General features: G+C 42.7%; 1 protein-coding gene across 12 annotated transcripts; it reads left to right on the top strand.

Moving 5' to 3' along the window:
- The first annotated feature begins 21,780 nt into the window (after positions 1–21,780).
- On the top strand, positions 21,781–51,120 carry Cd55 (CD55 molecule (Cromer blood group)). Of its 12 annotated transcripts, none has more exons than XM_017598924.3 (12): positions 21,781–22,751; positions 23,347–23,532; positions 25,598–25,789; positions 27,139–27,238; positions 28,537–28,622; positions 34,074–34,262; positions 36,934–36,968; positions 37,205–37,214; positions 37,885–37,978; positions 38,231–38,322; positions 39,429–39,449; positions 50,828–51,030. In XM_017598924.3, the coding sequence occupies exons 1-12, from the start codon at positions 22,652–22,654 to the stop codon at positions 50,953–50,955; spliced, it is 1,233 nt and encodes a 410-aa protein (XP_017454413.1). In that variant the 5' UTR covers positions 21,781–22,651; the 3' UTR covers positions 50,956–51,030. The 12 variants fall into 12 exon arrangements, with proteins under 12 accessions (XP_017454413.1, XP_006249785.1, XP_063128647.1 ...); XM_008769498.4 differs by lacking the exon at positions 50,828–51,030 and adding an exon at positions 48,201–49,501 and having other exon boundaries at positions 22,520–22,751; XM_006249723.5 differs by lacking the exons at positions 37,205–37,214; positions 37,885–37,978 and adding an exon at positions 37,426–37,544 and having other exon boundaries at positions 36,934–36,981; positions 38,268–38,322.
- Positions 51,121–72,089: the final 20,969 nt, after the last annotated feature.

The following is a 72,089-nucleotide window of genomic DNA, read 5'->3' as shown; positions in this document are numbered from 1 at the left end:
CATAGGATAGCAAAAACTATCCTCAACAATAAAAGAACTTCTGGGGAATCACCATCCTGACTTTAAGCTGTATTACAGAGTAATAGTGATTAAAAACTGTATGGTATTGGTACAGAGAGAGGCAGGTAAATCAATAGAATTGATTTGGAATAGAATTGAAGACCCAGAAATGAACCCACACACCTATGGTCACTTGATCTTTGACAAGGCAGCTAAAACCATCCAGTGGAAAAAAGATAGCATTTTCAACAAATAGTGCTGGTCAACTGGAGGTCAGCATGTAGAAAAATGCAAATCGATCCATTCGTATTGTCTTGTACAAAGCTCAAGTCCAAGTGGATCCAGGACCTCCAAATAAAACCAGATATACTGAAACTAATAGAAAAGAAAGTGGGGAAGAGCCTCAAACACATGGGAACAGGGGAAAATTTCCTGAACAGAAGACCAATGGCTTATGCTCTAAGAGCAAGAATCAATGATCGGGATCTCATAAAATTGCAAAGCTTCTGTAAGGCACTGTCAATTGGACAACATGGCAACCAACAGATTGGAAAAAGATCTTTACCAATCCTACATCAGATAGAGGGCTAATATCCAATATATACAAAGAACTCAAGAAGTAAGACTCCAGAGAATTGAATAACCATATCAAAAAATGGGGTACAGAGCTAAACAAAGAATTCTCAACTGAGGAATATCAAATGGCTGAGAAGTACCTAAAGAAATGTTCAACATCCTTAGTCATCAGGAAAATGCAAATCAAAACAATCCTGAGATTCCACCTCACACCAGTCAGAATGGCTAAGATCAAAAATTCAGGTGACAGCAGATGCTGGCAAGGTTGTGGAGAAAGAGGAACAGTTTTCCATTGTGGGTGGGATTGTAAACTGGTACAACTACTCTGGAAATCAGTCTGGAAGTTCCTTAGAAAATTTCACATAATACTAACTGAGGACCTAGCTATACCACTCCTGGGCATATGCCCAAAAGATGCTCCAACATACAACAAAGACACATGCTCTACTATGTTCATAGCAGCCTTATTTATAATAGCCAGAAGCTGGAAAGAACCCAGATGTCCTTCAACAGAGGAATAGATACAGAAAATGTGGTGCATTTACACTATGGAATACTACTCAGCTATTAAAAACAAATTCATCAAATTTTTAGGCAAATAGATGGAACTAGGAAATATCATCTTGAGTGAGGTAACCCAGTCACAAAAGAATACACATAGTATGCAGTCATTAATAAGTGGATATTAGCCCAAAAGCTCAGAATACGCAAGACACAATTTACAAATCATATAAAACTCCAGAAGGAAGACAAAAGTGTGGATGCTGTAGTCTTTTGTAGAAGGGGGAACAAAAATACTCACAGGAGGAAATATGGAGATAAAATGTGGAACAGAGACTGAAGGAAAGTCCATCCAGAGACTGCCCCACCTAAGGGATCCATCCCCCATACAGATTAAACCCAGACAATATTGTGGAAGCCAAGAAGTGTATGCTGACAGGAGCCTGATATAGCTGTCTCCAGAGAGGCTTTTCCAGAGCCTGACAAATACAGAGGTGGATGCTCACAGCTAACCATTGAACTGAGAACGGGGTCCCCAGTGGTAGAGTTTGAGAAAGGACTGAAGGAGGTGAAGGGGTTTGCAATCCCATAAGAAGCAGAACAATATCAGCCAACCAGATCCCCCGAGCTCCCAGGGACTAAACCACCGTCCCAAGAAAACACAGGGATGAACCTATGGCTCCATCCGCATATGTAGCAGAGGATGGCCTTGTAGGACATCAATGGGAGGAGAGGCCCTTGGTGCTGTCAAGGCTTGATGCTCCAGTGTAGGGAAATGTCATGGCCAGGAGGTGTGAGGGAGTGGGTGGGTGGGTGAAGGAGCACCCTCATAGAAGCAGAGAGAGGAGGGATGGGATAGTGGGGTTTCTGGAGGGGAAACTGGGAAAGGGGATAACATTTAAAATGTAAATAAAAAGATATCCAATAAAAGGAAAAAAAAAAGAGTTGCCATCACAATGGTGTCTCTTCACATATACAACTACATATAGACACATATGAAGAAATCACCTACCATGATCAAATTGGTTTTAGACATTGATTTAGGCATAGTCCCTCATAAGCTAGTCAATAAAAATAATATATTCTATTATAAAGACAAAAATTATTATTCATTAAAGACAAAAATCCCATGGTCATTTCAATAGATCTGGAGAAGATCTTTGACAAAATCCAATATGCCTCCATCACAAAAGTCCTAGAGAGAGTAGGACTCGGGAAAATGACTCAGTATAGATAAGCATATATATGCCAAAGCTACAGCCAACATCATCCTCAGTGGAGAAAAACCTCAAGGCAACCTATTGCAATCAAGACCCATACAGAGCTCTTCAGTATCCCCACACCTTTTCAACATAGTACTTGACACTCAAGATAGAGCAACAGGGCAAGAGAAGGAAATGAAAGGAATGTATATATGAAAAAAAAAGTCCAGAGCAACAATGGCAACCGACCAGAGCTTCCAGGGACTAAGCCACTACCCAAAGACTACACACGGACCTACCCAGGGCTCCAACTGCATATGCAGCAGAGAATAGCCTTGCTGGGGCACCAGTGGAAGGGGAAGTCCTTGGTCCTGCCAAGGTTGGACCCCTAGTGCAGGGGAATATGGGGGGGCAGGCAGAAAGGAGGATGTATAGGGGAATACCCATATGGGGGAGGGGGAGAGGAGGGGATGGGTACTTATGGACAGGAAACCGGGAAGGGGAATAACATTTGAAATGTAAGTAAAGAAATATATCTAATTAAAAAAAAAAAAAGAATGGCAAGAGAAAGCACGCATGCCTGCTTGGGAACTAGATGGGTAGAGAGATTGCTGTCAGGCTCAGAGAGTAGCCATCGGCAGTGTGATATGGGATGGAGCTAAGCAGATGAGAGGCTTTGCTGACTGAGATGAAGATATCTACCAGATATCTTGGGGCACTGCGGTACCAGACCTAGTGCAAGGTAAAAGACAGCCTTTTTTGTAATTTTCCAGTAACAAAGAGGGTCTATGAGACTCCCAAAACAATATACGATATTGCCATCATAGTCTTTGGTTGCGTCCCAGAACTTGAACGTAAGATCCTATTGCTGAAGACACCACATAGTTTGGATCCTGGGCTTGGAGGAATTGAGCTGGAACTGACCTGAAGCTTCCTCTCAGATACTAGCTCTCATAGTATCAGTAGGTGCTATGCAAGTTACCAAAGGAGGAAAGCAATCAGTAGTCACACCTGGATATAAGGGCTAAGAACCACAACAGTGACCAGCTTGGGCTCAGGTGGACCAGTCGTAGCACTTTAATCTTGGAATTAACCAACGTTATTGGACTTAAGGCCTACTCAATAGGAGGGAATTCAATGCTTGCTACTGTAAATCTGACCAATTACCTACCGGTGGCTGAAGCAGTCATAGACTCTAGAAGAAAACACCAACTGCTGGTGTTTTTCTAAAGCAACATGATTTCTAACTGTATTCTAGATATCCTTATACTCACAGATAAATTTAGGTCTCACCCCTCACATTAAAGGAGCTTCTGTTTACAGTAGACAGAGGGTGCTATAGAAATCCACATTGGTATGTAATACACGCTTACACTTAAAGCTCGGGAAACATTATGGAAGACCGTTAGAACTAGGGGACTGGGACTTCTGCTGCTAAATAGTGTCATTCATCTATGGTTATAGGATAAGTAGAATATACTTAGAAATTATAATGGTTTAGGAGAATAGCCATCGTAGGCTTTCCATTAGAGTCAATAACTTGTCTGGTCACGAAATCTCAAAGTATCTTTAGCTAAACAAGACTTCCATAATGACAACACTAGTTGACATACCAATAAGGATGGGAACATTTTCAGAAGGCCCCATCTTAGAGTTATAAGCAATTAATTGCTACAGAGAAGGAGAGCCAGTTTCCTTCAGGGACAAGCTCCACGATAGGTTATCCAATCTCAAGTGGTCAGCCCTAAACACATGAGCATATAAGCAGTACTAATTTGACTCAGTACTAATTTGCACATGTACATGTGCATAACAATAATAAAGAAAAGGGAGTCAGGCATTTTAGAGAGGTTGGGGATACAGGAAGATGGAAAGAGTCAGGGATAAAAAGGATTGTAATTATAGTACCCAATAATGAAATAATAAATAAATGGGGGAAAAGTGTGTTGGAGATGAGGAGAAAGGGGATCAATTCCAAGATCCTGAAGTCCACCTGAAATTTACATGATGTCTTGTGATATTACTAAATAAAAGCACAGTAGAGATAACAGCAGGTTAGAGGTCAGAAGAAAATGCCTCCTTTGTAGGATGGACTTGAGGGACCTCTGAGAATGCTCACTCATGGTCTTTAGCAAACAGTTGGCCTTTGAGTCTGAAAATCAACAGAGTTCAATTGAAGTACAATGTGTATCAGTGTCTAGATGTCTACCAAGGCCACAGGAGTAGATTACCTGGAGGGAAACCAAGTGGAGAACATATGCTCAGTCAAGAAGGACCAAAAAAGATGAACTTCTGAGCATGCACAATGCACACACAGAAAGGAGTTTTGTTCTTCAAAGACTTAAAGGCAGAAACACCACATGACCCAGCTATCCACTGTTGAGCATATACACAGAGAGCTACCACAGGGATACTGTACATACTGCACATCCATGGTTACTGCTTCTCTGCTTACACTAGCAAGGAAACAGACCAAATGTCCATTAAATGGATAACGGAAATGCAGTATATACACTAAACAGATTACTGAACTGTAAGGAGTGGGGAATAGTTACAGAAAAATGGATGGACTTAGGATAATATTAAGCAAGTTCACCTGAACTCAGGAGAAAAAAAAAACAGGAACAAACATATAATGTACACATTTAAATGTATAAACATCTGTGTGTGTGTGTGTGTGTGTGTGTGTGTGTGTGTGTGTGTGTGTGTGTGTGTGTGTGGTATAACACTTAGGAAGGAGAATAAGAAAAGGTGGCATTAGGCTAAAAGATGGGGCAGAACGCAGGCAAAGACCCATGAGTTAGAAAAGCATATGAAGTCATTGTCTTTCTGGTTCCATACTGTGTCTTAGTATTTGTCTTTTTTCTTTTTTAAATTCTTTTTTTCCTTCTCTGCATGGGCAAGTGCATTAAAATGTAATAGTCAAAGCTTCAGAATGGCAATGCTGACTGTAGAGAAGTTCCAGGAGATGAAAGGGGTTTGCGACTGGGCAAGTGTTTGCTTCAGTGGCTTCCTTAATTTAGGTGTGTTGATTGATGTCTATTTTTAGTTCATTATAGTGAAGTGATTTTTATAAAGTAAAACAATTCCTGTGGAAACTACCTTGGTGGAATGGAGTTAAGTGTTGTTTTCTTTTTTGGTACAAACAGATCCAGACTGAGTGTACCGGAGAGTCTGGTTATGCTCAATCACCATGGGTGAGAACAACAGGAAGTGATGGTGAGCATTAGGAGGAAATGGCCTCTAAGCACCTCTAGATGCCTGTGAGCTGGGGAAGATAGGAAGATACACCCCAGTGTTGCTAAGTCTTCCAATATTTTAAGAGGAATCACAGCATGTTGTTTGATAGGGAATTTTATGGTTATAAAAAATCCCTGGGCATGAATTCAGTCAGCAACATTTATTGAGCATATTGTATATACTGATCTAGGAGTCTGGGATTTTGCATTTAATACAAGAGACAAAAACACCTTTCTGTGTGTGAAGTTCACAATTGTGGGGATATGCACAATTAACAAATTATTAAAAGCTATAGGTTGTGGCAAGCATTGACAAAATACAAAGGGATACCTATAATTTGGGGGTATATTTCTATGTCAAACACAATAGCATGAAAGGGCCTTACTTAAGTATTTAAGTAAAAGGCCTTCAGGAATGTAAAGAAAGCATGCTGACATCTGTTTTAAACAGTAGTCAGGGACTCAGTGGGACTTTAGTCTGTTTGGGATTTTGTTCTGTGAGCTCAGAGGCCAGGATAGGGAAACCTGTTAATACTAGGGGCCTGGGGCAGGGGAACCTGGGGAGATGAGGGCAGAGAAGAAAGGGAAAAAGAGACTGTGGGGCACGGTTAGTGACTGTGTGTGAATTTGTGTCCTGAAAAGCAATAAAGCCAGGACACATTTGGAGCTGCCAAATAACCTTTCCTCAGGAATGTGAAAGGGGAGTGGCAGACACTCCTCTGTAAGTTCTCCTCAGTGGCAAGAGAGGACCGAAGGCTGCTTGCATAAGATTGTGAAAGGGGTCACTTTGATTTGCATTTCCCTGATGACTACGGATGCTTCTCAGCCATTCCATATACCTCAGTTGAGAATTCTTTGTTTAGCTCTGTACCCCATTTTTTGATATGGTTATTCAATTCTCTGGAGTCTAACTTTTTGAGTTCTTTGTATATATTGGATATTAGCCCTCTATCTGATGTAGGATTGGTAAAGATCTTTTTCCAATCTGTTGGTTGCCATATTGTCCAATTGACAGTGCCTTACAGAAGCTTTGCAATTTTATGAGATCCCGATCATTGATTCTTGATCTTAGAGCATAAGCCATTGGTCTTCTGTTTAGGAAATTTTCTCCTCTTCCCATGTGTTTGAGGCTCTTCCCCACTTTCTTTTCTATTAATTTCAGTATATTTGGTTTTATGTGGAGGTCCTGGATCCACTTGGACTTGAGCTTTGTACAAGACAATACGAATGGACCAATTTGCATTCTTCTACATGCTGACCTCCAGTTGACCAGCACCATTTGTTGAAAATGCTATCTTTTTTCCACTGGATGGTTTTAGCTCCTTTGTCAAAGATCAATTGACCATAGGTGTGTGAGTTCATTTCTGGGTCTTTAATTCTATTCCATTGATCTACCTGCCTCTCTCTATACCAATGCTGTACAGTTTTTATCACTATTGCTCTATAATACAGCTTAAAGTCAGGACGGTGATTCCTCAGAAGTTCTTTTATTGTTGAGGATAGTTTTTGCTATCCTGGGCTTTTTGTTATTCCAAGTGAATTTTCAAATTGCTCTTTCTACCTCTAAGAAGAATTGAGTTGGAATTTTCATGGGGATTGCATTGAATCTGTACATTGCTTTGGCAAGATGACCATCTTTACTATATTAATCCTGCCAATCCATGAGCATGGGAGATCTTTCTATCTTCTGAGGTCTTTCTCAATTTCTTTCTTCAGAGGCTTGAAGTTCTTGTCATACAGAACTTTCACTTGCTTGGTTAGAGTTACAACGAGGTATTTTATATTATTTGTGGCTATTGTGAAGGGGGTCATTGCCCTAATTTCTTTTTCAGCCTATTTATCTTTTGAGTAAAGGAAGGTTACTGATTTGTTTGAGTTAATTTTATATCCAGCCATTTTGCTGAAGGTGTTTTTCAGGCTTAGTATTTCTCTGGTGGAATTTTTGGGGTCACTTAAGTATACTATCATATCTTACTTTCCAATTTGTATCCCTTTGATCTCCTTTTGTTGTCTGATTGCTCTGGCTAGAACTTCAAGAACTATATTGAATAGGTAGGGAGAGAGTGAGCAGCCTTGTCTAGTCCCTGATTTTAGTGGGATTGCTTCAAGTTTCTCTCTATTTAGTTGATGTTGGCTACTGGTTTGCTGGACTTTCCTTTTACAATGTTTAGATATGGGCCTTGAATTTCGGATCTTTCCAAGCCTTTTATCATGAAGGAGTGTTGAATTTTGTCAATTGCTTTCTCAGCATCTACTGAGATGATCAAATTTTTTTTCTTTCAGTTTGTTATGGATTATGTTGATGGATTTCCATATATCAAACCATTCCAACAACCCTGAGATTCCACCTCACACCAGTCAGAACGGTTAAGATAATGAACTCAGGTGACAGCAGATGCTGGTGAGGATGTGGAGAAAGAGGAATATTCCTCCATTGTTGGTGAGATTGCGAGTTTGTAAAAGTTTTTACAAGTTTACCACTATGTAAATCAGTCTGGAGGGTCTTCAGCAAATTGCACATAGGACTACCTGAGGACACAGCTATACCACTCCTGGGCATATACTCAAAAGATATATACCCAATATATAAAAAGGACACATGCTCTACTATGTTCATAGCAGCCTTATTCATAATAGCTAGAAGCTGGAAAGAACCCAGATGTCCCTCAATAGAGGAATGGATACAGAAAATGTGTCACATTTACACAATGGGATACTACTCAGGTATTAAAAACAATGACTTCATGAAAATCATAGGCAATGGATGGAACTAGAAAATATCCTGAGTGAGGTAACCCAGTCACAAAGCACACATGGTATGCATAAGTGGATAAGTGGATATTAGTCCAAAAGCTTGAATTACTCAAGATATAATCCATAGACCACATGAAGCTCAAGAAGAAGGACAATCAAAGTGTGGAATCTTCAGTCCTTCTTAGAAGGGGGAATAAAAATATTCATAGCAGGAATATGGAGACAATGTTTGGAGCAGAGACTGAAGGAAATGTCAACCAGAGGCTGTCCCATCTGGGGATCTAGCTCATATTCATATAGCCACCAAACCCAGAAAATATTCCTGATGCCCAGAAGTGCATGCTAACACGAACCTGATACAGCCGTCTCCTGAGAGGCTCTGCTAGAGCCTGACAAATACAGATGTGGATGCTCACAGACAACCATTGAGCTGAGAACGGGGTCCCATTGGAGGAGTTAGAGAAAGAACTGAAGGAGCTGAAGGAGTTTGCAACCCCATAAGAGCAACAATACCAACCAACCAAAGCTCCCAGGGACTAAACCACCATCCAAAGAGTACACATGGACAGACTCATGGCTCCAGCAGCATATGTAGCAGAGGATGACCTTGTTGGGCACCAATGAGAGAAGCCTTTGGTTCTGCCAAGGCTGGGCCCCTCAGTGTAGGGAAATGTCAGGGTGGGGAGGTGGGAAGGGATAGGTGGGGGAACACCCTCATAGAAGAAGGGGGAGAGGGGATGGGATAGGGAGTTTATGGTCAGGAAACTGGGAAAGGGGATAACATTTGAAATGTAAATATATAAAAAATATACAAATAAAAAAAAAGATTGTGAAAGGGGAATCCTGTCAAATTGGAGCTGTCATTTGAAGGTAGAGGAGAGTATAATATTTATTAAATTTCTAGGTGGAGTATGAGTCAAAATGAGGCAAAAATGATGTCCTCTGGAAGCTTGACCTAAACTGAATGGAGAATGGAATGCCATTCGCTAAAATGGGGAAACTGATGTGAAGAAAAGGTGATAAAATTGGACCTCTGTTCTTTCTGCCTCTCTTTCCAGCATTAAAACATCCTCTAGCTCTTCAATTCGAGTTATCAATTAAGTAACCAGGCCTTATATAATCAGGAAAGTGATATGGACTAAATACACAATTTGATACCATAGGAATGTTCAAGACTGGACATCATCAGAGTAACAGGTGTCGAGAAAAGGGGACAGATTGAGGAATAGAGAACTCAAGCATTTCATTTGGAAATAATGGAGACAAACAGGAGGTAGTAAAATAGGCTAGGGAGGCGCAGACATGAGCTAGTAGTAGACTGAGCCAGAAACACACGGTGCTGACGAGAAGGGGGTACATGAAGGTAAAGGGAATTGGTGGGACGCTATCTGCTGCCAGACCCCAGAAATGAGGTCATTCTTAATGCAAGCATCATTCGGGCTTCCATCAGAATAGCTGTAGTGGATAAGGGTCCAGCCTGGACTAACTTCAAGACGCAGAGGAAAGCAGAGCATGGTGACAATTGTCTGTAATCTTAGCCTTTGAGAAGGTGGGGCGGGAAGATTATGAGTCAAGTAATCACCCTCACCCCCCACCCCCTTTTAAATTTTTAAAGCAGAAAAACTAGACCTAGAAATCTAACCAAAAAGAGGGTCTTTGCATTTTTTTTTAAGGATTGGAGAATTATAAGCTTATATTCACCTGAAAGAGACATTGGAATAAACCACACAACCTGGGGGTGTAGGTGAGAGAGGAGATAATCACTTCAGAAATGTCCTGGCGTAGGAGAGGTGGGATGATGATGATGATGATGATGATGATGATGATGATGATGATGATGTGTGTGTGTGTGTGTGTGTGTGTGTGTATGTTGGAGTTCAGACAATTACTCCACACTATTAGAACATAACCCTATTACATATATGTCTTATCTTATAGCCTAAATCAGGCTGTACCTCCTTTCAACTCTCTCTGGGACAGAGAATTAAGACATGATCTGTCCTGTGGCTTGACAGCTCTTCTCTGTGCTGCCTGTCACGTATGTGATGTGAAAACCTGATCACCCCTAAAAGGTTATAGAACTTCAAACCTTTCATTTGCTCTCTTGGCAGCTTAGCCCTCTAACTCCCACTCTTGATGACGCTCCTCTCCGAGCTTTGAAGAGAAGCTTGTCTTTCTCTTTAAAGCTCCATCAGCTATCAAGACCCGTATACTGTCGCTCTCTAATGCTCTTTCTCCCACTTTGAGCCAAATCATGATCTCGAGGCCCTTTCACTGCAATAAACCTTGCACAAGGGAATTGCCAGCTTCCTTTTGCGGACCAGCAGCTGAGGAAATCTTGTTATTGTCTCAATTCATATTCACAGCACCACGTGAACCCCCACATACAGCCTGTGTGGAATCTTCACAGCAGAAAAGTCTTCCTTTCGCAACACTAAAACACCACTAAAGTTCAGGTTTTCTTCATAGTAAATGTTACCACACTATAAGATGTCACTCCTCACTGATGGTCAGGGGCTTTCAGTTGACCACGTGTCTTGGAAATGGGCAATAGAATTTAGGTTGGGGATGAAAAAAGAAAAAGAAAAAGATAAAGGTGAATTGGCTGCAAATGTATCATGCACATAAGAAAGAACTCTTTACATCTCATTTTCACTTTGTGGTGTGAGTCTGTGTGGAACAGGTAGTTATATCATTTCTGCTTCAACAATAATACAATTGCCATCTTTCAAAGACCCTGATTATGGGCTGGAGAGATGGCTCAGCGGCTAAGAGCACTGGCTGCTCTTCCAGAGGTCCTGAGTTCAATTCCCAGCCACCACAAGGTGGTTCCCAACCATCTTAATGGGATCTGATGTCCTCTTCTGGTGTGTCTGGAGACAGCTACAGTGTACTTACATACATAAAATAAATAAGGAAAAAGAGGAATCTGATTAACCTGTTAAGTTATAGATTGATATCATCTCAAAATAATTCTGACTTGGGGCCTCTTTGGAAAGCGAGACTTTCATCATATTTTAAATGCTGAAAACTTTTTTCTCATCTAGGACTTCAACCAGAAGCCTGTAAACTGGACCTCGGTCCTCTGTGCACAGATTGAGCTCACAGCGGTGGCTCCTGTTGGCCCCTCTGAGCTGCTTTAGTGAGGCATTAGGAACTTAATGTGAGTAAAGAAATGCTTGTTGGACACAGGGCAGCTTGAATAGGAACCAAGCCCAACATGGTCTTTGATATGCTAATGGACCAACCCCAGTGTGGCCAGGAGATGTTACTGAGCCAGCAGAAAGCTGTGAATGAAGGCAGATGGCACAAAACTTACAGGTCTGCTAGTATAAAAACAAAAATTGGAAATGTGTAGGGGACCCTAGAACAGCAAGGCCACACTTCCCAGAATGGGGTATCTCAAGCCTCTGCGGTGATCCTCATCCACAAGGGGACTTTGAGACTGGCCACCTTGTGGCTCTGGCTTCAGCGACCCTGAGTTTCTGGAGCCATTGTTTCATCCACAGATGCTTACCATCAACAGCACTCATTTCTGGTTGATGCTCTCTAGGACCTTCTAGGACCTCCAACAGAGCCATCCTCCCAGCCTGCCACCGCTGAAGAACCTTGAGGGAGATGTACATTGAACCTGCAAGCTTTTGAATCCATCTTACCAGAGAGGATTCCCCAGTGGATCCCTGTAGCATTATCTGCCTGAAACCATTCCCGGCTTCCTGAGATTACTGTAGCTTTTATAAGAATGTGACAGTAAAAGGAATTTTGGGAAACCAAAGCAAGCCTTTTCGGAAGGCAATTCTCATGGGGACATCCTATTTGTTCAGCCCTCATGGACCATTTCCTGCCCTTACTGCAGGACAAAACAAAGATTCCTCGATTCAACATATCTGGCTACTTTCCCTTTGAGGAGAGCTAGTCATACTGCCTGAGGACCTTCTTCTTGTACAAAGTAGAGGGATGACTAAATTAACAAATACAATTAATTATGTTATCAGGACCATTACCATCCCCTTCAGGACCCAGACCTTTAGTCAGCATTTTCCAAGTCATTAAGAAACATCAGTAGTATCTGTGTATTTTCCTTTATAATTCTCAAGTTAATTGGCTCTCAGAAGACAGTTGTCTCACTGACAACTTTTAAGGTGGCATTTTGGGTAAGAGGGACCATCTCTCCAGCCATATAGAATGGAAGGACTGAGTCACTCTTTGGTTTGCATTCTGTACACTTTCATCGTAAGGACAAGAGAATTTTTCTTTTCAGGCTATGACTTCATTTTTGAGCTTTCATTGACATAGCCAGTTTTGTTGAGGCTCCCAGCCAGATGCTAAATAAATACTGGCTTATAAAGGAATCTGTACTCAAGGTGACAAGCCAGAGTCTCCAGGGGGATGGTTAAGCAATAAACACATCCATGCCTAGTTTAAAATGATGAAATGAGTATTTGTGTTTATTTGTGCTCTTCAAAACATGCCTCTTGCTAAAAGGACAGAGCAGGGATGTTTTAAGAACATGGAAACAGAGGAGAGTAAGCTCAGCAGAGATGAGTAGTTGGATGGGGGACTGAATTGGGGCGGAATGGAAAGCTAAAATGTTACGGTCTGCAGCCAACCCTTTAAGAGCAGGATTTAAGGACCTCTGCAAAGAAGATGATGGATTGAACTGAAATGAAGATCAACTGAAAGTCTATACAGAGTGCATAAATCCAGAGGACTTTCTTGAGATGTAGTGTGTGGATGACTTTCCTCTTTGTCTTAGTTAGGGGTTTACTGCTGTGAACAGACACCGTGACCCAGGCAACTCTTATTAGGACAACATTTGATTGGGGCTGGCTTACAAGTTCAGAGGTTCAGTCCATTACCATCAAAGCATGGCAGCATCCAGGCAGGCATGGTGAAGGAGGAGCTGAGAGTTCTACATCTTCATCTGAAGGCTGCTAGCAGAAGACTGGATTCCTGGCAGCTATGAGGGGTGTCTTAAAGTCCACCTCCACACTTCCTGCAATAAGACCCCACCTCCTAATAGTGGCACTTCCTGGGCCAAGCATATTCAAACCACCACACTTTCCTAGCTTAAAGGGTGTGGGGAGCATTAAGAGGGGAGGAAGAATCCTGACACTGGATAGAGGAGTGGCAGATGTTGAAAGCTTAGGTCTCCATCCTCTCTGCCATCCAGGATGGTTGGTATATACTTATTCTCTGTTCACTTAGACACATCTTTTTTTGTTTGTTTCTAGAGAAGTACCTCTAAGTTAAAAGGCTTTTAGTGATCATATACACACTTGAGTTCAGACCCTAATAGGCCTGCACTCAGACTTCGTTTGGAAGAGCTAACACTTTCCATCGGCTTTCTGGATAGTCCTTTCTTAATAGAAGGCCAAGTCATGGAGCCTAAGACACCTGGGGAAGGTTCCAACTTGAAAAACAAAGGCCCAGGTTAAAATGCAGACAAAAAGGGACTCAGAAAACAGAGGATACAAAAAGAAAAAGGAAAAACAAAACCCACTACTAAAACAAACGTTGATATACTTAATCAGATGTAAAACAAGTCATTTCTAAGGATCAATGCAAATGGTTACATCTCCAGGCAGGAGCTGGGCAGGGTCACATATGTTCCTTTTGTAACAATTGTGCATAGGAAGGATAGGGCTTGGGAGACGAGAGTACCAGTTACAGAAGAACTTCGGTTCCTGCCCTAAGCCCTTCAAGGTTCCATAGCATCCTCCAATACTATCTTCCTGGGAACCAAGCCTAACAAACGACACTTGGGTCTAGGAGTGGCTTGTAAACTACATCCAAACCACAATAGGGCCTTAACATTACCAGAGCAGATGTGCTAAATTAGGAAGGGGAGAAAGTGGTTTCAGCTGTGCTATTCTTGACAGAATGACACAGTACATATAACAACCGTTTATGAAGATAGCAGGGTTATGATGGCTAAGCGAGGCAATGTCTCAAACAAGAAGGGCACATAGTAAGTTCCCTTAACGGTGTTTCTTTCTTCTCTTTTCACCTTGTATAAGACTATTTGACACAGAATGTAGATCTGCTTCTGCAGTCGCAAGACTGTAAATTAAGGCGAATACATTACAGATGGGATGCAGGAACCTCGGGTAAGAGCTCAACAATTCAACAATTTGGAATATTTGGTCCAAATAATAATCTTCGCCAGAGAGTGAATTCTACTGGGATGGAGACAGAATGAGCACAACTGCATTAGCTCAGCACCACTCACATCCCTTTCGAAAAGCTGAACGTTTTAATAGGTTTATTTAGTCTATGTCTTGACAGATCACGTGACCATAGGCAGGCCCCACTTGATATCTGCAATGTTTGGTCATGTCAGACACTGCCATTAAAGCCAAGCACTCACTCTCTCTCTCTCTCTCTCTCTCTTTCTCTCTCTCTCTCTTTCTCTCTCTCTCTCTCTCAGATAGATAGATAGATAGATAGATAGATAGATAGATAGATAGATAGATCCATTGTGTAGATGAACCACATTTTCTGTATCCATCCCTCTGTTGAAGGGCATCTGGGTTCTTTCCAGCTTCTGGCTATTATAAATAAGGCTGCTATGAACATAGTAGAGAAACTGTAAGTTAAGCAAAGAACCAAATGCTTGATGTGTCTTATTTCTTTTATTCTTCACAACACTGATCAGTAATATGATCATGCCTATTTTTACCTTAGAGTTTGTTTTACAGAGTGGCTGACAGTGGACCATATAGAAGGCCAAGGAGCAATGGTGTTAGTGTTTGAGCCTGTGTACATCTGAATCTCAGACTTGTCCCGTCTGCCCTTGTACTGTGTTATTGTTCTTTCTCTTTCTGTACTTTGGCAGCAACAATTCACTGGAGTCTCATAAACCCAGGTCCTGTTGAAGAAACATTTGCTCATGTGAGGCTAACACTACACTTGCATTTGGCTGAAGAATCTTCCCTCACACACACCAGAAGCAGGCTGAGGTCATTCTGCCAGGTGGACATGTTACATATGATTGGCCACTCTATGCATACCGAACCTGAGCCCAGTGAGAATTAAACAAACCATAGACAAATCAACCCCAACTATTGTAACACACTGCATCCTCAATTACTGAATTCTTGTTAAATAAAAATCCTAATTGAAAGCAGCCTAGATGTTCATCCAATGAAGAGCGGTTAATGGGATGGCATTTTATTTACCTGATGGCATAGTATTCATCTGTTAAGTAAAATAAAATTATGAAATTTGCAGGAAAATGGTTGGAGCTAGAAACAATCGCAGAGAGAGAGAGAGAGAGAGAGAGAGAGAGAGAGAGAGAGAGAGAGGAATGTAAACCAAGAAAGACAAACATTGCATTTCTCCTAAATACCAGTGATAGTTTTAGTAATGTGTGCCTCATTCAGAATACCCACAGGGGTTAGGTGGTTAATAAGGAACCTGGAAGGAAGAAGGGGCTTTCCAAAGAAAGGAAAACAGAGTGTTATAAAGGGATAAATAGGAAATTGTAATAGGAGGATTAAATGGTTGTGTGTGTGTCTGTGTCTGTGTGTGTATTTAAGATCAAGGAGGGACTATGAGGAGGAACAACTTTTGAAAACCTATATAAAAACCTAGTCCTGTAGAAGTTTCCTAAAATATATTCATATATAAATGGAACTTATTTGGAGTTATCATATAATAAGGGAACCCCCCGGATATCATATGCTACCAAGTAAAAACCCCATTACCAGGCATTGGTTACATCTTTTGAATTGTTGGACAAAGGATTCTATAGAGGCCCTCAAATACTACAGGCCATGACTGATGCTTTTGGGTTGTAAGACTATTCCTGACACCACATTCATGGAGACATTGAGCTGGTGGTCAACCAGAAGCCTCAACTCTACTGACTAGCATTCATAGTGTTGCAAGCTACTGTAAACACTACTGCAGAAGGAAAGCAGTCATCGATCTTATCTAACTATGAACCCCCTTTGACTTATGATAGCAACCTGCCTACAAGATAGACCCTGGGCAAAAGTGCCCCAATGTTATGGGAGTATGAGGTTAAGAACCAGAGACTACACAGGTCATGAACCATAGGGGGAAAGTCCACCCTAAGTATTTGCTAAATCAGTGGTTCTCAACCATCCTAACTCTACAACCCTTTAAATACAGTTCTTCATGTTGCGGTGACCCCCCCCCCCCAGCCCTAAAACTAATTTCGTTGCTACTTTGTAACTGCAACTCTGCTCCTATTATGAATTGCAATGTAAACATAAGGTAAGAAGGACAGCTGATAGCCAACCGGCTGTGAAATGCTCATTTGACACCCAAAAGGGTGGGACCCACAGATTGAGAAGCTCTGCACTCAATTAACATAGCAATAAAATGACTCCTAACAACACACTGCTATATTCACAGATCTGTAAATTGCTGTATCCTCCATCAGATAAGCTTCTTGACAGTGATTTATACAGAGACCCACAACTGGACCACACGCATATGGTGAGAGGCTTTGGAGTGCTTAGTCTTAAACCGGTTGTCTGTACCACACCCTCAAGGCTCAGGCACCTGTGTGAAAGAGGAGGCAGTAAGACTGTAAGAGCAAGAGGTGGGTAACTCCAAGGAAATAACATTTTCTAGATACAATGGGGCCGATGCACACACGAGTTCACTTAGACTGTGATATCTCACACAAGACCTGAACAAGTTCAAGGTGGACAAAATCCCAGCAGGAAGGAGGCGGAGTGGGCACAAAGGTCCACCATCAATCTGGAAGTTATTTGCTATTGGTTGTGTTGGAGGGAAAGGGAAAATCAGTTTTCTTGGATGCTCAGGAATAACTGGGCAACACAATGGACTCTGCGTGAGTGTGTTTGTGTGTGCGCATGTGCACACAGGTGCACAAGTACAAATGTGCACACATGGTTTTTTGTCTTGATTTCATTCATTCTGGGGGGGGGGGTCTGAGAGGAGCTGGGGGAAAGGAGATGACCAAAATATACTGTATGGAATTTTAAAAAGTAATTAAAAACTCTTTTATAAGAAATAGGGTGAGCTGTGTGCTAGAGGCTACCTGCACTTGGCATCCACTGGCAAAGGAAAAATTAACTTTCACCACAGGAACCTCATTGGGTATATTAACCACACGTAAGACTCTATACCCAGCAGTAGATTTCCAACATAAAATGGTATTTTTGAGGATTCTTTTTTGTCTCATATTGCTTTTCTTTGGGCTTTACGTTTCCAACTTTGTGAGTTTTTTTGGGGAGGGGCTGTGTGTGTTTCTTGTGCTTTTTCACTTTTTTTAAAAAAATTCTGTTTTGTTTGTTTTTGTTCGCTTGTTTGTTTTCTGAGAGAGAAAGGGTATGGAGTTGGGTGGGTGGGGAGGATTTGGGAGGAGTTGTAGAAGGGGAAAACAGGATCAGAATATGTATGAGACATTTTTTCCCCCAATAAACAAGGCGCTCATCTGTTTTCATTAGCTTTTAGAAAACATGTCTCATTTACTCAGCAGTGCAGAACCGCCTAGATTTGCAGCTGTGGGACAAACAAAACCAACCTCCTCAGCCCAAAGGTTTTGTTTGGTTTTTTGTTGGCCATTTCAAGATACAGGAGGGACTGTTGTAGGCTGCTAGGAATGCATATAGACTGCTCCTTGGAGGGGGACACTGACAGACCTTATAGAGCTTAAAAAACAAAACAAAACAAAACAAAACAAAAAAAAAACCAAACCAAAACAAAAAAAAACCCCTTCTCCTGTCTTGACCTCGTCAGCTGAGAGACTTCCTAGAACAGAGAGGAGAGGTGAAACAGCCTGAGACCTTCAGACTCTAAGCTGGTCATATGATTTAAATTCCTTAACGTCCCTGAATCCCCGCGGCCTCTCCTACAAGAATGACAACCTGTGGCTGTCCTTGGGAGCCTGTGCCCTTCGGAAACTGTAATATCCTCTTTCATTTTTACACCTTCTCACCTGTACAGTTGATTCTAAGGCGTGGCTTCAAGACTTCTGTTTGCTCTCCCCTCGTTTCCGGCCACGCCCTCCCCAGCTCCCTCTTAAGTGGTAGTCTCCAGCCTCCAGCACCACCTCCTTCATTTCAATCACAATGCTGTGTATCTTCACTTAGACCTGCTGCTACTGCATTTTATACTCAGCCGGTAGAAAGCCAAGTGGTTATTTCTTCCCTAAATTTTCAGATGCTCAGAGTTCAGAGTCACCTTTAAGATTGTTTTGCTTCTGTTCAGTTGTCAAATGCAGTGGACTCATTCAGAATGTCTTTGGTTTGAGCAACAATGGAGACCCACGGGTTTATAAAAATTGTGTTAGGCTGGCTTGCTTGCTCGCGCGCTCTCTCTCTCTCTCTCTCTCCCCCTTCCTTCCTTTTTTTTTTTTTTAAAGAGTAACAGGTTTATGTCCTTAATATAGATTTACGATTAAAAAACCGAAGGTGTTTCTGTTCCCTAGTGTTAACCTCCTAACTGCTGTGCCTTTGGAGTTTCTTCATTTCCAGAATCCGTACACAACTTCCAAGTTAACCCTTGCTTCCCCGTAAGAAACGGAACAGTAGGGAACACTCCTGTGTAGTACAAACAATTTAAGCTTATCCCCAACTAGCTTACAAATAAATGAGACTCAGACTAGGGTTGTTTTATTTGGCTCTGTCAATTACTGGGGGCCACCCCTAATCTACTCTTCTAACTGCTGGCCTGGCTACCTCCCCAATGGTGTACCCCAGATATTAGCTGGTTTTCCTGGCCTTGTGCTCATGCTTCCTCTCCCCTCAGGGTCCCCACCCCCTTTCTCCTTTTCCCTCCGTCTGTCCTCCAACCAGGTCACTCCAAACCCACCTACCTCTAACCCCTCCAGTAATTGGCTGTAGCCATTCTCATTTAACCAATGAGAATGGGTCTCTAGTCTGCTCTCATTTAACCAATAGTTTTAAACCAAGGAAGGAGGTTTGCACAACCAAAGCTTGTAAAGTGAGCAGTCTTGTCGAAGGCCCGGACCTTTCAGTATAGAATTTAGCATTACAATACATAGTAACAGGCCAAATCACCACGCCCAGGAGCAGCCCTCCACACACACAGGCTCCTCAAACCTCTTCAGTCTAGAAAGCAAGCGCCTTGGTCTCCTGACCAGGAGCACACGCCGCCGCCGTCGTCTTCCTTCTTTCCACCTGCTTTGTGGCAGCCACGCTGACGCTCTTCAGTCCTGTTTGGTCGAATCCTGGGTCTCTAGTCTGCTCTTACTTTTCTTTCTGAACTCCAGACCATGTAGTTTGCTGTTGCTACTCATAGTTTTGATCATATAAATAGATTAGAGATTCTTGATTGGAAGTATTCCTAAATTCTAAACATTCCCCAAATGTTTAAATGCTAGTCTTTTCTACCTGGGCAAGAGCTGTGCTTTCTCATTCCTTCAAAATCATAGACTTATATGTCTTTATGTTTCCTAACCTAATTACATAAATGTGTCATTTGGGAATTGGAGATCTCTATAGGGACCAAAAATTGTTATGAGACATTTTCAAACCAATGTGGAATGAGATGCTGAAGGGCACACAGCTAACTTTCAGAGTTTAGAATAAAACCAGTGACTTAGTGTTCATGCCAGAAGGTCCTAGGTTTCTAAACTTCTCTCTGATAATTCAGTGCTCTAGGTAGAACAAATCTTTGATGATTGTTCCTTACAAAGAATAGGCTGGGCAGACAGCTGAGTTGCTAAAATTCGTGCTGTGCAAACATGAGGACCTGAGGTCAACTCCAGGACTCATGTAAAAATACCACGTGTGCTAGTGCACACCTGTAATCCAAGCACCAGGGAGACAGAGACAGGTGCCTCCCTGGCCAGCCAGCCAGCCTGCCCCAATCATGGAGCCCCAGGTTCTTCTAGTGAGAGACCTTGTTCTTAAGGAGGTAGGTGTTCCTGAGGATGACACCTGAGACTATCCTACACACACACACACACACACACACACACACACACACACACACACACAGACACACACACACATTCAGGCACACACACAAGTCTAAGTTTTAGAATCAAGGTAGATTTACATTCTAATCTAGTCACTTCTTAATTTTAGTAGAAATAGCTATTTTGTTCTCCCATCGGTGAAATGTTGATAGCTTTTCCACTTCATGAAGAAGTTGTGGTGGAAAAATGGTACGTGCATAAAGCAACTGGGATACAGCAAATCTGTGCCAGCATGTAAAATAAAATACGCTAAGTTATCATCTTGAAGGTTATGTTTTTTTCTTAGTAAAGTTCTTATTTTAATGCATGTCTTTTTAAAGATTAAGTAAATGCATCGTCATTCTTTCCCCCCAGGGTGTTGTAATTATTTGGGTGGTGACGAGCATTACTTCAGGGTCCACCCATTATTTCTTAAACTAGATTCTTTGGGAAAAATGTGGAAAGTGAAAGCTTGGTGTTCCTTAACCGAGTGATAAGATAGTTTTTGCCACTTTGCTAAGATCACTGTTCTATCTAGCTATAAAGCTGTGGCATTCATTTAACCCACATCTAGAGAACTCTCTCAATGGTTTGTGAGCGCTCCCGGGCTGGTTTTGACTCAGCTACCAATGGCCTGGCAGAAAAAAAGTAGTGGATGAGGTCATAGAGAGCTTTCAGGGAATAAATGAAGGCCCAGGTGACACCACTTCTGTCACTGCTGGTCCCTGACAAGCTTGTGTCACATAAGGAAGGAAGGAAGGAAGGAAGGAAGGAAGGAAGGAAGGAAGGAAGGAAGGAAGGGCCAAGTTTTTTTACCAACTATGGGAAGAAACACATTTGATGGTTTTGAAACACTCTGCCTTGTGAGATGTTTAAACTCCAGGATGTTTTTGAGAAATGGCCCCATCTAGGCCAGGCTAACTTGGAACTTCAAAACCCAGGCCAGCCTTGAACCCAAAACCTCTTGTTTCACCTCCCAAGATTACAGGCATGAGTCACTAGGCTATGACGTAAACTCCAGAATGCTTACTGTTAGATTTCAACAAGCACCTATAAAGAAACCCTTTCCTGTAGTTTCTGCAACAGGAAAACACAGTGCCTGGCTAAGTAAACATGAATCAGAGGAAAACACTGTTGTTAAAAACCAGTTTGCTCTTTAAAGCTCACACTAACCAATATGGAACTACAAGAAAACTTTAGGAATGGCTATCAGTATAAGGTGTGATAAACACTCCCACAGCTGGTCTACTATTGAAGGCTGAATTTCCGGTGAGGGATTTTAGCAGTCAGGTAAAGCAACTGTGGTAATAGGGAATTCAGGGTAGGACTCCCCTAACCAGACCCAGATACACAAAGGGAAACACTTTGAAACTTTCTACATGAGGACCTGTGGCAACTTAACCTCTGCTTCCTCCCACCCCGCCTCCGGGGGTGGGGGTTTGTAGGAGACGCACTGTGGTACATGGCTCTTGACTCTGGATATCACAGGGACCTTCATAAACCGGCTCGCACACAGTGACAAACCAAAATTAAATAATTCTAATTCCTAATGCTGTCCTCAAGAGATGTCCAGCTTGTTCTGCATTTCTCTCTCTCTCTTTTCTTTTCTTTCTTTTTTTTTATGCTCCGGTGTGATTTCCAAGGTGTGGATCACTTTGCTTGTCATTGGCTACTCTTCACACCACGAAATAAATCTCTTAAGCTCTACCACTTATTCCTGAATTTTATTTTATAGCAGGACTAAAATCATCCTAAAGTCGAATTCAGGTGGTATCCTTGGTACATAATTAGAATCAGGGCTAAGAAGGCGATTCCTCACCCAGACAAGGTCTGAAAAACCTCAGCCAAGTTCCCTAGACCTCTGGGTGTTGTTTGAGACAGGGTTATGGCAGGCGGATCTCCAGCTCCCTTCCTGTTAGCCTACACTTGTTTTCTTGGATCCTATCCTATTTTCCGTTTTGACACCACGGTGAGACCTAGGAGACAACACAGTCGGTCACTGGCTCCCACCCTCCCATCTGACATCTTCCAGCTGAAGTCACATAGGTCCTGGGTGTTTGTTTCTCAGCTCCCACTGACTCAGGAATTCCACCGCGCCCACCCCTAGCTTTGCAAACACTCAGCAATCCGAAGTTGGGAGTGTGGGTAGCTTTCTGCTATAGCAGAGTGCTGACCCAGAGTCCTGGGGAGCAAAGCTCCGTTCTTTGGAAGGCACTCCTCCAAATCCCCAGTCCCGCCCAACTTAAGTCACAGCAGGTCCACCCTACAGCTGGGTCCCCAGGGTGACGCTGAAGGCCGGGGCCCGCGCTCTTCAAGGAGGGAACGCCCTCTGCACGCGGGCTGCCCCACCCTGGGTGACGAGAGCCCCGCCCCGCCCCTCCGCAGCCATTCAATTAACCCTGGCTCAAAACAGCTCCAGCCGCAGCCGGGCACCGTCTCTTCTACCTGGGGCTATGATCCGCACGCGGGCGCCGGGGACTCGGGCACCGCCGCCGCCGCCGCTGCTGCTGTCGCTGTCGCTGCTGCTGCTGCTGCTGTCCCCGACTGTAAGCGGTGAGTACCAGAGGGGCGCGAGTTGCGACGGCGGACTGGCTGCTCGCCAGGAGGGCGCATGCTCAGCAGGCATTGTTCCCCGTAACGGGGACTCCGCTGCCAGGTGCCGGTTGCCTGCAGGAGGGATGGGTGTGGAGTGCTGGGCACCTGGGGCTGTGACTGAAGCCCCCACCCCCCGCGATCGGAGACCGTGGGGACAGCAAAAGGGATGGTCGAGTGCGAATCTCCAACCCTGCTCCTGGCTGTTCTATTCTTAAGGTGGAGGCTAGATGGCTGAACACCTGCTGCGGGTGAGAGTCCAGTGCGAGCAGCGAGCGACCAGCGCCACTGGCTAGGGTGTCTTATCTCGCGCCTCACTGCAGTGTCGGCGTGGATATTGAGTAGATTCTGAACGACGCTAGAGGAGGAGGAATCCATTTACTCCCTACTTCGTTTTTGTCTTGTGTTCACGAGAGCCCTGGCATTGCAAGCTCCTGTAGGGCAGATTTCAGCCCCCGGGAGGAAGTTGAGAGCCATTGCTATTTCTCTTATTCCAGGTCTGGGGAAAGAAAGTTACTTGCCAGCTTCTGTTTTACACCTGCTCTTATCTTCCTAGGAGACTGCGGCCCACCTCCAGACATTCCTAATGCCACGCCAAACTCGGGTAAACACACCAAGTTTGCCCACCAAAGCCAAGTGACATATTCGTGTAATAAGGGCTTCAAACAAATTCCAGACAAGCCAAACACAGTGGTCTGCCTTGAAAATGACCAATGGTCTAACTACGAAACTTTCTGTAATAGTAAGTTCTTCATTTGTTTGTTTGTTTGTTTTTTTTTTTTGAAAAGTTTTGGGAATGTGTATCTCGTTGAGGTTATTTTTACACCTCTTTAGAGTGACTGGTAATTGATACTTTTCTAGCATTATTAAACCCCAGAGTATACATGTTGGCAGTTTACACTCGGGCTAATTGAAGGCTGTACTTCCTATGGCAAGTCCTGCTTCTTCATTAAGAGTTTCTTTCTATTGTACAGGCTAATAGACAAAATAAATGATAGGTGCTGTTTAGGGAGTAAATTATATGCGAATATATTTGGCAATTACCCTGAGACACACACCCAGGTGATCTGTCTTCTTCAACTTTATTTTGTTAAGTAATGGATACAATTCTTGGGAGACATTTTAAGGTCTTACTTCAAAAAAAAAATACGTTGTACATATAGCCCTACGTTATGTTTAAGATACAGGTTTTAGGGGGCTGGGGATTTAGCTCAGTGGTAGAGCGCTTACCTAGGAAGCGCAAGGCCCTGGGTTCGGTCCCCAGCTCCGAAAAAAAGAACCAAAAAAAAAAAAAAAAAAAAAAAAAAGAGATACAGGTTTTAGGTGATACTGGCATATCATCTGAACGTAATACTAGAATGCGTGTCTACCCACCAGGGTTCTGTAGTGTAACCCATTGCTTTGTTCTTTTATTAAAAACCTCTATAGCATGTTACTCTATTAACTACTGTTGGCAGTTAGAACACATTAGTTAGAGAGGAAAGCTCTCAAGGCTAAGGCGTTACTGCCTGCTATATAGACTTTATAAACATTGTACCCCATGGCTATGCTAATTTTCTTTAAAAAATAATTAACATTAGTTTACTGTATGTTGCTCAGTCTGGCCTCAACTCCTGGGATCAAAATCCTCCTGCCTCAACCTTTCAAGTAGTTGGAGTTATAAGCCATGATATTTACACCTGCTCTTTTTTTTTCTTTTCTTTTCTTTTTTTTTGAAAACTGTTATCAAAATTTCTGTTAGAAATTACTATTTCTAACAAAAATACAAAGTATAGTATGAGAAACACAGGAGCTGGCAACATACACACTATTTTATGTGACTGTATGTGCTATACCCTCAAGATTTTCATATACTGTGGTTGCTACCCCCAGCCGCAGTGGAAGCATGTTAGCGAGGAATTACATTACATTCGGATGGCTGTGATGTTGCTAGGCAACAGGAATATTTCAGCTCCCATCGCACACCTGCAGGAACCACATTTGTCTTACCTGTCCCATCATGGATCAGACTATTGTTAAACAGTGAATGGCTGACGAGGCGAAAGATCAAAGCGAGACTTGCTTGCTGCCTTTGAAGGACCTGAATCGGGGGACTGTAGTAAATCCAGAAGAGGCGCTCAAAATTGAACCAGGCTTGACATTTGTATTTTCAACCCCCCCCCCCCACAAGCCAAAAAAAAAAGGACAAAAACAAAAACCCCATAAGCTCCCACCACAAGTTTTGAAGAGTTTGTATTACTTCATCTAATCCTTCAAGCAGCCCCCTCAGTTATGTTAGTGGGGGCCCGTCTCTCAATTTAAAGAGTTAAAGAAATCTTCTACCAGAAGATGAATCATGACGGCAAGACCTCTTGCGCCAAAGAGCCAGGCTTCACGCTTGGACTGCTGAGCTGATAAGCCGCCATTTCTCGCTGTGCTCCTTGCCACTAGCACACTTACCCAGATGTTTATGCTTGTTCACTTTGTGTACACAGCTCATCTGACCCTTGCAACCAGGGGCTCTGTGAGGCTAAAGGAGTCAGTGTGTGTAAAACATTTACAAATTCTGTTATTAACACGTGTATGTGAAAACGTCCCAGACACCTAGTAATTGGAAAATGAAGGTCTGCATGTGATTACACTCGGTGGATTACAAATACCACAGCGATATTTACTTAAAAATGAATATATGAAGACTCGGAGATCCGTACAAAACAGACAAGTGGTTGACGGAAAAGGGGGTGGTTTGACTACCAGCTATTAGATTACACGGATTATAAAATATGTTTACGTTTCTCTTTTTCCGCCATCACCTTAATTCTTTTTAGAAACCTGTAGTGCTCCACTGAGACTGAATTATGCATCCCTCAAAAAGGAGTATCGTAACATGAATTTTTTCCCAATTGGCACCACTGTGGAATTTGAGTGTCGGCCAGGATTTCAAAAAGTAACTTCACGCACAGGAAAATCAACTTGCCTTGAGGAATTAGTATGGTCTCCAGTTGTTGAATTTTGTAAAAGTGAGTACGATTCGAAGAAGTAATTCCAGTCATCTGTATATGGGAAAATTTCATATCTTCCATTTGTGATGAAAAAAATATTTGTATAATGTTTCTTTAAAGAGTTATGAGTGGTATTTTAATTAGACAAATACATACGTAATAGGAGTACTTACTGTCAGAGTTCCTGTTTACCAAATGTAGGGTTACCTAAAACCATGACGTACTCCAGGTACCTTGCCTTTTTCAAGCAGCAAGACATGAATGTAAAATTAAAGAAATGTGAAGGTCGGAAATATCAGTGGCTCAGGGGATGAATTTGTGTATATGTGCCTGATATTTAGTGGTTTTCCCTGCTGTTCCAAAGATATAATTAGCAAGTTAGAAATCATGTAAATCAAAGTATGCAGTATTTTGTGATGAATTTCTATCTGTTGCCTGTTTTTCACCCTGCATGCATGACTGTGCCTGCATGTGCATCGTGTTGGGAGTGTTATAGGACAACCCTAGGTGCCAGACCATAGGTGCCTTCGGTCTGGAACGTCACCTCATAGAGCATACTAACTGTCTTTGTCCTGCCTCCCGATACTGCTGTCACTGGGAGTAGAAGTGTGTGCCACTGTGCCCAGTCTGGTGACTCAAATTCTGTTTTGCACACCTGCAGTAAGCAAGCGTTTTATTAAATGAGGGACATCTCCCCAGGTCCTTACTATGACTTGTGTGTTTGTGTTTCCGTGTGTGCGTGCACTTGTAGACCTGTGCTTAGGAAGGCCGAGGAACAGCCTTGGGTAACCTTCTTCAGGCCGTTTACCTTCCATTTGGATCTTTGGATGGCATCTATCATTGCCCTGGGGCTTCCCGAGGAGGCTCCACTGGCTGGCCTGTGAGCCCTGCCCAGCTCTGGGATGAGAAGTGCTTGCCACCATGCTTAACCTTTTCCTGTGGCTCCTGGGGGTCAAAGTCAGGCCCTTGCCTTTACATGGAAAGCACTTTACCAGCCCAGCTTTCTCTCCCTCTCCCTTTCCCGTCTGTCTTTTTTTCTAAGCAAAAATAAGAATGATGTGTTTCATCATCGTAATTTCATATGTCCACATCACTCGGGTCTCTCTCATTCTCCTCCCCACTGTCCTACCTGTTACATTCCTGCTAATCCTGGTCCTGGGTCCTCTTTCTTTCTGCTCTCATGTTACACATAGACCGTTATGTCCCTCTCCCCTAAAGACCTCTTTCTTCTCCATTCACTTTCAGCGTAATGTAAGTACATCTGCATATGCATATCTGATTCATATAATTACTGTCATAATCATTTTAACATTCAGTGCAGTTAGAGGGTGCTATTTATTTATTTATTTGTTTTTTTATTTATTTAGAAAGAGCATGCCCTAATCCTAGAGAACTGAAAAATGGTCACATCAACATACCAACTGACATATTATTCGGATCAGAAATAATCTTCTCATGCGACAAAGGGTAAGTTTCATCACTCTAAGACTCTATATTTAATTAACGAACAAAAAGAAATCGGGAGTTCCGTGAACATTAATAGATTTGTGGCCTGTCGTCACAGGTTGGTGGCTTCTAAAACAGTTCCTCATGTTGAGAGTGGGGTTCTTTGAGCAACGCACAGTGGTGCACATGTGTGTAAATGTTAAATGAAAGCTATTTTCTATACGCTACCGGAGGAAAAAAAAACCTCTAAAATACATAAATACCTCTCCCCAAAGAACCTTTGTCATGAGCCCATTGTGGTAATGTGTTACAAGCAAACTTAGTAGTTATAAGTAAACTTGGTAATGTAGACCAGGGAAAGGTGTTTATACTTCTAATTTCTCTAGATATTAGATTCCAATTATATGCAAATCTAAATGTGATTAGTGTAGAGACCACTGAAATATGTTGATGGTACAAAAATAACAATCCTCGAAGTTAGAAATCAAACTAATTTTCAACTGACTTAAATATTAATTTGCATCTCAGTTTTACTATATGCAAATAAACTGTTACATCATGGGCTAAAAAGAAAGTCTAGTGTGGAAATGCCATCCTAGCAGCAAGTTCTTAGGGCTCTACTTTCTTCATGTAGGAGAAGGAAGTTCTTTAAGTGTCATCAGCGACATTTCCTTTCTATGTTCTGAGTTCAGTCTCCACCCTTCGCCCCTTATGACAGAAATAGTCAGCACTGGGAGGCTCTAGTGGATTTACAAGGGCCCAGGGGTTGGGAAGGAGTAGGCAGAGAACCAGGGGGGTATTAGAAAACGGGGACAGGGTGGGGAGGGGATTTGGGTTTGATCAAAACACTTTATAGATATGCAGAAAGTTCTCAAAAAACGTTTCCCTACAAACCAAGGGAAACAAGGTGCTCTTTTTTTTTTTTTTTTCTTTTTTCTTTTTTTCGGAGCTGGGGACCGAACCCAGGGCCTCTACCACTGAGCTAAATCCCCAACCCCGGTGCTCTTCTTTTAGAACTTAGAGTGAAAGATTTCATTACATGATTTTAGACTGTTTTTGTGTTGTGTGTGCATTTTCAATGCTGCAAGCTGAAAGAAGCATGTTGCAAGTCTGAAGTCTTGCCGGTTCGATATCCTATCTGTGAACTAAAAGTTTTTTTCTTTTTTAATTTCCATCTAGATGCTTTATCAAAACTGTCATTTTTTTTTTTTCATCTCCATCTTCTGGTAGAGTAAATCTTTTTAAAAGGAAGTTCTGGAGAATTTAAAAGATAAGGCTTCTGCTGTGAATATAACGGCCTTCCTTCCCATCTCCATTAGGTACAAGCTGGTCGGTGTAACTTCTACATTCTGTTCTATTACGGGGAATGCTGTGGACTGGGATGACGTATTTCCAGTGTGCACAAGTAGGTTTCCTTTTTAAAGTCCTCCAGCTGTGGGGCCACAGGATCAACAAAATCAATGACCTCTCACTTAACAACTATCCACTTCTGTATTTGTGGTACCCCCACTTTCACCGTGTCTCTACTAGTGACAAACTTCTTAATTTATCAGTTGTGGCAGAACTCTTAAAACTTTGGCTCTAAGCAGTAATATTCCAAACTATAGCATAATTTAAGTAAGAATTAAGAATCAAGTATATTTATACTTGGTCATTTTTCTGTCTGACCATTGCTTCTAATAATCAGAGAAGCAGATTTCCCAATGTTATGGAAGGAACTATTCCTCAGGGTCTGAATGATTTCTTCTGTGTGCTAAACCTAACCAGAAAGCATTTAATACAGGTCTCTTACTGAAAATTGGTTCTTTCTCTAAGAGCCAGTGTGTTAGTTAGCAGTTGAGATAATAACCTAGAAGGTTTAAAGGTATTCTGTGTTTTTAACATCCGAGAAATTGCACGATAAAGAAACCATTCTCATGCTTGAGAATCTCAGCTTGTAAAGAGAAAAATATGGTGAAAAATACTATGATAAATAGATGTATCTAGCCAAAAGCATGATATACTAGAGTCATGTTTCCTTTACAAACAGAGAGGAGAAAAACACATGCAGTTTATTTATTTGAGTCCTGGGCATAATCGATTCCTGGTCCTTGTGTATACTAAGGCCACTATGTCTTACTAAGTCCCAGACATTTTAAAGTGTAGACCTTATTTCTTCTGTTGATATTTAACTTACAACTTCCTCAAATGGCTCCTAAAACCCTAATGTCAAAATTAATGGTAAGTCCATTGTGTGTGTGTGTGTGTGTGTGTGTGTGTCACTATGAAGAGTTGAAGAGTCTGTACTTTGTGGACCGACACTCTGGTAGCCGATGTGTGGGTGGAATCTGTTGATAACAAACAACAGGAACCCTGCTGTCAAGGAACCCACTTCTGTCACGCCCATCATGGGCCCTTTCTGCTAGGCCTTCCATTTCTGTTTTCTTCTCAGGACCATTTGAAAGGTTTTATCATTTCTACTCACTGCCAAGATTCTTTTCCCACTTGTAGTCAAAGTTCTTGTGAAGACACTGAAAGATGAAGCCAAAGGGGGGCAGGGGCTGGAATGCAGTTACTTGGCTCAGGCAACCTGGCCTAAAGCCTAGGTAGGCAGTCGCAGTGTGAAGCCAGCAGATGCCCTTTGGCTCATAGCATAGTCCCTACCCCAAACCCCCAGGAACGTATCCTAGTGCAGAAGTGTTTGCACAAAGCCCAGACTTCCTGTTTGGGCTGCACTCTAAGCCACAGTCCTGGTTTCTTGGTTCCTTTGTGCTCTTTATCACGAACACACACCTTTGTCTTCTTGACTCCTAGTCACCTATCTATCAGCAGCTGCTAAGATCCGCCTTCCTCAAGAAAGTCCCTTAAACCTCAGCCGTCCAGGTTATCAACTGTTCCTGTAAATCCCCACTGGGAGAGTAGTATTTTTGATTTCCCCCATTAACCTACTTTTCATTTCGTTTTGTTTTGAAACCACCAAAACAAAAAGTGGAAAGTGAATTCTTTTTTCCCCCCCAATTTAATATTTTTATAAATTATTTGGGAATTTCATGCAATTGCTTCCTGATCACACTCATTTCCCATTCTTCCCACATCCACCCTTGCACTCCCTCCCTGCAAAAAACAAAACAAAACAAAACAAAAAACCAAAAGACAAAACACCCACCAAGTCCAGTGTGTTTCCATATACCCACTAGAGCATGGTCAAAGTCTCGGTGGCCAGCCCCTTGAAGAAAACTGAGTCCTCAGAAGTGTAGCTCTCCACAGTTGATAGACAGTGAGTATGCAGCCCTGGTGTGAGTGCACTGGTCTCTAGCATGGCAGAGGAGAAGGACCGAGTAGGAATGAGGAGCATATTTAATAATGGTCTTTATTTACACACTGTCTTTGTTAGGGTTTTACTACTGTGAACAGATACCTTGACCAAGGTAATTCTTATAAGGACAGTATTTAATTGGGGCTGGTTTACAGGTTCAGAGGTTCAGTCCATTACCATCAAGGTAGGAACATGGCAGCACCCAGGCAGGCCTGGTGCAGGAGGAGCTGAGAGTTCTACATCTCCATCTGAAGGCTCCTAGGAGAAGACTGACTTTCAGGCAGCTAGGATGAGGGTATTAAAACCCACATTCACAGTGACACACCTACTCCAGCAAGGCCACACCTACTCCAACAGTGACACAACTTCTAATAGTGCTACTCCCTGGGCTAAAACCATCACGCACACCAACACAGGGTGGTTCTTGACCTCTGAATTAGGCCTCACTGTCGGGAGGACTCACTTTGGCCTATCTTTCTGTTACGTTGTTACTAGTTTTTAGTTTTAGCTGACTGATGCTAACTGCTTATTTTTAATCAACACTTCTCTACTATGACACCTTCCCAGAACCGTCTTTGTTTTAACTTCTCATGTCTTGTTGTTGTTATTTTTTTAAACATTTATTTATTTTATATATGTGAGTACATTGTCGCTGTCCTCAAACACACCAGAAGAGGGCATCGGAATACATTACAGATGTTTGTAAGCCACCATGTGGTTGCTGGGAAATGAACTCAGGACCTCTGGAAGAACAGTCAGAGCTTTTAACCTCTCAGCCATCTCTCCAGCCCATTATTATTATTATTATTATTATTACTACTACTACTACTACTACTACTATTACTACTACTACTACTAGTAGTAGTTCCACATACTTTTTAGCCTAAAAAAAATCTGTGACCTGTCTTTCCCTGTGTCCATAGTTTATTATTCTTTTTTTTTTAAAGATTTATTTATTTATTATATATAAGTACACTGTAGCTGTCCTCAGACACACCAGAAGAGGGCATCAGATCTCCTTACAGGTGGTTGTGAGCCACCATGTGGTTGCTGGGAATTGAACTCATGACCTCTGGAGGAGCAGTCAGTGCTCTTAACCGCTGAGCCATTTCTCCAGCCCCATAGTTTACTATTCTTGATCTGTAGTATTGCACTCAGGTCTACCCCTAACATTTTTAAGGTCAAAGTTTGACTATAAATAGTAACCCCTGGTCCAAAAACTAATGTCCCCTTTCCCATACCACTGTGAGCATCCTTTGACACATCATATGGAGCACTACCTATACATTCAAGCCATGTCCACCATGGTGCTTAATGCTGACCTCACCGTCCTTTGGATTCGAAGTGTGTACTACCAACAGTGACTGCCCTGAAGAATATGGTCCATCAGGCATGGGAACACTTGATGCTGGAGTGTGTCCTATAATGGAGGAAGGGGTGGTAGGGCATGGTGTCATTGAACATACACACTTGGCCTAATAGATACTTCAGTTGGTTCAAGAAACTCACCATAGGGACAGTATGTACCCTTTAAAAGTGAGGTCTGTGTTAGGAACCTCTGTTGGCAGAATTCCTGCGTGATAGAGAATTCTTTTTTCCTTGTACCTCATTACTATTTCATTCATAGCCTTCCCAGGCTGATGCTTCAGAAACCCAGATGTGACATATCTTTTCCTTCTTCAAGCTTATCAGTATGACTGAACACTTAGAGCTCTAAACTCCTAATTGGCGTTCAAGGCTAACACTGTCTCCTTGCTTTTCTACACTTAGCCTTTGCCTTCCTATATAGCATTCTACACATGCAAACTGCCTGCACGTTGCCATGTTCTTTATGGCATGTTAATTTCCTTTAGCGTTTTCTTTTTTGTTGATCGGGATGTTCACTCTACAGCACAAGGGTGTATAGCGTGTAGTTTTGTCCGCACCATTTGTGTTCCTGGCTGGTCGAAGGCACATACCTACCCAAGAGCTCTCTTGGATCCATGGACAAGACACACATGCATTAGCTCAATGGTTGGGTACTTCTGAGCCTCCCACAGCTAGTGTGCCCTTCCCTCCAGTACTCCCTTCCAAATCTACCTTTAATTTTGCTCTTTGGTTACCTTCTGTGAGGCTCATTGGTCTTGTTGCCCAAGATGCTTTCAGGCTGCCCTTCTGAGGGCCAGTTTCCTTTTCTGCCTACATTTTGGAAGATCTTCTCTGTAGCATCGAGTCTGTCCCCCCACCCCCCAAAATCTCGATTCTCCTCTTCTTCTCTCCTAGCCTGTGGAAACCTGGACATCCCACCTCTTTCTTTCCGATCAGCCATTGGCCACTGGCATCTTTATTGATAGATCAAAAACCAGTTAGGGACAAGTACCTTCAGTGTCAGTAACACAGATTCTTGATCAAAGAAAGCATCAGAACTACTCCCCTACACAAGGGGTTCTCAAAACTTGTGGCAACAATCATTGTATCCTGTTTTAGCCTTCTAAATTCTGGGATTTCAGTGATGAGCCACCAGGCCTAGCTCTCTTACGATCTCTGTCTCTCTCTTTCTGTCTCTCTCCCTCTCGCTCTTTCTCTTCCTTTGTGTAAGTATGCATGTATGAAGTTACAGATGTGTGTATGTGATACACATGGATGACCTAAGGAGTTGCTAACGTTGGAATTTGGAGACAGTGTATAAAGTGACCTGTGTCTGCTTGATTTGAGTAAGCTGGCTATCTGTAAGCCCTGGGGATCTGTTTGTCTCTTCCCATCTTTCCCAGGTGCACACAACCAAGCCCAACTTTTTAATATGTGTTCTGGGGAATGCCTATACAGCAAGTACTTCTCTGACCAAGCGGTCATCCAGCCCCGGTCTCCTGGTTTTTAATACCTCTACACTGCTTGGTCTATAGCTGAATTGGCCTAGAAGTTCCTTCAACTCCTTCTTTGTTTCACTGTATTCTCCCCATCAAGAATCATGGCCCTTAGTCCTTCAGGAGAGTTTGCTATCCTGGTCGACGTCTGTCCTCTCTCTTTCCATATGTGTGCTTCAGTGGTAGCCTTCACATTGCGTTTGGACTGGACAAGTGGGTTGTTCTTGCTTAGTTTAAAACATATCATGGATTTGGCAGTATTCTTTGCCTGCGAATGTACATTTGAGCTTCGTTTAATTTGATGTGCATGTGTCATTCTGTTGTTTCCTTGATTAGCTTAATGGTGCTAAAGAACAGGCAACCCACTGATGGTGCTATTAGGGTAACTGTCAGAAAGAGGTCTCTTTACGGCATACGCATTGTAACACGGCTTGGACTTTATTTATATTTTTAATTCAGCTGATAGTAAGTTCTGTTCTGTGCTTCAGTGAGTCAGTTCTCCTACAACACCTGACCCTGGAGGCGAAAATGGACACCTTGTGCCATGCCCCACAGGTTGAAAACCACTGTAATACATACTGTCCATTTTTCAGAAAGGCTGAACTCAGAAAAATGATTGATTTTAATTATCTTAAAAATTCTAAACCTGTCTTCGTGTTACAAAAACACAATGTCAGTTTTTCTTCATTAAAAATAAAATACTTTGATTCTTTTTAAGCAATTTTTTGTCCAGACCCACCAAAAATCAATAATGGAAGAATTCGAGAGGAAAGCGACTCCTACGCATATAGACAGTCGGTGACCTATTCCTGTGACCAAGGCTTCATTCTGGTTGGAAATTCTTCCGTTCATTGTACTCTGAACGGTGAAGTAGGAGAATGGAGTAGTGCACCACCCAAGTGCATAGGTAATCTGTTATACTCTTTGTGTACACATGTTCTCATCTCGTATGTATTCCTGCATCCTGAACTGTTTGGATGGCTTTCAAGACAAGTAAAATCATGGGTTATTTAACTCACAGTCAAATGAAAAAAATTTCCTGGCAAAAAGTAGCAATGTAAACTGGGTAGTTGAGGTGCATGCCTTTGATCCCAGCACTCAGGAGTCAGAGGAAGGTGGATCTCTGAGTTCAAGGCCAGTGTGGTCTACAGAGTGAGTTCCGGGAGAACTAAGGAAACAAGCACAAGGAAACCCTTTCTCCACAAACAAGCAAGCAAGATAGCAACGTGTCTTTCCTCAAAATGAATATCAAAATTCAGCACCATGCACTCTCTGAGACCAACCTGTAACTCATTAACGTTGCTGACACCCTGGGTAGGCTCTTAGGGGGTTGGGCGAGGTGTTGTCCCATTTTCGGTATTCTTCTCGCCGTCTGTAGTGGAGCTCCACCACCTAGAGCATAGAGTCCATCACTTAGCTGGGTGGTGCCTCACCACCCAGCAGCTGAGACCAGAAGCTAAGTCACCTTACCCACTAAGCCCAGGAAGGCTAGGAATGCATAGAAGGTTCTGGCAGAGCAGTGGGATAGCTACAGGGAGTTGGAGTGAAGCCCCAGGATTGGCTTGTTGTCCTAGGACCTGAGTGCTGCCCTCTTTCCTTCTCACACTGTCTAAAGCGGCCCTGAGCCAGAACCTGAGTGCAAACACTGCTTGGCGCTCACTCGTGTATAGAAAACCGAATTACTTTGGATGTGCCCAAGGCCCTGTGCAGAGGCAGGCTGTGCTTTATTGAATAATCAATGCCCTTAGACACGTGACTGTAGAGTTTGCTCTGGATGGCCACCTGATTCTGGCCCCTTGTTTAATAGATTAATATTAGTGACAAAATGGACAGAAAGAAAAAAAAACAGATTGATCTACAGTCATGGTTGGAGAATTCATCATATCTATTCCCGGAGCTAAAAGATAAAAGAAAAGGGGGCCGGAGAGATGGCTCAGCGGTTAAGAGCACTGACTGCTCTTCCAGGGGTTCAGAGTTCAATTCCCAGCAACCACATGGTGGCTCACAACCATCTGAAATGAGATCCGATGCCCTCTTCTGGGGTGTCTGAACAAGTAAATAGATCCTAAAAAAATAAAAAATAAAAAAAACAAAGAAAAGAAAGAAAACTTATTATGATTAGAAGAAAGTGAGCACGAGTGGTTAGGGTTAAGCAGATTTGCACAGGAGAACTGAACCTGGCATGATATGTGGTCCTTTTCAAGTCACATGAACCAGAAGTGATCATCTGCAGCCCTTCAACCTCAGTGCTCTTTCCGCTCGGCCTTCTTCCTGACCACTGTGGGATTTAGAGTAGGCATCAGTAACAAAGGGGAAATTTAAACTCAGTGGGAGTATACAAACTTTTTGGACTTAAAACGATAATTTAGTGGAATAAAGAACAATTTTTATGTCCTTAAAATGAGTAGCATCTATCGAGACATCACTATTTCTAGTCACGCCCTCGAGGCTTGCCTGCATGGCAGGTAAGTTACCTGCAATATAGACCTTCTTTTTTTAAAGCAGGATAAACTACATAAACCATCTGAACACTTAGAACATAGTTTCTGGTGGGTGGAGCAGGGCATCATTAGTGGATTTGACCTGTTACTGCTTCAGGGACAGACCAGGTGGAAAGTGTCTTACCTAAACCATTTTCCACAATGGTGCCAAGCAATCTGCACTTGGATTTTTTTTTGTTAGTATATTAAAATTGGCACACACTTATATAACTTTAGGGGGGGTAATACGATGTTTCAGAAAGAGTATATGAAGTGTAATGACCTCATTAGCCTATTCTGTTTGTATCCTTGGTTTTGGATGAAGACATACCTTAGAAGGGTCCAAGAGTTGATGAAGTTCAACCCTACTCAGGGCTACCTGAAAGGGATTAGTAAAAGCACACCAAAGGAAACCAGTAAGGAATAAGCCTAGAGCTTCACGAGCTCATCCTGAGGACAAGGGACAAAGTAGCTGCCGTTGTCTTTGTATAAAAACATTCTTTGGCGTGAGTGGAAGAGACAGTTTTTAAAGAGAAAATTGAGAGCTATGTCACATACTAGAATATTGTTCTAACTTTTCTCTTTGCATGGAAAAAAAACATTAATGCAAAAGTATTGTAAATAATGAATTGTTATATTAGTCTAATCGACAGTAGTCACATACGGATATGATGTAGCTTCTTTCATTATATATCTGTATAAAATCTAGGATCCACTAATGAGGGGAAACATGCAATTTTCATCCTTCAGAGATTGATCGATTTTACTTAGTATGGTGATTTTCAGTTGTCTCATGAGAAGCGAAACTGGGGGGAATAGATGGGAATAAAGGGTGAGACGGGGGAGAAGCTGGTGAATCTTGTCAAGACACGTGGTATATTTATAAGACGTATCTTTATGAAGCTCATTGCTGTGTACAGTTAATATGCACGAATAAAGAAAAGATGCAGCAGATTCGGGGCATAATAAGGGCTGGATTTCTAAAAGTCCTATCTAGGTGTTTAGCCATTGAACAAGTAATGGCTAGGGAAACTTTATGTGGTCAGCAAGATTTAGCTAACTTTTAACTTAACACTGATTTTTTTTTTCTTTTTATAGAGAGACACAAGGTCCCAACTAAGACCCCACCAGAAGTTGATATTCCAAGTACAATGCCTCATGAATCCACCTTAATTAATTTTCCAAGTACAAGAGCCCCACTGTCTCATAAACCCACTACAGTTAAAGTTCCAGGTACAAGAGTCAAACCAACGTCTCACAAGCCCACTGAAGTTAAAGTTCCAGGTACAAGAGTCCCACCAACGTCTCAGAAACACACCACAGTTAATGTTCCAAGTACAAGAGTCCCAGCAACGTCTCAGAAACCCAGCATGGTTCATGTTTCAGATACAAGAGTCTCACCAAAACCTCAAAAACCTACCAAAGCAAATAACCCATCTACAGAGATCCCACCAACACCTCAGAAAGCCAACACAGCAGATGTCCCATCTACAGAGAGCCCACCAACACCTCAGAAAGCCAACACAGCAGTTGTCCCAGCTACAGAGATCCCACCAGCACCTCAGAAAACCAACACAGCAGTTGCCCCAGCTACAGAGATCCCACCAACACCCCAGAAAACCAACACAGCAGATGTCCCATCTACAGAGAGCCCACCAACACCTCAGAAAGCCAACACAGCAGATGTCCCAGCTACAGAGATCCCACCAGCACTTCAGAAAGCCAACACAGCAGTTGTCCCAGCTACAGAGACCCTACCAACACCTCAGAAAGCCAACACAGCAATTGTCCCAGCTACAGAGACCCCACCAGCACCTCAGAAAACCAACACAGCAGTTGCCCCATCTACAGAGATCCCACCAACACCTCAGAAAGCCAACACAGCAGATGTCCCAGCTACAGAAATCCCACCAACACCTCAGAACGCCAACACAGCAGATGTCCCATCTACAGAGATCCCACCAACACCTCAGAAAAGCAACACAGCAGATGTCCCAGCTACAGAAATCCCACCAACACCTCAGAAAGCCAACACAGCAGATGTCCCAGCTACAGAAATCCCACCAACACCTCAGAACGCCAACACAGCAGATGTCCCATCTACAGAGATCCCACCAACACCTCAGAAAACCAACACAGCAAAAGTTTCAGCCATAAAACCAGCAACAGCTCAGATGTCCCTCATATCAACTACTGTGTTTGCACAAACCCCACCAATAACCCAACATCCCACCACAGTTAATTCTTCTGCTGTACAAACTGCACAAACAACTCGAGGATTTGCCACAGCAAAACCTTCATTGACACAGAATCCGCCAGCAACACAAAGGCCCACCATTTCACACTTCTCAATGACCAAGGGTCTCCATACTGTTACACAAATATTTACTTCTGCTCATATTACAGCAACACAGCATGTACCTGTTTCCAAGACAACGGTACGTCATCCAACGAGAACATCTAAAGACAGAGGAGAGTCTAATTCAGGTCAGTGGATTTTGTCCAATGTGATGATGGAAACGTAACTTAAGGGGGCGGGTTATGTTCTGTGGAGGCATGGGAAAGGGGGTGCCTTAGCGGCTAAGGCTGAGACATCCCTTCCCACTGAGGGACCAGCCACATGACAATATAGTATAGAATAGAGTTTATTTAGGGCATGGGGAGGGGCATTAAGAGGGTAGTAGGGTGGAGAAGGGTGGGGGGGGCGTAGAGGGGGAGAGAGAGAGAGAGAGAGAGAGAGAGAGAGAGAGAGAGAGAGAGAGAGAGAGAAAGAAATTGAAGAGTAGAGGCCGACCATGGGCACATGGAGAGAAGGGGGGAAGGGAATGGAGAGGGAAGAGGATAAAATCAAGAGGGAAAGAGGAAGCAATAGAACAAGAGAGAACAAGAGAGCAAGAGAGAGAGGAGGAGGCGGGGAATCAGCCCCTTTTACTGTGTCAGGCATACCTGGCTGTTGCCAGGGAACCGTGGGGGTGTAGCTGACAGGACCCAATAGTCTCCGGCTGTGCCATAAATCTGCTCTGAGTCCCACTGCACAATAAGACAAAGATGTTGATAGTCTGAGTTTCGTTAGAATCGGTGGGAAGGGACTTCCGTTTTCGATAGCTTTTGTTTTGGGCTTTTTAACTTGTTTTTGAGATAAATCATTATTAGCCCAGGCAGGTCTTGAACTCTTGACACCCAGTTTTCCCAGTGCTAGGATTACAGGCCTGTGCCTCCATACTTGGTTTCATAGTTTTCGATCATAGATTATATTGTCATTTGTTTTCTATTTAAGCTTCTAAAACTTGTCTCTTGACTTCAAGTTGTCTCACTAAGTGCATGTAATATTTGGGTTGGTGTTTTAGATCTGTCATGGCTCATGTTGACATTAGTAACTCTATTCATCAGATATTAGTGTTGATGCTGCCAAAGGAAAAATATATGATTGTGTTCAAATATATATATATGAATATATACTTACGAATGTTTGAGTTGGTTTTGAGGTCTTACGTATAGCTGATCAATCTACACATATATATTAAGTTAGCAAATTAATTGAAAGTTAAAATGTTGAGTTTTATAATTCTTTTTTCCCTTTTTATTTTTTTTAGGTGGTGACCATTTTATATATGGTAAGTTTGACCCACAGGGAGTTAAAAGAAATTGCCATCACTGTGGGAGACATAGTCCATATTTCTGGAAGAGAATCTTCTCTTATAACTGCCTGAGAAAAACTATCAAAATGCAGTGCCTATGGGTGCCTAAGGGCAGATGGGTAAAGCCTTTTAATCGGCTGGTTTTTTGGACACCGTTAGGCATCCAGCATGGTCCTTCATATCCCCAACAGTGCTCCTGCTCTAAGGCAGTCTTAGGACAGCTTCGGGTCATCTGGCCAATCAGTCAGGTAGCACTGAGTGCCCGCTGTGTCAGTGTGTCATTTTAGTGACAGAAGAAACCCAGGAACAACAGTCAATACAGTTCTTATCCAAAGAGCATAGTTAACGCCATCTCCAACCATTTTTAGGTCTCTGTCATAGGCCAAACGTGACCAAGAGCCCCACTTTTCATTATATCTTTCCTTCATCTCTAGTAAAGCTTTTAAGCAGAGTTCTTTTAGAATATATTCTCTACATGCTAATATAGTCGGCGAAGGTACAAAACTGTCTCTGTGTTGTGATTCCTTTTAGCATTTGGTCAGTATTTTTTCTTTGTACATTATACTTACTGTTACTTATTAATAAGGTCCACAAATCCCTGAACGAAATGGTAAGGGGCATTGTTAAGTGGGAAAATAGCCAAGTAGTGTACCAAAGTCATGGGCGACTGTAAATACCCTTTCATGAAAAGATGTTTGTTTTAAAAAAATTTGTACTCAACAGTGATACCCCCATTTTCATTCATGAAATGTATTAGCTAAGGGACACGCCCTGAAAACAGGTACTCAGTTTCTACTGTTACCCTTACTGGTATTTGTCTCTCTCTTAGTTTATGTTTAAGCCAAAGATTTCCTCAGAGGTAGCCCAGCAGGGGCAATTGCTTTTGTACATCTTCTATTTTAAATAGAAATAAATATGTTCTAAGCTCATGAAAAAAAAATCTCCTGATTGATTTGCCTAAGTGGTGAGTTTAGCACCTGAGTTTCTGTTGTTTACACAGTGATATTTAGTAGAGACTTGAGGTACTCGCTATTGATTACTTTTTTAAAAAAATTAATTTAGTTTTTATGGTTCTGAGGGGGGAATTCAGGCCTTGTACGTGTCAGGCACAAGCTTGGCTGATGAATTCCACTCCTCACGTTTACATTTTGGAATTCCTCAAGCGTGCCTACTTCTTTTCAGGAAGCTTCATTTTAGGGTATACTTTAGTTTATCTGTGTTCCTGCAGTCAGACATTTGGTGAAAGTGTTATGTCTTAAGTGTATCCTGTTAACTCACTTTAAAGATGAGATCTGTATTACAGGGAAAATGTTTGTTCATTTTTGTTTCTTTATAGACAACTGGGAGTGTTTTTAATTCCACTTTTTAATGAGTGCACGGAGAACTGGGAGTCACTGAAACTTTTATGTATATGGAGCGCTATACTTTTTCTTATTCAGCCCCCATTATTCTCACCTTGGAAAATGCTTTTGTCAACTATATGGTAATATACTAGAAATTTGAGGTTTTTCCCATTTAAACCCCCAAAGAGAGGATAGAAACCATCAGCTCTTCTTAATTTGCATTATAAATGCCACTGGAGTGAATTTTAAAGGTTGTGACCCTGGCTCAGTCAGAGTCAGTTCCCCACCCATCTCCCATTCTTATCTTGCCTCTGCCAAGAATCTGTTTAAGCATCTTTCCCCCTGATTAATCACGCCACATGAAATATTAATTCCAGTCACACACTGGAAATCATTCTATGCTTTCTATATCCCTGTACTCTTTGCATGTATAAAAGTAATCTTTTTACTCTCTTGGGACAGCTCTCTTTTAACAATATTGAGGTCAACATAGTTTTATTGCTTCTTAGGTCGACATTGTCTAGAAGAAAAAGAAGAAAAGAACTTGGGCTTAGGAAACAGTCAAACTTTGGTTTCAGTCTGGGTTTTCTGTTTAGCGAATATTCAACCCAACAATTAATTCAATCTCCTGGGTGCCAGTTTTCTCGTCTATGAGACCTAGTCTGTGTGAGCTTATATATAGTAAGGGACACGAGCAATCCTAGCCTAAGTAGTGAGAGATGAAGACATGGGACTCCAGGGAGTCACAGTATGGGTCCCCATTCCTTCTCTGAGGTAGATTTGTACAGATGCCCTGAACTCATAGAGACCCGCCTGAACCTTGGGTTAAGAATAAGGTTTCATTGTCGTGGCGAAGAAGTCAAATAACTATTGGCCAAGAACCTCCTGTTTGCCTAGCGCTGTGACTGAGTCAGAAAATCTTTGCAGTGTTTTAAATAGTGCAGAGATGCAGCTGTAACAGAGAATCTCAGGGAGAGTCCCCTCTTATTGGAGAATGGCATTTTAAAACGTTACATAATACTCCTTGGATCTATTCAACTGTGATTGGGGACATGTGAATTATTATTGTAACCGTATACATAGTTGCATACTGTCCTTTATCAAGGTTGCTTAAGCGTTCTGTCAGTAGTCACTTGTCTTTGAGTTTGTTGTTTTCTAGATTACCGAGTGAATTTGAGATCATAGACAATTGCACTTAACGTATAAAGGTCTTGTTTGTAACTTGAGAGTTAATGCTTGTATTAGTTTCCTGGGAGTGTGTGTGGGATTTCACATTTTACATGTATGTTCACTGCTCTGGTTTCTGTCATGCCATCCACCGCCACCACTTTCCCAAGAGCTAAATACACGTGTTGATTCATGCTCTAGAAATAGCTTTTTATTTCTGTCACCCTGACGCTGAGGTTCATGTTTGTATATTTTTTTTTTTTGACAAATTCTAAATTAGACATCGTAGTGATGAAATTAATGAGAACTCAGGAGGGGAAGAGAAACTCAAAACTTTGGAATAATTCTGATTAAATTCTGAATTAAATTCTGAATAATTCTGATTGTCTGAGGTAATGGTGCAGTGTGGGGGACCAGTTAAAGAAGCAGTAGGTAAAATTCTGTAATGGTCCCCCTGCTGTGAGAATAGCACAATTGTGCAACATTTGTAATTTAATCGTTAAGAGTGTCAGCTTCCGATGCTTTTCCAGTGCTACCTGCAATATTCTCTGTGTAGTACAAATCAGATGAGTGGAGTCTAGGGCCAGGGCAGAAAGGAAAGAGAGAATAAGTCTGGTGAAAGCAGAGAGTAGGCCTATCAGTCCCAAGTCTCCGAGTTCCGTTCCCAGCACCAAAGACAAGCAGCCCCAAACAGTGAGCCATGCAAAGTCATGGATGCTAATCAATTTATCTGTTTGCAGTCGTTCACCTCCAAAGGGCCCTTCTAGCCTTAAACTCCACTTTCTTAGATGAGGTTGCATGTAGAGTAGCCGGAATGCTGGCCAGCCTACTCTAGGCAAAGTGAATGTGGCACACCCCGTAGCCTCCACGGTATAGCGTCTTTCCAGTGATGGGGAAATGTCACGTGTTTAGTTTGAACTCTACAAACAGCCTCTCCTTAAAACTTTTCCCTTGAGACTCAAATTATTTACCTACAGAATGTGAGTGAAGTCCAAGGTACCTTGTCACTCTGAAATGACATCTTTGGTCAGTCACCACCTTCAGCTGACTGATAGGCAAAGCCCTTAACTTCAGCAAGGTACATTTAAGCACTACACGTTTCTCCCGGCAATTATCAGGCCCTGCTATCGGAGCACCGAGATGGTTTAGGACATTTTCCGAGAAGACAAGTGAGTGACGGTCACTGTTCATTGCCAAGTCTCTGGTCTAAGGAAACCCACATGCAGGATGCAATTCATTTCCCTCGTTACTTCTTGAACTTGCCTTCTCACTGTGAAACTAGTGTATGTAGAAGCTTCTGTGTTACCCATTTCCCCCTTAACAGTAATTGACATCCCGGTGCGTCAGTTTTGGCGCTATGATTTTATGTTTCTTCTTCTTTTTTTCATTAAGATTTGAATATTGTGTTTAAGTCACGTTCTTAGCTTTAGTTCTCTCCTTCCCTCTGTAATTACTACCCTGAAGAGCCCTCCCGCTTCCTTCCTCACCCCACCAGTATATTTAAGGATAGAAATGGTATTTCAGAGAAAAGTGATATTCAGGTCAAAGTTCCTCTTCACGATTTGTGAGTGACTTACTCCCTTCTTACTGAATTTAATTTATGGTGATATCTGTGTACCAAAGAGAAGCAAAGAAATCCAGGAAGAGCTGGCTCACGACATCTTTAAATTGTCCGCAGTCAGCCAGCTGGACCAGTTCTGAATTCCCCCTCACTGTTGGGAATCCCGAGGGTCCTGTTTGCAGGCTGTGGCTTAGAGCCTTCCCTTTTCCCTTTAAGATGGTAAAAGACCAAACTGCCTGCTGGGGTTTGACTGAGGCTCAAGTAGACTGTCACCTGTAAAGAGAAGAAAAAGGTGCTCGGCATAAAGTAAACACCCAGGCGTTAGACAGCAGAGGGCAAGTCAGCCTTGCTAGAAATGGCTGATGTGCTTTGAATGTTACTAAATATAAATGTCCTGGTTGGCTCTCACATCCCGTGGGCAAGTCGGGTGGTTCACATCCATCCTACTTCATCACGGAAGTTAACTACTCAGAAGGCTAATAGTTTGTGCACACCCGAGTTATTCCAAAACGGACTTAATTCTTGCCTGTTTCAGTCAGTTAATTAATTAGAATAACTACCTTTCAATGCTACTGTTAAGTTGCCCATTTTAATGTTTACTCAGATTAGTTTCCTTTTTACTCTATATAGATCACTCCCCCTCCCCATTAAACTCGCCGCAGCGTTTAAGTACGCATGCTTTCTCCCTCCTTCTGTTTGGTTTTTCATGGATGTGTGATATTTACATATATACCTGTCACTGAGTGCACACACAGTGCCCACAGACCAGAAGAGGGCATCAGATTCTCCTGAACTAGAGTTACAAATAGTGAACTGGCTTGGCTGTGAATTAAACCCAGGTCTTCTGGAATGAGAGCTAGTGGTCTTTACTGCTGAGTCATCGCCAGTCTCTGTACATTAGTAAAGGCTTACAGACTCCAGTTCATCTGTAATTACTATGCAGTGTTATATAAATTACTATACAGTGTCATAGAAAGAACTCAGACATCCGTGGATTTTTAGAATCATCAGGGCTTCCTGGGACCTGTCTCCCCCATTCCTTAGCAGAGATCAAGATATGGCTGCTCTCAAAGAAGCAGTATTTTTTTATTCTTCCAAAGTAGTGTATATAAAGTATTCGAATATTATTTAAACCACTAAAGGATTCACTCTTTTACTTTAAAAAAAAAAAATCTCATCGTTAGATCTTGGGATACGGTTGGGTGAGCCGAGCAAGGTAAGTCGTTTTTTACAAGAATTTGTTTAACACTCGTCAAACATTCTGGGTTTTATTCTGGCAAACGCCGTAAGACAGAACTTTCACAGAACATTTGAGAATGTGATCCAGAGCTTAGCAAAAATGAACGTAATCACCGAAAATGTAGAGCAGATACCTCAGCCAGAATAGTCTGAAAAAAAAAAAAGTCACTTGCCCTAGCTTTCTGTTTTGATTGATGTTGACTAATCTAGTGATAAATCCTGAGTGGCAGCTGCTTCCCAGAGTCTGTGCTTGGGGCTGAGGAGGTGGGATGGGGTGTAAGGCACCCCTTGCTCTCTTCCAGTCCTTTATGTACACTTTCATAGCCGCTTGCTGTCATGGTTTTATTAGGCTAGAAGTGCTGGAGCGATTACGGAGTGTTTGTTCTAAATCATAGTCTAGTATTTTTGCCTTACAGCTACTTGCTTAGTTTCCGAAACAAGAGAAATTTTGATGCAACCTAAATGATGCCTTTTACTCACACACTTAAGTAATAATCCACATGACCAGGCATGGTGGCAAACACTGGATAATTTTAATCTCAGCACTTGGGTGGCTGAGGCGAGAGGATCTTGATTTGGACCCAGCCTAGGCTGTACAGCAAGGGCCTATCACAGAGGAACAAAAACCCATCACCACCAACAAAAGGACCTAAAGATCAAAATCGAATCAGTCAGTAACCAATGAATCCACTCGCCCTATTTCAGAGGTTTAGCCGTAGAGGGTAAGCACCGACTACGAGTCTGTGCTTACTCTCCCTATTTTATACTTAATTAAGAATACCAAGGGATACACTTGATGAATGTGAGGTGATTATGTAGCTCCATCCAGCCATCTTGTGTCTGTCAGAGGGTTTGTCTAGTTCCCTAGAAATGTTGGGTTTAAATTATAAGGTTGTGTTTAAGGAAGGCGGTACAAGTAAATTCTTGGTTTTGTTATTCAACTGAAATTTAAGTCAGTTCATGCAGTTAGTGTTTCCTTCTTTACTATTCAGTGCTTATAATACAAGAACACATTAACCCACTGCCAGGTTCCGTAAGTTGAGTGTGACATGAGATCTTTGAAATTCTGATTGATTATGTGTGAAAGGTATGGATGATTTGTAATACCACATTTCTGTATCTCGCCAAATGTGAAGACGGTTGGTTGGCTTATAGTTTCCACAGACGTGGGTAATAGCATCTTAAGTTTCAATTATCACCAGTTTGTTGAGTTTAAGTATTTGTTGACTGAATGGCTGGTATACTGATTCTCTCGTAGCTGTGATACACATCGCCAGTTACTTAAAAAAAATTGTCAGTCGGGAATTTCATAAATGAATGTTTTTTAAAAGGTTTATTTATCTTTATATGTACGAATATTTTGTCTGCATCTATATACGTGCATCACCTGCATGAAGGGCCTCTACGGGCCACAGGAACCAGAAGATTTCTTGGAGCTGGAGTTACAGCTACTGTGTGTTAGGAGTGCTGGGACTTGAACCCCAGTCTTCTGGAAGAGCAGGCGTTGTTCTTAAATCACTGAGCCATCTCTTTAGCTCATGAATATGTTTTGATCAGTGCCCCTACTCCCTCCCCTCCAAGCTCCTCCTAAGCCCACACCACTGGGCTTTCCTCTAAATTTCATGGACTCTAAAAAGCTCACTGAGTCCATCTGCTTAGGGCTGCATGTCTGTGAGCGCCACAGGGCTGACCACTGGGGAGTGAGCATCTTACTAGGAGGTGCATCTGAAGAAAAGTGACTCCCCCTCTCACAGCACCCACCACATCCATCACATTTCTCAGTATCTTTGCCAGGAGTTCCTCATAAAGGCTTTCAGCTCTTCCCAGCAATTGGGGATTATCACTGGCTTGATTTTGGGGGGGTCTTGTGAATGGCTGCTCCGAGTCTGCGTGAAACAGCTCTGTCATAATTAGAAACCACAGTTTCACAAGTACCCTCCACTGTCCCTTGGCTCTTACAGTCTTACCACCTCATCTTCTGAGATGATGTGTGGCCTTAGAGGAAGAGCTGTGACAAACGTATCTCTCTTCCTCTGCACTTCGGCCAGTTGTGAGTCAGTGTTAATCACCATCTGGATGCATCTTCTAAGCGTCTCTGAAGAGGACCAAGAGCTTCCCTGATCTATGGGTCTAAAAAGAAGCATTTTAGGGGGCAATTTAATACTGTGCCCAGTTAGCAGAATAGAAGAAGTCACTTTACCTTAGGGCCTATGACTTACTTAGCCATGGGTACTTGGAGTAGTTAACAGTACCAGGCATGAGTTCCATCTCCAGGAAAAGCCTTAAATCCAGCAAGCAGTTGGTTGTCTCCACAACACAACCACAACCATGGGTGCATCTTGCCAGCCTCGTCCTTACTCCAGCCAACATGGTTCATAACTGGGTAGGACTCTTGGTGACATCCCCACAAATAGCATCCTTAGCACCTTCAGGCACCATGAAAGTTAGGCAGTGGGGATGAGTGTGGTCAGCCCCAGCTTGATTTCTCAGTGTCTCATGACTCACCTATATGGTGTCTTATCAAGTTCAGGAGGGTAACCAAGAATGATGACAATGGCCTGCATTGTTTTGGGGAGTCCATGGGACCCAACTGACCAACAGATTGAACCCAGACCTGATGCAGGGCTTTTTGTTTGATAACCTGTTGTGCCTTGTATAGGGTAAATCCATTTAAACTCACTTTATATATGTATATGTTTTAGGAAGTCTCAACAATAGTAGGTTTCTATGTGGGTTTAAGCCCCTTCTCTACCTTGGGCTTCCACTTCCTACCCTGCATTTATTCCTGAACTATTGTTTTCACCTTGTTTGTACTCGACTTATCTCGCTTTAATTATAATTATTGGGATGCCATAATGCCACAAATATTTGGGAGAGGGAGTGATGATCCTTGGGGCTTAGTAAAAATGGTTTGGTTTGTGATAGTTTCCACCATAAGTAGATTGGCTTATTTTGTGTGTGTTTTTCCATTCCCTTGACTTTTAGACTTTTCCAGAGTCCCAGAAACATTCACATTAAGATACATTTTCACAACTGTATTTGTGGATCATAAAAGATAGTTTTTATGTCTTTGAAAATAGCTTAATGTAAATATGTTTGTGAATGTTCTCAACTGTCTTCCTCTCTTAAAACTTTACATGTAGTTGCTCAGGGGTCTTTCATTGACTCTTATTCTCAAAGTATCTTCGATGTGCTTGGCTGCTAAGAAACAAAACACTGTCTTTTGTACTTTGTTTCCATAATTATGGAAGTATATTGAATTAAGCTGAAGACTCTCCATGCTCTTTGATTTACATTAGTTTCGAGCTCCTAACTAGCCAGTTCTTCTAGGGTTTTATCCCCTTGCACCCAAAAAGTTAATGTTTATTGTCAGTAAATAAAATCATTTTGATTTTAATTTTTTTCTTTAACTTTCAGGACATACATGTTTAATAACCATGACAATTTTGCATGTGATGCTCTTACTCACTGGCTAGTTGACGTAGCCAACGAAGAGTTAAGAAGAAAGTATATACAACCACTGAGAATACTTCTAGTTTGTTAGAATGTCCAGGAAGAATGGATACAATAAATTTAATAGTGTTGTTGGTTCTGTATGCTGTCATCGTCTTGAAGGTGTGCTAGAAATGATAACAAAGCAAGAAGAAAGGAGGTTGTCTGGAATGGTCTTTTCAATGCATATAAGTCTCTTGAAAATATTTCAAAACTAGACAAATTCACAATGTTGTGTAGTATCTTTTCTAAAAAAAAGTGTGGGAAAGTGTAGAAAATTTTCAGGGGAGAGGGAAATCATGATTTCTTAGGCTAGATCTATCCTGTTATTCTAGCTTACAATAAAAAATAGGAAGCTAAAAATACTGATGAGATTGCAAAAGTAAAAGACCCCAAACGAAATTTCCTTCCTTGTAAACCGAATTGCTAGAGCTGGGACATTCTTATTTAACCCTTGACCTGAAGGCATTTTCCTTTCTACTCTGTATTGGCAAACTGTTATAAAGGAAGAGCATGCTAACAAACCAGTAGTAGGACAGGAAAAGAGCTCACTTGGTGCAGTGCTTGCCCCATGTGCCTAAATTCCTGGGCTCCTTCCTCAGCACACATTTATAATCCCCGCACTTGGAGGTAAAGGCAAGAAGATCAGAAATTAAAGGTCATTCTGGGTTACCTAGTGAGTTTCAGGCCAGCCTGGGATGCCTGAGACGCTATCTCAACAAACAAACAAACAAACAAACAAACAAACATCATAGATAGATGGATGGATTAGATAGATAGATAAAAATGAATAATGTTGAGCCTTTTGACTTAATTGATGGCAAACGAAGAGGATGTGTTGAAGACCACCTTTATTAATCTACCTTTAAACACACAGACTGGAATCAGGAATAAGTTCACTGCCTTTAAGAAGGAAAAGCTGCAGTTTGCTCTCAGGGAAAGCTTTTCTTGTTTTGTTTTCTCCAGTAAAAAAGCCTTAGGAAGGTGTCTTCACTGATCAGCCATTTGTATACTAGTGTCAGTGGTATCCTAACATCTCCATATGAACAGATTTTATGTACATGTTCATAGCCAAATTGTAAATCTTATTCTTTTGTAATATTAAGATAAGTCTATTTATATTTTATTTATATATCTGAACATTTTGGTTTTAAATGTATATCAAGAAGATATGTAATAAAATATTTAATTTCCTTTGAATAGAAATAAATAAATACTCACACTTATGTCTCCTGTAATATTTGAAGTTTCTTAAATGGGATTTTTTTTTTTTATTTCTAGATAAGATATTCCTTTTCATCTCCTTAAGTTGTAAGAATGTTGTCTTTTGACTATCTCCAGGTGAATTATTTTCAGTTTCTTTGAAATTGTACAGGCAGGTCATCTGTTATTTTCCTGGTATTGATTCACCAAAAGATAACCACGTTAACGCGTAGCCTTGAATGTAGGCTTTTCATTTTCAGTTGTATTTGAAGTATGGACTTAATCTACACGTAGTGAGACTAACTGATTATGAATCCATTGCTTTATCTTTTTTGTTGGTCTTGGTGTTGAAATACTTAAAAAAAAATCCACATGTAACGAATTTAACATTCAATTGGAGGAATTTCTGGTGAACCACAGTCACAGAATTAATTAATGGTAAGGACTCACGTCCACTTTTTGCCTGATACTTCCTAGAATGGCAGAAATAAGAGAGACTCAGTTATTTAGAAACTTCAGAGCATCCACATGCATGAGCTACCTTACTCTAGTGTCACCACTAGTTAAGATAATCACAATGTAATGTCTGTCCTCAAGTCATTTGTAGTTCAACAGCCAAGGACTATAGACTTAACAGAGAGTAAAAATACAGTATCTGTGCAGGGCAGAGTGAATACTTACGTTGTATTTTTGAAATGGTTGGGTGCTGAGAAGGAAGGGATTCAAGATGGGATGCTGAGAGGACAGATGAGATCATCATGGCCGGACTGTGGATGCTGGCCCAGTGTGACGGGCTTAGGAGCAGACCACAGTGCTTTAATGTGTTCACTGTAGGGGGTAAAGATTTTCAATTGCAGATTCTGCAGTTCCACCCGGTCAAGTTGAAAGTTAATGAGGATAGGTTTACAATCACAAATATTTCAGATACCGGGAAATACTGAACTTTGATAATAGACTCTTAGATCTTTTTGAGAAGATCTTGGTGTCAAAGTTATGATCCCCCTGCTTCAGCACCCTAGATACTGGGATTAAAGGCATTCAAAATTATGGTCTGGTTTCAGCCATATGTGAATATCCATGAACAAATAAAAATGGAACAGGATTGTGTGGATGCACTTCACACTCTTCTGAAACTCATTAACAATTTTATTGAGCGCTGTGAGTCTTTAAGGATGAATGAAAGCAGTGAAAAGCTGGATACCATCACGGTCCTGCTGAGCTCATGAATAATGCAGTCTTTGTCTTTAAGTTGCCTTAGGGACTACTATAGGTCACCACTGTGAGTGAACGGTGTATATAAAGTTGCTCATACTTCTATTAACTTTGTTACCTAATTTTTCCCCCTCAAGGATTTGTTGCTGTTATTGTAACGATTGATAGCATAATTCTAATCAAAACTCTTTGGTGGACCATTTTAAGTTCAAACAGAAGCTCTGACTTGCAAGGAAAGAAGAAGAGGGAGAATGTCCCAGAGTAAGAAGAGAGCAAGAGTCCACACCATCTTTTCAAGCTGTTTGGGTGTCTCCTGTGAATTAGATGACGGCTGCCCACATTGTGAGGTTGATCTTTATTTACACTCCTGATTCCAATGTTTGCATGGTCTAGAAAGATCCCAAGACTCACCCAGAGGTAGTGTTTTACTAGCCATCTGGGGAACCCTTTGTGAGTACAAGTTGGCATATGAAATTAATAATTATCACACCCACACCACACACATACACACACACACACACACACACACACACACACACACACACACACACACACACACACACAGAGTTAGGTGGGTGTGATCTGCCTTGAAAAGGTCAGTTAAAATGAGGACCTTACGATTCTTATTTCTAAATGCCTTTCTTCAGTGAATGAAATTAGGGTTCAGAAATTCATTCCAAAACGGGAGCAGGAAAAATATGTGAGCGTGAGAGATCCTCCAAGTATCAGATATGAAGAATCCCAGGAGGGTGCTGCCTGTAATTTCCTATTCCACACTTAATTCGCGCACAGGACGATACTTAAAAGAGGTCAGTAATAGGAGAACTCGGCATTTACTGCTTTAACCCGTGAGCATTATGTTACAGCGGGGAGAAAGCTTACAGTTCTTTTGAATGTGGCGAATAACAACCCGACTTCATTTCTATGGTATTGTCAAAAATTTTGTAGGTGAAAAGTATACAAATTACAGATTCAAATTATAAGACTTCAGAAGTAAAAAAAAAAAAAATTGGGGGGGGGGTCTACAAAACACTGGAGCTGCATTTTCCCATACTGATAGGCTCATAAAATAAGCTGATTATTAAAAAGAAAGGGGGCTGGGCATGTGCCCTAGGTGGCAGTGACCCAGACCAGCCATGTCAGGGTCCTGAGGTGGGGAAAGGTAGGGTTGGAAAAGAAAGGAAAGAGCCAAAAGCTGGGCTGGGAAGCTGCAGGGGCCCGTGGGCCAGGGCTGGGAGTTTAATGGCATGGCTTTGTTTAGGTGCCTCAAATAGGGAAGCAGAAAACAGATCAGGAAAGGACGTTAGATAGCAGAAACACAGGAACTCACGATATCCCAAGTTCCCCTTTAATGAGGTACATTCTGGGTCGGCAAGTGAAGCATTTGACTAGTACACATGGGGGAAATGTCACGTGCAGATTTCTAGACTCCAGCCCTCGAGGCACCGGTGCCAGTACTCAGCTGACAAAATGCCCACACTCCATCATCAGGGCCCCTGGCAGAGTGCTGGTTAAGCATGCGTGAAACCCTTGGTTTAAGCCTCTGTGCTGTATGAATTGGGTGCAGTGGTGCACACACTCAGGAGGTGGAGGCAGGGGGATTAGAAGTTTGAGACCCTCAGTTACACAGAGAGTTTGAGGCAAGACTGGGTACATGAGAACTGTTTTCTTGTTTGTAATGAAAGTGAGTTGGTGGGGCGGGGATGAATCAGGAATGAAGAAACCCCGGAACCCGAAAGCTAGAGGTTTTGGGGAGGAGGGGAAGACTAAAACTCAAACACATAGCGAAGACAAAATAATCAGTACCCGTGATGTAGAAGATACTACCCTCCGGAAAGCCTAGCAGTAAAGATGGTTTGCAACTTTAGTTGTATTTAATGCACAAATTCATGAAAAGGTACAAATAATCCTGGCCCAATAACCAAAACAAAACCTAGAGAGCTCTATATTAATTCCACAAATTTTATTTTATGTGGGTTTTTTGGTTTTGTTTTTTGCTTTTTTGAGATAGATTCTCACTTTGTAGCTCAGGCTGGCCTGGTACTGTGTGGTCAAGGCTGGCCTCACACTCTCAGTAATCCTGATTCTACCACCCAAGAGCTAGGTTAATAGGTATAAGCTACTATACTTTGCAAGAATTGAAATTTTATTTAAAATCTGTTCAGAAAAATAATACGCCCCCAAACCTTGTCTTTTAAATTCTAAATTTATAGAAGAAATGACATTGGTTCTTGTACACTTAGAAAGTCCATCTAAACTAGAGAGAGAGAGAGAGAGAGAGAGAGAGAGAGAGCAATAACCCTCATAAATTGAAGACAAAAACCTTAACAAAATTTTAGCAAAGCACATCACATTGTATAGCTGTGTTCTCCAGCGACGCTCTCTGCCCATTATACTCTCACATCCCCGATGAGACAGCCACCCAAGTTGGTGTTGAGTACTGTGTTCAGTTTGCACAGCAACAGAACTGTTTAATGACACAGCCTCCTTCTTAGCACTCAAGAAGTCTATAAGAAAATAACATAAATCATGACCAAGTGAGGCTCATTCAAAGAATGAAAGGTTTTAATCTGAAAATCACTCAGTGTAATTTACCACGTTAACAGAATAAAGAAAGAAAAAAAAAATACAATCATTTCAGTAAACAAAAATCATCTCGTAAAAGTCACTATTAATTCATGATAAAAAAATCTAACTGAATGGGAAACTTTCATCTCAAGATATCAATGCAGCTTATCATCAACATGCACATTGCTGATGTGATTCCTCACATTTCGGGGAGGAGGGACTAAATCTTTGACCACCCCCCCTCCACATCTCAAGTCAGGCGGGCTACAGAAAAAAGTAGAAACCTTGTGTGCTACTCCACCCCCAGATGTAGATTTAGCAATTTCTTCTAGTTGTTATTACCACTGTTAATGATTCAGCTTTTAAGACATCCTGTGGATTAAGTCAGTCTCTCTCTCTCTCTCTCTCTCTCTCTCTCTCTCTCTCTCTCTCTCTCACACACACACACACGCACGCACCCTGTACATGCAACGTAATGAACTTGGGATGTTAATTTTTAGTTTTAAATTGTATTCCATGTTCATCCATGAGAATGGCCCATTTTCTCCCTCATACGTGAGTCCTAACTCAGATCTTAGATTTGTGCAATTAACTGGGAGTGCAGAAGCTGCTCAAGGGTTGCTGGAGGTGGGGATGCTTCGAGGGAGTGGGATAGCATAACAGGAGAGATGAGAGCAGAGAAGAGGGAATTTAGGAGGGGGAACATTTGTACTGGGGGAAGGGGAGATGTGGGGGAGGGGAGGGCCAGTCAAAACTAAGGATGTCTGAAAACACAGACTATAAGAAAACACAGAAATTTACTATTGCGTTAGCTAATTTAAAAATATGTCAAATAAAGCAGAGTTATAAGGGAGATACTCAGCATGTCTGGGTCACTGCACCTGGAAGCCAAAGGTTTACCAAACAAAACCCCAGGTCCAGATGGGAGACACTTTTTTGTTTGTTTATTTGTTTTTCAGACAGGGTTTTCTCTGTGTATCCCTGGTTGTCCTGGATCTTACTCTGTAGACCAGGCTGGCTTTGAACTCGCAGAGGTCCACCTGCCTTTGCCTCCCCGGTGCTGGGATTAAAGGCGTGAGCCACCACTATTGGGCTGCAGGACACTTTCTTATGAGTTGCATAAAGGCCCCAGAGGCACTCCCCAGAGTATGTGCTCTTGCTCTGTTTCTTGATTGCACGCCGGAACTAGCTGATGAGATCTTACCGCTGAAGAGCTCACACACTCGGTTTGCGAGGTGCAGAGAAATCAGTCTGGAACTGACCTAGAAGCTGCTTCCTCCACGCGGGCTAGCATTCACAGTGTGGAAGATGCCGTACAGGCTGCTGTGGAAACGCATTAGTGGTCTTGCTGATCTGTGGATCTTTTAATCTTCAACACCACCCTGCCAGGCAAGATGTACCTATTTGTACAATAGCGACACCTTTGTATGGGGATAGCCAATTGCCCTATGATTGGATCTGAGGTCACTCCACAGAGGAAACTGATACTTTGTACTGTAAACTGGTGAAAAGCTCTTGCCTGTGAGGGTCATAAGTGGGGTAGGGAATTCAGTACTGTTGTTCAGCTACATTGACACAGCATCAAGCTGCCTTCTGGCACTCATATTTACACGGTGGACACATCATATTCTCAGCCTTAACCGGAGAAGACTTCTCTGTGAAAGAAGGGGCATGTAGAGAGATCCAAGGTTGTTAGAAGGTGCTGAGAACATGAGGACTGAGTGCTTATCCCATGCCTACGTGCCTGTGTGTGTGTATATACATATACACACTAAATGTGTGTGCACATGTGTGCCTTTGCATCCCATGCACTTGTGTGTGCATATATACATGTGTGGGTGCACATGAACATATTTGTGTATTTTGTGGTCAATGCACAGGTGTGTAAATATGTGAACTGACGTAAATGTTAGGTACACACACGTACTTATATGTGTGTGTGTAGATGTGTGTGTCCATGTGTAGGGGTTCTTATGGATACAGATATGTACAGACACGTGTGTGTGTGTGTGCATTTGTGTGTCTCTGACCCTATGTTTCACATATGTGAAAGTGTCCATTTTGTGTGTATGTTTATACATACACACAACACACACACACATATATGGATTTGCATACCTCTGCCTACGTGTAGTTAATTGCACACTCACATAGTTATGTATGAAAATATTTACATATGTAGACCCATGTACATACATGTACACATACTTGTCTGTGCACTTCCAGCCCACAGCTCACTGAAATTCTCAGGAGTGCTTTGCTTTCTTTGTTTTAAGATTTATTTTGATTTTGTGTATGAATGTTTTTGCCTGCACGTATGCCTGTGTACCACCTGTTCGTAGTACCAGTGGAAGCCAGAAGAGAGCATTGGATTTCTCTGGAGCTAGAGTTACAGTTGTGAGCTGTCATGTGGGTGGGAGTTGAAGCCAGGTCCTGTGGAAGAGCAGGCAGTGCTCGCATCAGCCTCTTGTCTGGTGCTTGGTCACGGCAACAGGAATCATAACTAATATTGAAAACTGGAACTGAGAAAGGGAGTCCCTGTTATAACAAAGGCGACCCTGTGGTTCCTGGGCCTCTTGTTTTGTAAGAGCAATGTGGACAAATTTGGAGCTAGAAAAGCCCTCGAATTCTGCAAGTAGCTTAAGAGCTGGACACAGGCCACTTGCACGGATAAACTTAGTGGTAGGGGTAGAGTTTGACAGATCCCTGTGGTTCACTGCTATGGTAGCTGGGCCAGGAAGCTCAGAACTACATTAAACCGAGGAAGACATGCTGACGTCAACCTCTGGCCTTTACATACCCATACATGCAAGCACATCATCATTGTGCACACTTTCACCTGTGTACACACATACATAAAGTCTGCACACACACACACACACACATACACACACACACACACACACACACACACACTCAATTGACAATTGAGACTGACCATCACATAGGACTACCTTTTCTCAGAATTTCAGTTCAAACTCCCTTTAAAGATGACTCCCGGAATAAAGCACATCATAAACACAGGACGTAAGTCACTAACTGACATTAACACTATCCATCCTAAGAGTTAGGCAGCTTTTGTTTTGAAGCAAATGAAGCGCTGACTTCCTACAGCACTGGCTTTATCGAGGCTGGAAGAGGTTTTGGATCTTGGTTGGCAAACACTGGCACATGCCTGTGAGGTATCACTCACCTCCCTTCTCTCACTATGCAGGAGCCTGGTAGAGAGAGTGCTACCCGGGAAGAAATGGACTCTGAGCCAGGGATTTGGAGGGCCCTCAAAGCAACTCTTGTTGCTCAATTGACTGCCTTGGCTGCTACACTTCTTAAAAGAGAGTCAAGGGCTAAGAGACGGTCTGAATGCAGGGACGGAGAAGAGGAATCTTAAAACAGTTTTTCTGGGACCGTTATGCATAGCTCTGGTGGATTGCCTGTCCTCTTGGGGGAGCTCACCAGAGATGTGCACTTAGATACATTGCATAGCCAATTAGTAAGTCTTCATTCCAGCCGGAACCACACCCAAAAGTTCAGGGACCTCAGTGTACCCCCAAGTCTTCAGGATGCAGGAGTTTTAAAGGCAGAGACCTCATCCAGGCATCTTGCTCAGCAGCTTCGAGGGGAGGGGGCGGGGTTTCACAGAGTGAGCGGTTTGAAGCAGGGAATCTTATCAGAAGGTGAGATAACTGGTTATCTGGAGGCGGCTCCCCACAATCGGGCAGTTTGACAGAAGCTAAGATAAGGTAGCTAGGACATCTTGACACTTAGTTCCTAGAACAGAGTCTGGGAAATTTTCCATAGGCTTCTCTGTCAAGGAGATCAGATTCCATTTAAACCTGGAAATGGCCTCAGCAGGAATACAAGATGGGGGAACCTCTGCAGTGTCTTGTCACTATGGAAGACACCAGATGATAGACACTAAATAATATACATGCTATAGGATGACTCGGACCAGCAGGTGGTTCTTTAGTGACAGGACCTTGAGAGGGAGGATCAAGGATCCTGGGAGGGATGACTGGTGTCAGAAAATACTGTTGGGAAAGATTGGAATCGGGAGGTCTTGCACAGGCTATGTCTTACCAAGCAAGTTTATTAAGGAGCAGAGCGTCTTACCTACAGTTTGTGGGGGGAAATGGGACAGAGTCAGCAGAAAGCTATCATGCCTTTGGAGGAAGTCAGCAGGAAGCTAATTAAGTGATGTTGCACAAAGGGGACACGGGGTATCTCAAGTCTGTCACAGGCTGAACATGGAGCAACTGTGAGATGGATAACCCCAGTCTCTTCAATGGAAACTTCTCTCTCAGGCCCCAAAACCTAAGCTTTGAGGTTCTGACTGCAGCCCCAGGCTGGACCTTGCCAAGTTTCCCCCTGGGCAAGGACAGGGAACTAGTATTCTCTTTGTCCTTTCATGGGCCCTCTGAGAAAGCCTCAGATCTGCCTGGCTCCCGGCAATAGGAGGAGGAGGAGGGTCAACACGGAAAACAATGTCCTCAGTGATTCTGAGGGAAAATGTGGTCAGCAGCATCCTGACCCCTCCTTCCAGAGAGCACAAGTGGAAAAGGAGCCATGGGGCTCCTAATTGTTGTTGTAAAATATAAAAATAAAAATAGTATTGGTGTCGTTTACCCCACTAGCTCTGTACCGCGGTGCCCCAAGATATCTGCTAGATATCTTGGCAGAAACACAGCCCAGCCGCACACTTTCTTACACTCAAACCCTCACATAAAAGAACACACAACGCAATAATCTTAGATCCAATTGGTAAAATATAATTGCTCACTTAAACATACACAAGCCCGGTACCATCCATCCCTTGAGAACATTAATAACAACCTGTAAATACACAGAGCGGAATCTTAACATCACCTGCCATGGCTTCTCCCCTCTCTCCATCTCCTGTCTCTGTTCTAGTCTCCTCCTCTTCCTTCAAACTTCTCTCCCGCCCATCCTTCCTTCTCCTCCAATGACAGGCCTCCTTCTATCCTGTACCTGCCTCACCTGTGACATCATCCTACACCTAATTCCCCAAGAGGATCCCCTAAACGGCCCCCACTGACTTTAGCCTGAAAAAGAACAGCCATCCATTTTGTTCACCTGCTTCGCCTTAAACGCCCCCAGGAAAGCATCGACTTCCCCTCCCCAAAATGATAAGCAACAATCCAAAATGAAAACTGGGCTAGGCTTTAAAAGGACCAATGAGTTATTCAGGCTCGAGCATACGCTGCTGCTGAATCAGGGAGGAGACTCACGAACACCCAGCTACAAGGCAAAGAACAGAGATCTGCTCGGGTCTCATAATTTTGCTTTTCTTCATTTTACATTTTGACACTGTTCGGTACTCAGTGGTTACATCCTCATACTGCACTGCTTCATATTTCTCCCATCCCTGCATTCCTACTTACAATTGCTTTTCTGTTACTGTATATAACCATACATGTGTTTTGTTTGTTTGTTTCTTAACAGTCCTAACTAGTGGACAGCGTTGAGAGCAAGATACAGTAATGGATCTCCCGGGAGGAGCATAGTTCGGTCTTCCTGGCTTTCACCCTTTCTAGAGTCTTCGGTTGTCTTACTCATGTTACTTTTGCTATAACCTTGTATTTTAACCTGTTAAAAATGGTATTTTCTAGGGTCTACAGTGTTTACGAACTAAATTCCTAAAGGTGAAGGCAGTCTAGCCAACCTCTACTATAATAAATCTATCCGGTGTAAGGTGAATTTGGGGGTACCTCTTAACATGGATTTGTAGCCCTCATTATCATGGAAGAAGGTTTAGAAGATTAACTAACCATCACATCTTTGCTCCTCAAAACCTTGCAGGGATTACAGGTGGATGTAGAGGGTGTGGCTGGAGGGTAGGGACATGGGGAGAGGAAGAGGAAGAAGAGGAGGAAGAGGAGGAGGAGGAGGAAGAAGAGGAGGCAGCAGCATTGAGAGGACCATATGAAGGAGACCAGATGACAAGAAAAGGCTGGAAACCCTCCCCACCTAGACTACCTGTAACAGGTAGAGCGTGGTCCAGGAAAATCTGTGATTTGCAAACACAAGAAAAGTGAGGTGCTGTGTAAACATGACACTCACTAGCCCACTTCCTTTCTTAATAAACGGTCTCTGTATTACTTTACCATGCGTCTCTGGTATAATTTTTTCTTTGAGCACAATGACCTGGAAACTTCACTGTCTCCCTCAAGATCTCACGTGTAACACAGATAGTGTTTCCTCACCAATGGTTGTTTACTGCTAAATCCACCGCAAAGGGATTGGGAAATTGTAGTTTCACCTCAGGGCCGGTAGATGGTACTGTGGGACCGCACAGAATTTTCCTTGGCGTTGAGCCGGGATGAAGTGGTCAGTCCAACTGAACCTTTTCTTTTTTTTTTTTTTAATAAAGAAGTAAGGTTCGTGTGTATTCCCACATTTTCCTTCTTTCCTCTTTTAAAGGAGGAGAAAATTGTAGCTTGGGAACAGTGAAAAAGAAATGCCTTAAAGGTACTAGAGTCTCCCCGAGCGAGCATCTGTGAACACTGCTGCAGGCCCACCTTGTGGACCTCCTTCAATGGGGAGACATCCCCATCTCCATTTTATACTCACATTTCCAATGCCAATATATGCATATAGTATAATTTATCCCGCATTTTATCTTTATTACTGTTTTACGATTTTTGCCTTATTACAACATGTATTATGCAACGTATGTAGTCTTATTATATTTATAGTCTCACTTTTGGAATGTTTGACAACTATTGCATCGAATAAATTATATTCGGAAAATATACTACAGTCACAGAAGGCTCAATAACGGGGACTCTGGACTAAAGTGCCTCTAACTGATGCTTTTGGATTTACCAGGATTCGTGAGTCCCTCATTGAAGATGTGTAGCCGCGAAGGAGAGAATTTCAGTTTTGAAAGGCTGCCAACTGTGCCTCTGAGTCAGGAGCTGGGTGTGCACAGTGACAGATATACTCTTGGTTAAAAACTATGAGGTGGGCACATAAATATGAAAGCAAAGGGAACACAATTTGATTAACAGCCAACAATAAACCAGCAAAGGTCTGGAACCAGTCGTACAAGGTCAGTGAATCACAATGCAGTCAGGGCTAATAGCCAGCAGATGGCCAGAGGCCACAGTCAGCCGCTGACAAATCAGATTTCAAAATGAGCAAGAGGAGCTTCAATCAGTTCCCTAATTGGGTGTGTAGCATGCAGGCCGTGTGTAATCTTCCCTGTTGTGCTAGGGGAACATCGCAAAGCGAGGTATCCGCAGTTGGTGGATCCAACGACGCTTAGAGAATTAACCAAACCCAAAGGAATGACTTCAGCCTTTGGCCCGGGGGGAAATGCAGTTCTCATGAACAGCCCGCCTTTCACAGGCGCCCCTGGGGGTAGCATTTTGAACCCAGTGCCGATCTCTGCTTGCTGGATTTCTGCGCTAAGTCTGTAAACCTTGGGCACCACAGCTTTGCAGCGACTATCCTTGGAGACTAGTCCCAACTCATTCTGTCGCTCCATTGAGTCATCCAAATACTTGGGTGTAGACTTCAGGCTGTGCCCAGTGGTCCGTGCCATCCTCTTAGTGGGGTGTGACGGTATGAAGCAGGAACTGCTGCTAAGTAGCACGTCCACATGAGGCACTCCAGGATGAATCAGCTTCCCGTCATGCAGACCTGTGTGCACCATACCAATCGCACCGATATCTGCTTTGGGCTGCTGGGGAAGGTGTTTTGGAACCAAGGGCCAGGCAGGGTCTACAGCCTATGGAATAGAGTCCTTGGGTGAGCTGGTGCCACCGGCACCCTTCCGGAGGGGAGGGGCAAAAATCTGCAATTTGTCACTTTGTTGTCCCACAAGACTCCGTGAGCATCACTAAACATAATGAAATGCTACCTCACATTCAAGTGATGGGCTGGGATGCCTCATAGCGGTAGAAATCCTAGGGACTTCCCAATTAATTGGTATCCATTTGAGGCACTTGGTCTTGGGATTTCAGAGGCATGGGGAGATATGACAGGCAATTCTCACATATTCAGTTGTCCTGGCATTCCTTTTTGAGTCTAAGTTGGAGTTCGTCAGTCTGTAAACGGGATCCCGACACTTTTTTTTTTTTTATTATTAACTTGAGTATTTCTTATATACATTTCGAGTGTTATTCCCTTTCCCAGTTTCCGGGCAAACATCCCCCTCCCCCCTCCCCTTTCTTATCGGTGTTCCCCTCCCCACCCTCCCCCCATTGTCCCCCTCCCCCCAACAGTCTAGTTCACTGGGAGTTCAGTCTTAGCAGGACCCAGGGCTTCCCCTTCCACTGGTGCTCTTACTAGGATATTCATTGCTACCTATGGGGTCAGAGTCCAAGGTCAGTCCTTGTATAGTCTTTAGGTGGTGGCTTAGTCCCTGGAAGCTCTGGTTGGTTGGCATTGTTGTACATATGGGGTCTCGAGCACCTTCAAGCTCTTCCAGTTCTTTCTCTGATTCCTTCAACGGGGGTCCTATTCTCAGTTCAGTGGTTTGCTGTTGGCATTCGCCTCTGTATTTGCTGTATTCTGACTGTGTCTCTCAGGAGCGATCTACATCCAGCTCCTGTCGGTCTGCACTTCTTTGCTTCATCCATCTTGTCTAATTGGATGGCTGTATATGCATGGGCCACATGTGGGGCAGACTCTGAATGGGTGTTCCTTCAGTCTCTGTTTTAATCTTTGCCTCTCTCTTCCCTGCCAAGGGTATTCTTGTTCCCCTTTTAAAGAAGGAGTGAACCATTCACATTTTGATCATCTGTCTTGAGTTTCATTTGTTCTAGGCATTTAGGGTAATTCAAGCATTTGGGCTAAAAGCCACTTATCAATGAGTGCATACCATTTATGTCTTTCTGTGTTTGGGTTAGCTCACTCAGGATGATATTTTCCAGTTCCAGCCATTTGCCTACGAATTTCATAAAGTCGTTGTTTTTGATAGCTGAGTAATATTCCATTGTGTAGATGTACCACATTTTCTGTATCCATTCCTCTGTTGAAGGGCATCTGGGTTCTTTCCAGCTTCTGGCTATTATAAATAAGGCTGCAATGAACATAGTGGAGCACGTGTCTTTTTATATGTTGGGGCATCTTTTGGGTATATGCCCAAGAGAGGTATAGCTGGATCCTCAGGCAGTTCAATGTCCAATTTTCTGAGGATCCTCCAGACTGATTTCCAGAATGGTTGTACCAGTTTGCAATCCCACCAACAATGGAGGAGTGTTCCTCTTTCTCCACATCCTCGCCAGCATCTGTTGTCCCCTGAGTTTTTGATCTTAGCCATTCTCACTGGTGTGAGGTGAAATCTCAGGGTTGTTTTGATTTGCATTTCCCTTATGACTAAAGATGTTGAACATTTCTTTAGGTGTTTCTCCGCCATTCGGCATTCCTCAGCTGTGAATTCTTTGTTTAGCTCTGAGCCCCATTTTTTTTTTTAATTATTAACTTGAGTATTTCTTATATACATTTCGAGTGTTATTCCCTTTCCCAGTTTCCGGGCAAACATCCCCCTCCCCCCTCCCCTTTCTTATCGGTGTTCCCCTCCCCACCCTCCCCCCATTGTCCCCCTCCCCCCAACAGTCTAGTTCACTGGGGGTTCAGTCTTAGCAGGACCCAGGGCTTCCCCTTCCACTGGTGCTCTTACTAGGATATTCATTGCTACCTATGAGGTCAGAGTCCAGGGTCAGTCCATGTATAGTCTTTAGGTGGTGGCTTAGTCCCTGGAAGCTCTGGTTGCTTGGCATTGTTGTACATATGGGGTCTCGAGCCCCTTCAAGCTCTTCCAGTTCTTTCTCTGATTCCTTCAACGGGGGTCCTATTCTCAGTTCAGTGGTTTGCTGCTGGTATTCGCCTCTGTATTTGCTGTATTCTGGCTGTGTCTCTCAGGAGCGATCTACATCCGGCTCCTGTCGGTCTGCACTTCTTTGCTTCATCCATCTTGTCTAATTGGATGGCTGTATATGCATGGGCCACATGTGGGGCAGACTCTGAATGGGTGTTCCTTCAGTCTCTGTTTTAATCTTTGCCTCTCTCTTCCCTGCCAAGGGTATTCTTGTTCCCCTTTTAAAGAAGGAGTGAACCATTCACATTTTGATCATCTGTCTTGAGTTTCATTTGTTCTAGGCATTTAGGGTAATTCAAGCATTTGGGCTAATAGCCACTTATCAGTGAGTGCATACCATGTATGTCTTTCTGTGTTTGGGTTAGCTCACTCAGGATGATATTTTCTAGTTCCAGCCATTTGCCTACGAATTTCATAAAGTCGTTGTTTTTGATAGCTGAGTAATATTCCATTGTGTAGATGTACCACATTTTCTGTATCCATTCCTCTGTTGAAGGGCATCTGGGTTCTTTCCAGCTTCTGGCTATTATAAATAAGGCTGCAATGAACATAGTGGAGCACGTGTCTTTTTTATATGTTGGGGCATCTTTTGGGTATATGCCCAAGAGAGGTATAGCTGGATCCTCAGGCAGTTCAATGTCCAATTTTCTGAGGATCCTCCAGACTGATTTCCAGAATGGTTGTACCAGTTTGCAATCCCACCAACAATGGAGGAGTGTTCCTCTTTCTCCACATCCTCGCCAGCATCTGTTGTCCCCTGAGTTTTTGATCTTAGCCATTCTCACTGGTGTGAGGTGAAATCTCAGGGTTGTTTTGATTTGCATTTCCCTTATGACTAAAGATGTTGAACATTTCTTTAGGTGTTTCTCAGCCATTCGGCATTCCTCAGCTGTGAATTCTTTGTTTAGCTCTGAGCCCCATTTTTTTTTTTAATTATTAACTTGAGTATTTCTTATATACATTTCGAGTGTTATTCCCTTTCCCAGTTTCCGGGCAAACATCCCCCTCCCCCCTCCCCTTTCTTATCGGTGTTCCCCTCCCCACCCTCCCCCCATTGTCCCCCTCCCCCCAACAGTCTAGTTCACTGGGGGTTCAGTCTTAGCAGGACCCAGGGCTTCCCCTTCCACTGGTGCTCTTACTAGGATATTCATTGCTACCTATGAGGTCAGAGTCCAGGGTCAGTCCATGTATAGTCTTTAGGTGGTGGCTTAGTCCCTGGAAGCTCTGGTTGCTTGGCATTGTTGTACATATGGGGTCTCGAGCCCCTTCAAGCTCTTCCAGTTCTTTCTCTGATTCCTTCAACGGGGGTCCTATTCTCAGTTCAGTGGTTTGCTGCTGGTATTCGCCTCTGTATTTGCTGTATTCTGGCTGTGTCTCTCAGGAGCGATCTACATCCGGCTCCTGTCGGTCTGCACTTCTTTGCTTCATCCATCTTGTCTAATTGGATGGCTGTATATGCATGGGCCACATGTGGGGCAGACTCTGAATGGGTGTTCCTTCAGTCTCTGTTTTAATCTTTGCCTCTCTCTTCCCTGCCAAGGGTATTCTTGTTCCCCTTTTAAAGAAGGAGTGAACCATTCACATTTTGATCATCTGTCTTGAGTTTCATTTGTTCTAGGCATTTAGGGTAATTCAAGCATTTGGGCTAATAGCCACTTATCAGTGAGTGCATACCATGTATGTCTTTCTGTGTTTGGGTTAGCTCACTCAGGATGATATTTTCTAGTTCCAGCCATTTGCCTACGAATTTCATAAAGTCGTTGTTTTTGATAGCTGAGTAATATTCCATTGTGTAGATGTACCACATTTTCTGTATCCATTCCTCTGTTGAAGGGCATCTGGGTTCTTTCCAGCTTCTGGCTATTATAAATAAGGCTGCAATGAACATAGTGGAGCACGTGTCTTTTTTATATGTTGGGGCATCTTTTGGGTATATGCCCAAGAGAGGTATAGCTGGATCCTCAGGCAGTTCAATGTCCAATTTTCTGAGGATCCTCCAGACTGATTTCCAGAATGGTTGTACCAGTTTGCAATCCCACCAACAATAGAGGAGTGTTCCTCTTTCTCCACATCCTCGCCAGCATCTGTTGTCCCCTGAGTTTTTGATCTTAGCCATTCTCACTGGTGTGAGGTGAAATCTCAGGGTTGTTTTGATTTGCATTTCCCTTATGACTAAAGATGTTGAACATTTCTTTAGGTGTTTCTCTGCCATTCGGCATTCCTCAGCTGTGAATTCTTTGTTTAGCTCTGAGCCCCATTTTTTAATAGGGTTATTTGTTTCCCTGTGGTCTAACTTCTTGAGTTCTTTGTATATTTTGGATATAAGGCCTCTATCTGTTGTAGGATTGGTAAAGATCTTTTCCCAATCTGTTGGTTGCCGTTTTGTCCTAACCACAGTGTCCTTTGCCTTACAGAAGCTTTGCAGTTTTATGAGATCCCATTTGTCAATTCTTGATCTTAGAGCGTAAGCCATTGGTGTTTTGTTCAGGAAATTTTTTCCAGTGCCCATGTGTTCCAGATGCTTCCCTAGTTTTTCTTCTATTAGTTTGAGTGTGTCTGCTTTGATGTGGAGGTCCTTGATCCACTTGGACTTAAGCTTTGTACAGGGTGATAAGCATGGATCGATCTGCATTCTTCTACATGCTGACTTCCAGTTGAACCAGCACCATTTGCTGAAAATGCTATCTTTTTCCATTGGATGGTTTTGGCTCCTTTGTCAAAAATCAAGTGACCATAGGTGTGTGGGTTCATTTCTGGGTCTTCAATTCTATTCCATTGGTCTATCTGTCTGTCTCTGTACCAATACCATGCAGTTTTTATCACTATTGCTTTGTAATACTGCTTGAGTTCAGGGATAGTGATTCCCCTGAAGTCCTTTTATTGTTGAGGATAGTTTTAGCTATCCTGGGTTTTTTGTTATTCCAGATGAATTTGCAAATTGTTCTGTCTAACTCTTTGAAGAATTGGATTGGTATTTTGATGGGGATTGCATTGAATCTGTAGATTGCTTTTGGCAAAATGGCCATTTTTACTATATTAATCCTGCCAATCCATGAGCATGGGAGATCTTTCCATCTTCTGAGGTCTTCTTCAATTTCCTTCTTCAGTGTCTTGAAGTTCTTATTGTACAGATCTTTTACTTGCTTTGTTAAAGTCACTCCGAGGTACTTTATATTATTTGGGTCTATTATGAAGGGTGTCGTTTCCCTAATTTCTTTCTCGGCTTGTTTCTCTTTTGTATAGAGGAAGGCAACTGATTTATTTGAGTTAATTTTATACCCAGCCACTTTGCTGAAGTTGTTTATCAGCTTTAGTAGTTCTCTGGTGGAACTTTTGGGATCACTTAAATATACTATCATATCATCTGCAAATAGTGATACTTTGACTTCTTCTTTTCCGATCTGTATCCCCTTGACATCCTTTTGTTGTCTGATTGCTCTGGCTAGAACTTCAAGAACTATATTGAATAAGTAGGGAGAGAGTGGGCAGCCTTGTCTAGTCCCTGATTTTAGTGGATCCCGACACTCTTGACACCGTCCCTGTCTCCTCCCAGCTCCTCAGTTGGGTCGATCAACATCTCTGCTTAGACCACCTCTTCCTGGTGGTACCCTTGCCTGTGGGACAGTTGGGTAGGTCCTGTTGTACAACTCCTCTCTACCTGTGGAGTATAGACCTATCACAGTGCCTACCAGCTTGTCAAGTACATCATCCAGGACAGGGTCCGGGAAGGCTTCCGCGCAGGCGTACCTGCTCTCTCCATCCCTGGCTGCTGGTGAGTGAGGATCTCTAAGAAACACACCGCTTCTCTTCTTCCTCATGTGTTTATGCTGTCTCTGATATCTCCCGATTCCTACACTCAACCTAACATCTACCTAGAAAGTGCCCATCTAGGCAGAGATAAGCTTCTGCTCAGCACAGAAGCCCAAGGACCTCTGCCGGTACAAACCTGTGTCCTGTGTGAGGAACACCCGGATACTTAGGCACCGGGCCCTCCGTGATGAGAAAACACAGCTAGCAAAGATGCATCCCAAATGCCCATGCCCGATCTCCGCAGTCCCAGCTGTGTAGGCTAGAGTCATAGCTGCTCTCCAAGAGATAAAAGTCAAGTTAGAAAAATAAAGTGGCACACATTTGCTAACTTCCTACTTTCAGAGAACGTGCTACCCACTGCTTGCCCCTGGCTTTACATTCTAGGTCCTTCAGAGTTTGAGAGACTCATCTCTGCTGGGAAGGGGAGGGAGGGATCTAGATAGATGGTTGGAAACAATTGCTTCTTGGTGTGCCTCATAATTACAGCACACACACACACATATCTATATCTATATCTATATCTATATCTATATCTATATCTATATCTATATCTATATCTATATCTATATCTATATCTATATCTATATCTATATCTATATCTATATCTATATCTATATATCTATATCATCTATATCTATATCTATATATATCATCTATATCTAATCTACATATCTATCTATCTATCTATCTATCTATCTATCTATCTATCTATCTATCTATGTGAGTGCAGGTGACCATGTGTGGAGGACAGAGGGCATCTTTCTGAAGTGGGTTCTGGGGATTAAAATTCAGGTCATGGAATGTTGCCTGGTCACATTGAACCTTCTCACCTGCTCTAGAGTTTCTTAAAATTTACTCACATAATGTTATGGATTTGACAGGCAAGCGCTAATGCAAATTATGACATGCCCCTGGGTAGTTAGTTGGATAATTAGTTTATTTCAACTTCTGTCCATAGCACAAGTACGTGTAAGAAAAATGATTATGTCCGGTGTAGCTCAAAGCATTTTTCAGCCCTTCTTCTCCATCCTGGAGATTGTTACATTTAATCCTCTGTCCAGAATTCAATAATTACTCTGGGGGAGGAAAAAACATGTGGGCAAAAACTTTGAAAAATGCAAGACCTTAAACAAAAACTTTGCAGGTAAAGTTTTCTTGCAAAAACATTTTTTTCAAAATAGTCTGTCACTGCTTTAATAAAAATAAAGCTAGAGTTTTAATGCCCAATATGAACATTGCTCTCACCAAATCTTTCCGTGGTTAATGCTCATGCACCTCACACTCTAATTGAGTTTTATTATCTGTGTTATAGAACATATTGGATGCACACTGTCTTCTCTGCTCCCTCCTCACATCTAGAATGGCCTGTTCTCAGCTGGTGAGCAGATGTGCGGAGCAGCGCCCCGCAACTGTCAGGCGCCCGCCCCCCAATCCCCACGTCATCCCTCCCCCCCCCGCCCCTGTCAGCCTGCCCCCCCATTCCTCCTGCCCCACCCCACGTCATCCCCCCTGCCCCTGTCGGCCCATCCCCCTTTCTCTCCCCTCACCCCACGTCATCCCCAGCAAAGAGAATTTACCCCACTCAGTCACCCTCAGCAAAGAGAGTTTACTGCGGCCAGGCCTTTCTCTGCTCTCTCACAGTTTTGATTTCTGCAGGGTGAAGGACCCAGAGAATAGATAAAGTACTTGGTTGGGGTAGGAGACAGTCACTGCCACCCTCATTCTTACAGAAGACAACTAGTACCCTCCACCCCCACCCTAAACAATGGAGGCTCTTCTGTCCATCGGCATGGATGAGACAACTCTACCACCATGGCATTTCCTCAAACCACTTCATACTCTTTACGGACCACAGCTTCACCGTCTGACTTTTGGTGATTCTCAAACCACAGGCTGCACCGGATTCCACAGCAGGTCGGGGGAGGTCTTGGAACCCAGGTTTTCCCCAGTAATATGAGTCTGTCTAGCCACTCAGTGAATTCCTCAGGTCTCTTTCCTCTGCGTATAATTTCACGAAACTGATGGAATTTCTCATCATTGCAAATGGACGTGAAGGGAAGTTCCTGAAGAGAAGCTATCACTATGAGGGCTGATTGATTGGTCGTAACTTTGGTGGTGTGGACAGGATGGAACTTGCAAGTTCAGAGCCACTCCCTCGATGGCCGTTTATTACATACCTCTGTGTATGGTCTATCTCTGTGTGTGTGTATCCTTGTCATTGGGTGAATTCTTTGGAGTTTATGAACAGACACTAGCTTCCGTCGAGCAAATGGCAAAGAAAGTGACAGATAGGAGCTGAGTCCTAGAAGGGACTTTCCCATGTTTCTGTGACTTGCCCACCTGATGTTTCCACCAATGTACTTGAAAAGGGTCTTGATTTATGGCTTTCTTTGCTCTGTTACCATAAAATCTCCATAGCAACCTCATGAAACTGCTACCATGTTGGCACATGGACTTTAGAGTAGCCTAAGTCCTGGGTCACTAATATTGAGCTACGGAGCTCTCCAAGAGCTATTTCGTATATGTATATTAACATATACATAAACAACCTTCTTCCTTCTCCTCCTCCTTCTCTTCCTTCTCCTCTTTCTATTCTATTTTTTCTGAGGCTGGATATTATATAGCCCAGGCTGGACTCCAATTTAAATACATACCCAATGATAGCCTTAACCTTCTAATCCTTCTGCTTCCACAATTTATGTGATGGGATTCTAGGTGTGCACTATCACACCCACATCATGTAGTGTTGTAGGTTGAACACAGAACTTCATGCATTCTAGACAAGAGCTCTACAAGCTGAGCTATGTCCCTGGTCCTAAACACAAGCTTTCATTGGTGTTTGACTGTAGCCTTCTTTGGGAAAGAGCTTTGAAATGGATTGCTGACATTACAAAGAAGTGTCTTCAATAATGCCAGGGACAAGGCATCGTGTGGTGGAGCTCTTGTTTAGCATGTACAAGGCCCTGGATTCCACTCCCCAGCCCATGAAAGCAATGTTTCTGTTAGATTTTAGGGATGAAGATGAGATATGGCAGGTTCAGTAGAGCAGCACTGATGTGAATTCCGATTCAGGAGAGAGCTTTGTTAAGAGAATGATTAATGCCCCAGGCAGAGGGGGGATTCTGGGAGGTAAGTGCTTAGGGTTTCTGAGGTGGGAGGGATGTCCCATACCACCCTGAAGTGCATTAATTAATAAGTAAATTACCTTGTTACAAGAATAACTCTGTCTGTGACTTAAGTTTATATGCTAAGAGACACTGAGGTGTTGAGAAGGGGGTAAGAGGCTTCTATGCCGACGTTTTTGAAGATGCCTTAGTCCCTGATGGGGGAGCGGGGGAGAAACAGGGGTGACCTGTCAACCCTGTGGACTGGTTGGGAGTGCTTTTTTGCCTGTTCATCTTTGAGAGTTACATGCTCAAAATTAAAAACCATTGTTCTAAAAAGTAAAGGATAGCTTGGAGTACACACGGAATCTTCTCAATAAATCTTGACCTGCTTGGTGCATATGAAAATATATAAATAATGGTTAGCCTTTTGATAATGATGAAATATAGAATTATGATTCGTGTGTAAATTTTACTTATGCAAATGTGCCATCAATATATCTTTAAAAAGAGCTTTAGAACCACTGTGGTGAGAGCTTTAAAAATCTGTTTAAATTTATTCTTCAAATAATCTATGTTGCTTATGGTATTCTTCCCCTGCTGTAGATAGAAATCAAGACTCTGGATACTAATTGGCTGGTTTAAAGTCAAACAGTGAACATTTATGATTCTAGCTCTCATTTTCTAAATCTGTACCTTGAGTTTTTATCATAGGCACAAGGGTCTTGAGGGGGAAGAAGAGCTTTCTTTGTAGATTAATTGTTCATAGTGACTTCAAGTGATCAGTGAGACGGAGGAGAGAAAGGGAGGGAGATAGAGACAAACAGAGACACAGAGACAGAGAGAGACAGAGAGACATCCACTGGGACCACAGACTCCACTTCAGGGCTTCTGGGGACTGGGCTTGTAGAGCTAAGTTTCTTTTAAATAAGGTAGCTGCCATCCTTTTTGGCAGACCTGTGAATCCTGCTAGGTACACAGTCTAAAATAAAATGCTTTAAACCACACCCGTCCGCTCCGCGGCTGGGTCGTAGCTTAATCAGTCAGTCAAAGGTGTTTTCTAGAAAGCCACTAGCAATTAACATGGTCATTTCCATGACTAATGCCCCGGGCTCCTTTCATTCATCTAAAGTACCTTCCTCTTGAACAAACACAACCAACCAGAAAGACAGTAGAAACCGCGGCTCCCTACTTCTAGGATGCTTGTTTTGCAAATCGGTGTCTCCCCATGGCTTCCTCCCTGTTCAGTGGTTCTCCGTTCCTTTAGCGGTTCCTTTAGCCGTAACGTTCTCTCCCTTCATTCTTTGTACTGGGCTCTGTATTTCCGATTGTCAACGTCTCCTTTGAGTCTGCACTTCTCACTTTGAAGGTGATAACAGGCAGTTGGAAGTTACAAAACTCCAGCTTACATGGGGGGCGGGGGGGGGGATTGTTGTTAGCTGTCAGAAATCCAAGGAAGAAGCAGACAGACTGGGTAGCCCAGAGTCTCTGAGTTTGTCTGCTTCAGAACACAGGTGCTAAGGTGCTCAGTTCAGCCCATGCTTTGCCTGGAGACTGCTCTGGGTGCCTGTCCCGGGAGGAAAGCAGACAGCTACTGCCATCAAGCTAGTGGTGCGAATACCTCACCCTTATGGCTGGTAAGGCATTGGTCTCAATGGACACAATCATAAGACACCGATTCGGACCTAAACCAGGCTTGTGCTCCTCGGTAAAGCTCAGCAAACTGACCCTTGTTTTTCACTGTTTCTATTAACGTTGGCCTTGCCTTCCGTGGAACCCCTCTACAAGTACTTGCTCTCCTTGGACCCTTGACTGTCCTCTTGTGTTGAGTTTAGTAGTTTGTATGATATCTTTGCTTCCTTTCCTGGACTCACTGCTTGTTTGGACATTGATAAATTAGTTTTAATAAACTAATCATATTTGTCACAGGTGTGTCTGTATCTGAAAATGGGGTACAGATTCTGGAGTCAGGTCCGAATCCTGACTCTGTCATTTATTGTACCCATGGGCCAATTTATTACCCTCTTAAAGCTACCAGTTTCCCTTCTACAGGGTGGTTTTCTTAATATATAA

The sequence above is a fragment of the Rattus norvegicus genome, chromosome 13 (genome assembly GCF_036323735.1).
Source record: "Rattus norvegicus strain BN/NHsdMcwi chromosome 13, GRCr8, whole genome shotgun sequence".
Lineage (NCBI taxonomy): Eukaryota > Metazoa > Chordata > Mammalia > Rodentia > Muridae > Rattus > Rattus norvegicus.
The sequence above is the reverse complement of the archived record's forward strand: the minus strand, read 5'-3'. Positions and strand labels throughout refer to the sequence as shown.

Bases quoted from the DNA above. Each gene is read 5' to 3' on its own strand.
- Cd55 (XM_063272576.1), top strand. From the start codon at position 22,652: ATGATCCGCACGCGGGCGCCGGGGACTCGGGCACCGCCGCCGCCGCCG. The intron at 23,533-25,597 runs GTAAGTTCTTCA...AATTCTTTTTAG, and splicing joins CTACGAAACTTTCTGTAATA to AAACCTGTAGTGCTCCACTG. The intron at 25,790-27,138 runs GTGAGTACGATT...TTATTTATTTAG, and splicing joins AGTTGTTGAATTTTGTAAAA to AAAGAGCATGCCCTAATCCT.